The sequence below is a fragment of the Equus quagga genome, chromosome 1 (assembly GCF_021613505.1).
Source record: "Equus quagga isolate Etosha38 chromosome 1, UCLA_HA_Equagga_1.0, whole genome shotgun sequence".
NCBI lineage: Eukaryota > Metazoa > Chordata > Mammalia > Perissodactyla > Equidae > Equus > Equus quagga.
The window spans coordinates 7980945-8053033 of NC_060267.1; the positions used below are offsets into that span (position 1 = coordinate 7980945).

Consider the following 72089-nt stretch of genomic DNA (forward strand, 5'->3'; position numbering starts at 1 on the left):
ATTTGGGGAGAAAAAGAAGAAGAAGAAAAAAAAAGAAGATTGGCAATGTCTGTTAGCTCAGGTGCCAATCTCTCTAAAAAAAAAAAAGTCTTTAACTAGATATTAGATCACATATTAGATCACTATACCAAAGCAACTGTTATGGTCAATTAGGTAAATAATTATTGCTTTAAAAAGTCATTAAATAGTTTTAATGATAAACATTAATAGCTCCTTTGGAGATGTTAGGTGGATCAATAATTCATATTTTAAAAACACTCAAAGTACGCATTTTTACATTAGATTATTAGGGATTCTTTAGTCAATATCTTCTGAAAAAATAGATTTGTTATAGTTAGCAGTTTTATAAGTAATTCAATATATGTTTATGCCAATCAAATTGACTATAATAATTAAAATTAAACAACTCACTCCCTCCAAACCTCTCTGATTGATTATGAAAATAGCAAACGTGAAGAAACTGAAAAAGTAGAAAATTCTTATCATTGTATTTTATAAACAATTTTTACTATTTAAATATATTTAAGCAATCATAAGAATTCACAATATTGCTTGTTTTTAGTCAAATGTTTCCTGAAATAGAACTTTTTAACCATCTGAGGGGGAAAAGGTAATCACAGAAAAAGAGAACTTTATATTTTCTTTATAGGAACTTTCAAATAAGTTTTTAGTTATATGTTATTTTATTTAGAAATTCAATAATGTGATTTTTGTGAATAAGAGATGGAATCAAATTAGAGTCAAATAATTTGGGCAATTCTTATTTTACAGACTTGTAAAATCCCTTTGCCTCCTTACTTAGTTCCCATTGGCTTACACATTTTATTCTGAGTTGTTTCTACTGTGTTTCCAAGAATTATGGTCTTTTGGACTCAGTAAACATTTATTGATTGCTTACTATGTGAAGATATCGTGAGATCCTTTTTTTTCTTCAAAAATTATTTGCTTAATCAGTCTAATAACCCAGAATGTTTGATATTGTTATTTTAAAAAATTTCCTTCTGGAGAAATTTTCATCAGACGGCTTTCAATGGCTCATCATCACTTAGAAGGTGATACCATAACCTGGATTTAGTCCTCTGACCCCGGGTTGAGGGTTTCTCACTGGTCCAGAGCTGCCCATAATTACCCTTTCCATACCCCAGAAAGTTTGACAAGATAATGGGAATCACTACCAAGTGAATACAGGACTTGGGACCAGGCGTTACCCCCGGTTCCCTCTTCTTTGCCACCTGGGCTATGGCATTAATGCGAAAGGTAGACTTCACTGAAGATTGTCAGATGTCCGTATTGCGCCTCTTAACACAGACCATTGAAAAATGCCTATTTATTCTCTCTTCCAAACATCTCATCCTAGGTTTCCTTTTAACAGCTCTCTTCTCCCCTTAAATGTACTGTTTCTGCCTTAATGTGAGTCCTTGGCCTACATTTCCCCCCAGCTTTCTCCATCCCCCTCTCCTGCCTTCCCCCTCCCTCATCTTTCTCTGTCTCTCTTCTCCCTCTTTCCCTTCTGCTTATGCATGCATTCTTTTTCTTTCTCCTTTGCTTTTGCCTTTTCTTCTCACTTTCCTCTTCTGCTCTCCAATCTCTAACTCTCTGAGGATCTCTTAATTCTTTATTCATTCCTATATAGTGCAATCAACTCAGCTTTATCTTTTACTCTCAAATGTCAACACTCAGATTCACCAAGTTTATTAAAAAACATTGAAAAGGATGAGACACCTAAGAAAGCAGCTTAGTGGCACTCTTCTGTTACTGAAATAATCCTGAAGTGGCCAAGCACGGATCTAACAACAAACAGAGAAAGAGGGAGAGAGAGAGAAGGAAGGGGAGAGAGGGGAAGGGAAAAGAGAGAGTGGGAGGGAGGAAGGGACAGATTTCCCAAAGGAAGATGTTGCTGAATGAAATTCTTCCGACATATGCGATGTTGGTGAAAGTATGAAGAAATGTTGGTGGCGTGTAAACTGGGATAATATTTCTTAAGGTGACTGTTTTTATATGTATCTAAGGTTTTAAAAAGTATGTATCCTTTGGCCCACTAAAATTCTATTTTAGCTCTATCTTCTAAGAAAATTATCAGACAAATCACACAAGTAAGCACATCATCTAGGAAACCACTGAAGCATTGTTTGCAAGTGAAATTGGAAACAACTTAATTATTGATAGGTAATTGATTAAATAAATTATGGTATGACCTACATAATAGGCTACACTATTAATGTGAAAAAGTATATTTATTTTTTTTGGTATGAATGTATAGGAAATCTATTTCTATACTTTTTAAAAAAAATCCTGTTCCAAAAGAGTTGCTATGGTATGGTCCATTTCCTTTTTGGTAATGCACGCATGAGTACATGGATGCTTGTGTGTGTGTGTATGTGTGTAGGAAGCATAGAAAAAGCCTCAAAGAAGTGTTAACTGGAGTTACCTTGGTAATGGTGTTATGGTTGTATTCTACTTGCTCTTTTGTGTATCTCTCAATTGCATAAATATATCCAGAGAGTTTGTATTATTCTTTATAATCGGTGAAAAGCTATAAATGCTCAAATAACATAATTGCTTAATTAGTAGCAAAATAAAAATCTAAGAGACTCTTTTAAATGCAATCTTAAACAAAAGAAGCCTGACTGTACACAGAGATACAAATCTATGTCTTAGACAAGATGCCCAAAAACCAAAGCCTGGACAAAAGCTCACTTTCCATATAGTTTATTTGCAAAGTGATCTCAGCAAGTTAAGGGTGAAGGACAGTGGGACTGAATAGAAAAAGAGATAACACAAGGATGCTTTATCACGTTGCCCACCATGACTGGTGCTCAATCCCATAGCACATTCCGAAGAGCCATAGACAACATGTTGCAGAACTGTCTGCCAAGAGAATGAAAGGACGAAGCTTCACCCATCCGTTCCCAACTCTTATCGTCAAGGGGGGTCCTGCAGGCATTAACTCTTTTATGCTTATGGACTTTGCCCGTGTGAATGCTGACTGGGTCACCCTGGGTGTCCCGTGCTTGGACGTCAGAGCAGACCTGGAAGAACAGATATCAAGTATAAGCCTGTGGCGAGGCATTGAACGTTATACTGCACAAGCCAGAATGAAGCTTGCACAGAACTGATCACCCCATACTTGTTCAGTAAGAGTTGGGCCTGATGAGATATGAAGTGGTGCTTCTGTCCTTTATTAAATCCTAAACATCAAGGAGTCCTCGTTAACTTGGTGCCAACCATAAACTCTAGACGGACTTAATAGGAGGTTTACTGGAAGAACAGTTCCCACTGCTGCAGTTGGTCCAGAGACAGTGAATAATCTAACTCATCTCCCTTCTCCATTAGTCATTGTGGACATCCCTCACCACTGATTGGCAAATTGTCTGGTTTAACTGTTTGCCTAGTGAGATAACCCCAAGAGATCTGAGCAAGGAAATGTTCCGTGAGATACTACGCCAACAGATCAGGCATCTTGTAAATTGTGGTGCTGCTGGCAGAACTGTGTGCAGGAAAGGTAAATGCATATCCATGGTAGGTGTCAGTTTTGATAAAGATGTATCAATGTTTCTTCCAGGGTTGAAGGGGTCCATGTAATAAACTTGCTCCCAAGAAGTTGAGTAGTCTCCTTGAGGAATGACAGAATATTGAAGGCTCATTGCTAGCCTCTACTTGGGAGGTTTGGGATTTCATTAGTAGCAGTAGCTAGATCAGCCTGGAAGAAACAGAGCCAATGCTGCTGGTCTCATGCATAGCCTCCTTCTCTGCCACCAATGTCATTCTATTCGTGGGCCAATTGTGCCAGGACTGGAGTGACTGAGGAAGGAAGATGGTTGAGTCATTCTGCCCACTGGGTTTTGCACTGCCTCTTCTGTGTTGCTTGCTCTCTGCTGATATTGACAAGATACGCAATGATCCTAGCACTGTGGGCCTTCTTTCATAGGTCTAACTGCATACCTCTTCCCCAAATTTCCTTATCTTCTAATCTCATTCTGCTAGGCCTCTTAACCAGCCAATCCTTTTGCTACTACCCAGGGAATCTATCTTATTTCAGGCCACTTCGTCCAAACAAATTGAGTGACCCCAGATGTATGTCTCTCAGTTCTGCCCACTGGGAGGGATTTTCCTTCATCACTGACCTTTAGGTCCGCTTCTGATAGGGCTCTAGTATGGCAGCAGTGCATTTACGGCAATGGCCATACATTGTGCTGCTCCATCCGGAACCAGGCAGGCATTCTCTTAGTTCTGGTGCTGCAGGCAGAAGAACTGTGGAAAGGGAAGGTAAATGCTTATGCATGGTAGGTTTCAGTTTCAATACAGATTTTTTTTCTCTCTCCTCTATCAGTTGGATATAAGAAATCCCTCATAAAGCCAAATAATTAAGTTGAAAAAAACTGTCAGTGCATCAGGGATGGGTGACATGGAAACCTGGGCTACTTGGTCATGTGAGTTATCTACAATTTCTATACTTACCTGAACCCAATTCTAAGTGTTCAGTTTCCACTGTATGAGGAATTGCTGCTGAGCCCACCTGCCATTATGCTTGGTATCACATGGTATGGTGTAATACCCAGTTCCTAACGTTTTTTCTGATCACATGGTCACTTGTTGTCTCATTACCAAACACTTTGTCTAGAGTTTGCTAGAGATTAACAGCATAACAGGAGAGGTTTTTAAAAATGGTGAGCAGTTCTATGAAAGAGAAGCCTTCGCCTTTCTCCAAAATCCTAGGGGTAGGTCATGAAATTTTCCTATTCAGGCTTGTCATGGCTGCCCCTATCACTGTCAGACCTGCTGGCCACATTGCCCAAATGCCAGAGCAGCAGGCAGTGCAGTCTGAAACTGCTTTAGAACCTTCTCTTTCTCTAGGCCCCACTCAAAATTGGCGGGCTTCTGCGTCACCTGAAAAATGGAACAGAGCACTATTCCGGAGTGGCACGTGCTGCCTGCAAAATTCAAGGAGGCCTACTGAATGCCTTTTCCTTAGTGGCAGGGTTGTACAAGATGCAACACTTGGTATGCTTGCGTGCTCCTGATTATTGGAGCCCTTAATATTTCACAAGTATGGGAGCTCCCTGAGTATATTTGAGATTTATTTCCTACCTATTGGTATGCATGTGTCTTATTAGGGCATTTAGAGCAATTCCATATCTGCCCAAAAAGTCCTGTTCACATAATCTCACATAAGAGCAGCACGATATTCTGTGTAACATCAAGTTAACTGAGAATTAAATAATGACAGAGCAGGAGCAGGAATATGGCCATGGAACAAAGAAGGATATGTGTTTTCCTATGCAATAACAAAGAACTGCTTTTGATTCTCCTTGTTAATGAAGATTTAGAAGAATGCATTTACCAGCTCAATAGCTGCACACCTAGTACCATGTACCTGTTTATTCTGTCCAGTGAAAATACCTCATTTGACATGGCAGTTGTGATTGGGGCTACCATTTGGCAAAGTTTATGGAGTTCAACATCATCTGCCATTATCCATTTAGTTTTTGGTGCGCCCAACAAATCTATTGATTAAGGATATAATGGATATCAGCACCACCATCACCTTTTTAAATCTTTGATGGTGGCATTAATTCCCACACTTCCTTTTGGGATGTATTATTGCTTCTGATTTACTGTCTTGATGGATGAGGGAAGTTTCAGGGACTTCATACTCTTTTCAGGTCAGAGTTCCTGCATTCACAGTTACAATGAAGCAAGAAAACGGCGAGAGACACCCAAGTAGACCACTTTTGTGTATGGCTCATATTCCTTCCTGCCTCCATTGTGTAAAAACTGTCCTATGTCCTCCTCATGGTTAGGGTAAATTACTCCTAAAAAGAAGATGACTTCTCCTCTTGCATGTTGGTTCCTAGACACAAGGAGCACAAAGTATCCTGGTGGCCACCATAGCATATAGTTCAACAGGACCTTCATTGCGTCCCCTGGCAAGACTACACCTCCTGGGGCCAGGTGGCGCAGTGGTTGAGTTCGCACGTTCTGCTTCGGCGGCCCAGGATTCACCGGTTCGGATCCCGGGTGCGGACATGGCACTGCTTGTCAAGCCATGCTGTGGTAGGCGTCCCATATATAAAGTAGAGGAAAATGGGCAGGGATGTTAGCTCAGGGCCAGTCTTCCTCAGCAAAAAGAGGAGGATTGGCAGCAGATGTTAGCTCAGGGGTAATCTTCCTTAAAAAAAAAAAAAAAAAGAAAGACTACACCTCCTTTGGAAACCAGGATGTCTAACCCTGCAGAGCCCAGTGTAGTAGGAATGGTAAATGTTAAGTTCTTCAGTGGGTCACTGAGGATAATGACCCATTCCTGCTTCTATCCTTTTGCTCCTGGACCCATAGTTTCTTCCTAATGGGGAAAGAACATGTATGATGATCTCTAATTTAATGCGTATCTTCTATCCTGAGGATAGCATGCCATCCTTTCAGAATGTGCTCTTGAACTGGCACTTCAGCTGTCTATTTGGAAGGGCATTACAGTGCTCTATTAGGCTAGCTTCTAGATGATGCAACAATCACTTGATCCCATGGCAATGAGCTCACTCCTATACTTTCTTTGCTTTACTCCCATACTTTCTTTTCTGTGAAGTATGTCCCCTTGCTTGGGTGCTGTGTTGTGTAGAATTATACTTTTCTGGATCAGGTATTCTGTAAGCCCACAGACAGTGGTGTTGGCTAAGACCAATTTAATCTACCTACCATTTTACCAAATCTCAGTGATAGATTCTGTTCTTGACAGGGTGGACACTTAGAGGCAACAGCATTAGTTAGACAGACCTTGGTACATTGGTGTCCCTGCCATGGGACACATTCCTAGCCTCCACATCTGCCACCAAGGATACTCCGTTCATCTACCCATTATGCCAGTCTAGACTGCTTATGATGAAAGCAGACTAATCATTCTTTCCATTTGGTTGTTCAGTGCTTCTTCCAGGATAGCTTCTTTCTGGTTACGTAGAAATATCCACATGTTATGCCATCTTCTATTCGCCCAGCGTTAGTTCTCTATCCAGACTTTCTTATCTCTGATCTTCCAGTTTTTTCCTTCAAGCACCTGCTCAGATGATCAGACCACTGGCCAATTCCCAGGATGATGTATATTCTCACTTCATGTTTCCTCTCCTTCCACACAAAGTGTCCTTTCACATGTATGAATACAATGAAGAATTATAGGGCCTTAGGACAGAAAATGAAAAATACATGGTACAGAGCTGAGGAGAGAACTGTTAGATTTCTCCTGATCAAAGCTTGCCAAATTTCTTAGAACTCATAACTGCTCCAGTGGCTAGAATAAAAGGTGGGGCTGAGAGGATCTGATGTAATACGCAAAAAGTGTCCTGATATATCGCATGGAACAACTAATACCCAAAATTGAACTGAAGTCCTATAATGCAAATGCCTTTCTGAGAGATTATATCTTCTGCCATTGTCAGCTGAACTCATCTCAAAATTAACCACTCCCGTGGCTAGTTTACTTTGCTGAGAACAAGGCTTTATTAATGAAATCTAGGGAAGGTACATGGAGAGGGAAGGAGAGCAATAGTATGGGTGAGCACATGCCGTGAAGAAAAAAGTGATAGGATCATTTTGCTAGATGTATCTGTCACTAATTGTAGCCACCATTTTTTATGCTTTGTGTGTTGTTTGTGTGACTGAGGTTGGTTTGGGGATTTGATGATAAAATAGATATGAAAGTCTTTGGAAGAGTTTTATTTGCAATTAAAGTTTTTATCCAGGGAGATTTTTAAAAAAATGTAACAATGGGAGAGAGACGAGTGAGGCCTCCAGGATCTAGTTAATTCATAAACTAACCCTTGTATAGCCAAGAGTGGCTTACATTTCCACCTATTCAAATGGTCATATAATCAATGTGAGAATGTCAGGGTTTTCAGAACGTTTGAGCTGATTGGTCTTGACAATGACTTCCAGACTTCCTACATTGTAAATGGGATGGTGTAAGTGAAATGACAGTTTTCATGGGTTTGGAGAGAATTTTTCTATAATTTAGCTCTGCCCTGGGATGTCATAATTCCCATATCATTTAGGTAACACTGCTTCACAGAAATTCAGTTAATTAATCGTGATTGGTGGGATTTGAGCATTCACTAGAATTTGCATTCTCTTGGCATTTAGAAGGCAAGATCAGTAGTGGGAAATGGGTACCTTGGGCTTTGTAAAGGGAGAAGAAATATCTCAGAGGAACTCAATCCCAATCAATGTTCATCTACATTCGTTCTACATTTATGTCACTTTTTCAAACAAACTTCCTAGTAGAAGTGCAGTCAGAGATTTTTATAGTGTGTTTGACAGAAGATAGTTCTCAGTGAAGATGGTAGCAAATGTCTCTCTGAGACAAGCACACATGCATCAGTGGTCCCTTAAGATAGCTGCACAGATTCAGGGATTTCGATGCCATTTCCTCACTGTATAAACAGCTCACAGAAGTTTGGCACAAAGTGTGAAAGAAAACCTGACTGGCCTGGCCTCTATAAAGTGATCTTCATTAGTGGGTCTAGCTTTACACTGTGCACCCTCATTGGCACTGCACTGAGCCAGCTCACAGCCTTTCCTTCTAAAGGCTGCTGTTAGACAGAAGCATGTTGCTTCATGGGGGCTCCAAGAAGTGGAGATCTGTTCTTTCTCCTGCTTGTTTGGTCTTTTCAGATTTTTCCATTAGGTGGGAACCTGGATTCTGTGGTTCCTCAGTTGAACGAGAGAGTCTATTTGAATGCACTTTGCATTTTGTGAGGGAATACTCTATAAATATCCAAGGTTTTATTTTCTGTAGATTCAAGCATTCCCTGTTTTTTCCTCCTCTTTAGTATGCATACCACATAGAGCCAAACAACGTGAAAGAACAGTGAGCAGTTACATTAAATATAAACAAATAATCTATATGTTTTACAGTACATTTATATACATGTTTATGTTGGAATTTCTCTATAAATAAGATAGAGTACAGTACTTTGGGCCGTTATAGATTCCATTATCCTCTCAAATACCGAGCAAGGAAATAATTCTCTTTTATTAATTGGGCCAATTGAAAACAAATGGTGTCAACAGGTTCATTTGTTTAGATGCGTTTGATGAGTAACAAGAAGGTGTTAAATTGAGTTCAATGGAAAGATTACTAGGAAGATTGGCTCTTTATTGTGACCTGGGGATTGTGTGCTTTCAGTCGTCCTCTTCTGTCAGAGTTGGGGTAAAGACCTATATTTCTGTATTGCTAGCTATTCATACTTAAGTAGTGTCAGAGACTTCTAGAAAGCATTTCTCTCTTCAGGCATTCAATATCTAAATAAACAGTATTTGCAACTAAAACTTTATAAGAAAAAAATTTAGAAAAATGGCTGATTTTTTCTTTAAATATTATTTTATTCACTGATATTTTAAAAAGAACATTAAACTCATTTTCTGCTTTAAGGATATTTCTCCAAATATTTTGGATGGTAAAAAAGATGATTTTTAACAAGGGTTGTATTTTTTTAGGTTCACATGAGATATATTAAGAATGAAAATGAATTAGTTTTATACAACTTAGTTATATAATGGAAGTTGCTTTGGTAGATGAGAAAAAATGTCTGAATGTTATTAATTTTACTCCTTAATAATGCATTGATACTTAGTTAATAATGGAAGTACTAAGCATACACTAAGTTTTACCTTCAAAGTATACAGGAAATATTAACCATGAATAGATCATTCCTGCTGATGTTTTTGGAAGGCTACTGACGTTCTGGGTTTTTTAGTTTATTAGAAATTGAGAAGTAAGAGAAGTAAGTTACTAGATATAGATCATTTTATAAACTTCATATCAAAATTAGTCACGGGAATGACATCAGCATCACGGTAGAGTAAGCTCTTCCCTTAGACTGTCCCCCCAAGATACAATGCAAAGACATTCATAAACCAACAGAGCACACCCACACAACACGAAAGATGTCTGAGAAACTCATGCAGCTATATGTCTGAAGGTGGAGGTGCTGCACCCCCTGGGAGAAAGTGGAAGGAGGTAAGGGGATTTCCTCTCCCTCCCCAGCAATGATCAAGGGCAAGAGACTGCACATGGCTCTGAGAAAAGAGGAGGGAGTTGCGGCTCTCCATGGGAACCCCTTCATTCTCCAAGTTCCCTCACAGGACATGGGAAAGCCCCACACAGAGAAGGCTAAGCTATTGTGGAGTTATCTCCTTTAAGCCAGCACCCCAGGAGAGCAGATAGCAAGGGCAGAGCAAGAATACTCCCAGGATCACACTTGCAAAAGAAAACACTGCTTCCCCCACCCAGCGCTCCAGCTGGGACTGACGCAGTCAGTCAGGGAACCTGCACATATGATTAAAAAAAAGCAGCAGCTATGAGCTAGAGAGCTGGAAATTTCAGACAAGCCCTGTCAGCATAGACTCCAAAAATAAGCACAGACACCAGGGATCATGGTGGGCTGAAAATACACAGCTCCTGAGCAACTCCCCACACCAATAGTGGCAGGTGGAATCTGCAACCGGATATTATTGCTACGGGAAGTCACAAATTCATGACATCAAACAGGATGAAGAATTATATTAATACTCCAGGCGAGAAGCAAAATGACCAGCATCCAGAAATCAATCCTGAAGGCACAGAAATTTACAATCTAAATGACAGAGAATTATCATTAAAAAACTCAGTGAGTTACAAGAAAATTCAGATAAACAGTTCAATGAAATCAGGAACAAAATAATGAACAGAGAGAATTCTTCACAAAAGACATTGAGACTATAAAGAAAAACCAATCAGAAATGTTGAAGATGAAAAACACAATGGATGAGAAAAATCTTGACTCCCTGAATAATGGAGCTGATATTATGGAGGACAGAATTAGCAATCTGGAGGGCAGAAATATAGAAATGCTTCAGAAGGAGGAAGACAGAGAGCTCAGACAAAAAAGAAATGAAGAAATTCTCTGAAAAATATGTTACATATTAGGAAATGCAACATAAGGCTTATAGGTATTCCAGAGGGAGAAGAGAAGGAGAATAGAGTTGAAAGCTTATTCAAAGAAATAACAGCTGAGATCTTCCCAAACTTGACAAAAGAGCTGGAAATACAAGTAAAAGAAGCCAGTATAACTCTTAATTATATCAATGTAAAAAGACATTCTCCAAGGCATACAGTAGTAAAGCTGGCAAAAGTCAGTGACAAAGAAAAAGTATTAAGAGGGTGAAGACAGAAGAAAATAACTTATAAAAGAACTCTGATCAGGCTTTCAGCAGATTTCTCAGCAAAAACCTTACAGGCTAGGGGAGAGTGGAATGGTATATTCAAAATTCTGAAAGACAAAAACTTTCAGCCAAGAATACTCTATCCAGTGAAAATAGCCTTCAGATATGATGGAGAAATAAAAACATTCCCACATAAACAAAAGCTAAGGGAATTCCTCACCACAAGACTCCTTCAAGAATAAATGATCAAGAAGGCCCACAAGATTAAGTTTGCATGTTCTGCTTCTTGGCAGCCTGGGGTTCACCAGTTTGGATCCTGGGTGCAGACATGGCACCACTTGGCAAAAGCCATGCTTTGGTAGGCATCCCACATATAAAGCAGAGGAAGATGGGCATGAATGTGAGCTCAGGGCCAGTCTTCCTCAACATAAAGAGGAGGATTGGCAGTGGTTAGCTCAGGGCTAATCTTCCTCAAAAAAAAAAAAAAAATAAGGCCCACATACCTGAAAAAAAAAAGAAAATGTATAAAAAGCCTTGAGCAAGGAGACAGATAGGTAGACAAAATTGGAAAATTGTACCTCTCTATCAGAACAGGTTAGCAAACAATTATAACATTAAAGATAAAAGGAAGGAAAACATCAAAAATAACCATAATTTTGTCATTTTAACCACAAACTCACAATGCAAGATGGAGTAAGTTGTGACAACAGTAACTTAGAAAGGGGAAAGGAAAGGGATAGAATTGGCTTACACTAAGGAAATAAGAAGCTATCATAAAATGGACTATCTCATCTATGAGTTTTTTTAATACAAACCTCATGGTAATTGATAAACAAATAATCAGAACAGAGACACAATGATAAATAAAGAGAAAACTGAGAAAGCCATCATAGAGAACTACCAACCTGAATTGGTAGTCTGAAATACACAGGACAAGAAACAAGGGGAATACAGAACAACCAAAAAATGAGTAATAAATGGCAGCATTAAGCCCTTTTATTATCAATAATCACCCTAAATGTAAATGGACTAAATTTTCCAGTCAAACAACACAGAGTGGCTCAGTGGATTAAAAAACAAGACCCAATAATTTGCTGCCTCCAGGAAACACATCTCAGCTCTAAAGACAAACAGACTCAGAGTGAAGGGATGGAAGATGATACTCCCAGCTAATAGTGAACATAAGAAAGCAGGTGTTGCCATACTTTTATCAGACAAAGTAGACTTCAAGATAAAACAGGTAATAAGAGATAAAGAGGGGCGGTATATGATGATAAAAGGGACACTCCACCAAGAGGACATAACACTTTAAAATACATATGCACCCAACACAGGAGCAACAAAATACATAAAGCAACTATTAACAAAACTAAAGGAGATATTAACTACAACACAATAATAGTAGGGAACATTAACAGCCCACTTACGTCAATGGATAGATCATTCAGACAGAAAGTCAACAGTGAAATAGTAGAATTAAACAAAACCTAGACTAGATGGACACATAGATATATATATACAGAACACTCCATCCAAAAACAGAAGGATACACATTCTTCTCAAGTGCACATGGGACATTCTCAAGGACAGACCATATGATGGGAACCAAGGCAATCCTCAATAAATTTAAAAAGATTGGAATCATCTCAAGCACCTTTTCTGAACATAATGTTATGAAACTAGAAATTAACTACAATGTAAAAGCTAGGAAAGTGACAAATACGTGGAGACTAAACAACATGCTACTGAACAACCAATGGATCATTGAAGAAATTAAAGGAAAAATAAAAAAAATATCTGGAGACAAATGAGAATGAAAATACACCATACCAACTCAAAGGAGATTCAGCAAAAGTGGTCCTAAGAGGGAAATTCATAGCAATATAGGCTCAACTTAACCAACAAGAAAAATATTAAAAAAGCAATCTTAGACTACCACCTAACAGAATTAGAGAAAGAAGAACAAACAAAGGCCAAAGTTAGCAGAAGGAGAAAAATAATAAAAATTAGAGCAGAAATAAATGAAATTGAAAACAGTAGAAAGGATCAATGAAAGAGAGCTGTTTCTTTGAGAAGATAAACAAAATTGACAAGCCCTTAGCCAGATTCACTAAGTAAAAAAAAGAGAAGTCTCAAATAAATGAAACTAGGAATGAAAGAGAAGAAATTGCGACAGATACCAGAGAAATACAAAGAAGTATAAGAGAATACTATGGAAAACTATATGCTAAAAAAATTGGATAATCTAGAAGAAATGATACATTGTTAGACACATAAAAACTCCCAAAACTGAGCCAAGAAGAAATAGAGAATCTGAATGGACCAAGCACAAGTAAAGAGATTGAAATGGTGATCAAAACCTCCCAAGAAACATAAGTTCAGGACCAGATGGCTTCTCTGGAGAATTCTACCAAATATTCAAAGAAGATTTAAAAGCTATCCTTCTCAAACTATTCCAAAAAATTGAAGAAGATGGAACACTTCCTAACACATTCTATGAGGCCAAAATCGCCCTAATCCCAAAGCCAGACAGGGACAACACAAAGAAGGAAAGTTACAGGCCAATATTGCTGATAGACATAGATGCAAAAATCCTCAACAAAATATTGGCAAATCAAATATAGCAATACATTTAAAAGATCATACACCAAGATCATGTGGCATTTATACCAGAGACACAGGGATGGTTCAACGTCTGCAAATCTATCTATGTGATACACCACATTAACAAAATGAGGAGTAAAACCCACATGATCATCTCAGTAGATGCACAGAAAGCATTTGACAAGATCCAGCATCTATTTACAATAAAAACTCTCAATAAAATGAATATAGATGGAAAGTACCTCAACATAATAAAGGACATATATTACAAATCCACAGCCAACTTCGTACTCAATGGGGAAAAACTGAAAGCCACCCCACTGAGAACAGGAACGAGACAAGTGTGTCCACTCTTACTCAACGTGGTACAGGAGGTTTTGGCCAAAGCAATTAGGCACAAAAAAGGAATCCAAATAGGCAATGAAGAAGTGAAATTCTCGCTGTTTTCAGATGACACAATTCTACGTATAGAAAACTCTAAAGAATACATCAGAAAACTATTAGAAATAATCAACAACTACAGCAAAGTTGCAGGGTACAAAATAAACTTACAAAAATCAGTTGCATTTCTATACTCTAATAACATACTAGCAGAAAGAGAACTCAAGAATACAATCTCATTTGCAACAAAAAGAATAAAATGTCTAAGAATAAATTTAACCAAGGAGGTGAAAGACTTATGCCCTGAAAATTATGACATAATTGAAAGAAATCAATGATAATATAAGGAAATGGAAAGATATTCCATGCACATGGATTGGAAGAATAAACATAGTTAAAATGTCCACATTACCTAAAGCAATCTATAGATTCAATCTAATCCCAATCATAATGCCAATAATATCTTCACAGAAATAGAACAAAAATCTTAAAATTCATATGGAGAGACAAAAGACCTTGAATAGCTAAAGCAATCCTGAGAAACAAGAACAAAGCTGGAGGCATCACAATCCCTGACTTCAAAATATACTTCAAAGCTATAGTAATCAAAACAGCATGGTACTGCTACAAAAACAGACATGCAGATCAATGGAACAGAATTGAAAGCCCAGAAATAAAACCACACATCTATGGACCGCTAATCTTTGACAAAGGATCCAAGAACATACAACAGAGAAAGGAACTTCTCTTCAATAATTGATGGGAAAACTGGGCAGCCACATGCAAAAGAATGAAAGCAGACCATTGTCTTTCTCCATACACAAAAATTAACTCAAAATGGATCAAAGACTTGAAGGTAAGATCTGAAACCATAAAATTCCCAGAAGAAAATAAAGGCAGTACACTCTGACATCAGTCTTAGGAGGATCTTTTTGAATACCATGTCTACTTAGGGAAGGGAAACAAAAGAAAAAATAAACAAGTGGGACTTTATCTGACTAAAGAGCTTCTGAAAGACAAAGGTAACCAGGAACAAAATAAAATGACAACCCACCAAATGGGAAAAAATATTTGCAAATTGTATATCTGACGAGGGGCTAATCTCCAAAATATATAAAGAACTCACACAAGTCGACAACAAAAAAACAAACAACTCAATCAAAAAATGGGAAGAGGAAATGGACAGACATTTCTCCAAAGAACATATACAGATGACCAACAGGCTCATGAAAAGATGCTCAATGTCACTAATCATCAGGGAAATGCAAATCAAAACTACACTAAGATATCACCTTACACCCCTTAGAATGGCTATAATGACCCAGGCAAAAAACAACAAATGTTAGAGAGGATGTGGAGAAAAGGGAAGCCTCATACACTGCTGGTGGGAATGCAAACTGGTGCAGCCAGTGTGGAAATGGTATGGAGATTTCTCAAAACTTTAAAAATAGAAATACTGTATGACCTGGCTATCCCACTGCTGGATATTTATACAAAGAACTTGAAATCAACAATTCAAAGAGACTTTCACATTGCTATATTCATTGCAGCGTTATTAACAATAGTCAATAGTGGAAGCAACCCAAGTGCCCATCGACTGATAATTAGATAAAGAACATGTGGTCTACATATACAATGGAATATTACTCAGCCATAAAAAGGACAAAATCATTCCACTCACAACAACATGGATGGACCTTGAGGGTATTATCTTAAGTGAAATAAACCAGACAGAGACAAACACGGTATGAATTCATTCATACGTGGAAGATTAACACATGGACAAAGAGAACTGATTAGCGGTTATCAGAGCGGAAGGGGGTTGGAGGGTGAGCATAAGGGGTAAAGGGAAACATTTATATGATGACTGAAAAATAATAATATACAACTGAAATTTCTCAATGTTATATGCTATTATGACCTCAGTAAAATTAAAAAAAAAAGTTAGTAATGAAAGACCTTGCAACACAATACTCGGTTATTCAAAAACAGAACTCCAAACTATTGGTAGTTTGACATGAACTGTATTAGAAACTGGGGGGCTGTGTGCCAGTTACCAATTTATTGCTTCTCAGCTCTAAATTTACTTTTCATTGCTCTTCTTGTGATACTGGTATTCCTCCCTAGCTGGCCCACTGTTAAACTTTACCAGTTGAGAGTGTGGGAGGTACAGTGCAGGAGGAGGGCAATTCTCTTACTCTTTCTGCTGTGCTCCTCTTCCTGCCGGCTCCTGTGGTGCCAGACTGGCAGGCAAAGCACCCCATGGAAGCAGCATCTCTTGGCAGCTTTCCTGCAGTTTCCTCAGGTACCACACATGGTCTCCTAGCCAGCATCCCACGAAGGCATCTTCTTGAGTTTCTCACGGTCCCCTACTTTCACCCCCACCCCACGGTGACTTCCAGGAGTTTCACTGGTATTCCACACAGCTTTCTGATGAGTTCGGCAGCATCTTCTCACCCCCTGCCACCCTTGCAGCAGGTTCTAGGGAATTCTGTGGGAGTCCAACCAGCTTCCCAGTGAGTTAACAGCTCCCAGCCACAGGAACTTCCCAGTGAATTTCATTGACATCATTGGGAAGTTCTCCACCTACCAGCCTCAGATCACTGGCTATGGACTAGCCCTGGCTCTGGGGAATGCAGGGAATTTCTCCACCCTCCAGTGTGCTTCAACCACATTCTTGGCAACAACTCATCTCCAGCCTTGGGAAGGGGCCTCCTCTCCAAGTCTGTTTTATTCTTGAGACCATTTCTCAGCTCTAGTGTATTCTTTAGAGTTTTCTTTTTATCCCCTGGAGTAGCTAATTCCGTATAAGCAATTTATAGTTCTTCATATTAAACTTTCCCTGTTCAAATTACTGTGTCATTTCTGTCTCCTGATTGAACTTTGATTGGTATGGGTGTTGAAGAGAATTTAGCAGTAATTTTAGAAGTTCATTGAAAGCTTCACTAAGAATGTAATTTAATCATTTTGTTTAAAGACTCCTTCAATTTTGTAGTGTTAAGGCACTATTTGGAAACATGACTACATTTTAAAATGCTTTTGAAAACTAGGGGGAGCTAGATGTATTTACACTAGTAAATTTGGTTATTTCACTATGCTTGAAATCTTATCTTCAGATCTTATTTTCTTATTTTTATACAGTCCATTACTTTATCTTCCTGTTTTCCCACTCCTAATATTTGATGTAAATCTTGTTTATATTTTATGTTTACTTTATATACTCAGGTGTTACTTGCCTTTAAACATAACAAATACTCTCCAATAAATACATTTTTTTCCTACTAGGAAGACATGTTCCCATTTCCAAAAGTATGTTCTTGCTACTGTGAAAAAACTATGCCCTAATATATGTGCTTTGAAAACATGAGAGTTTTTTTCTAAGTAAGTATATTAAAAGTTATTCCTAACTTGAAGTCAATTGCCTATTTAATATTAACATTATTTAGACGGACTAAAAAGTGTGAGTAGTTTTTTGGGTTCATTTTAAATACTCTTTTTCGCAATGTCTGATGATCTATACTGATTCTAAATAATAAAAACCAAAGAGTAAAGTCAGGCTAAACAGTCTGCTTAGTGAAATGAAAAATTAATTTCAACATATGTGCACTATGTAAACAAAATAATTAAGTGATGATTTTTTGTTTTGTTTTGTTTTGTTTTTCTCCTTTCGCTGCTATAGTTTGTTTTTAAATCTGTCTAAATCAGACGAGTGGAATACAGGGATCACATAGTGGGTCATGTCAGTACCCAAATGAAGTTGCTGATGTGACATTGCCCACATCGTGGCACACAGGGTCTCTCTAGCTTCAGTTTCTCACCTTCGTTTTCAGATCCATATGCTTGATCTTTTTGACTGCCCACTTTCTATGTTACCTTACACTTTAAGCCTGGTTTTGACTTGTTAGCCCAGCCTCAGAATGAAATTTGTTTCCAACTGTTTGGTTGCTTCTTGACCAGGAGATCATCTCAAAAACATTCTTGCATGCTCTGCAACCTGTGGTCTAACCCTAATGCCACCCCTATAGCTGGCACTCGATCTTAGAGTTCCAGCTGAAAAGGAAAGGGTGGTTGGCTAGAGTGCTATTTCTTACAATACTTAAAAAGTCACACAACCATGCAAAGCAAACAAATATCACGGCACTTGGATAAATTATTAACTTATCCACTGTGTGTGCCCCTCTGAACAAGTCCAAAAGTGTGTTTCAAATACTTAGAGTGCATATACACCCACACACACACACTGACACACTCACTCATTCACTCTCTTATAGACATACACTCACAGATACACACTCATACACTGGCAGATACACACACACTGACACACTCACAGCCATGTGCTGATAATATAAACGTCTAGGATCATAAGTCTTCCCTGCGCCTTTCCGGGGAGAGTTGATTTTTGAAGCCAGGGAGGTGGCCATAGTTTTTGGCCTGTGAGGACATTGAAGAGAAGCCTCAGCAAAAATCAAAGAATAGGGGCGAAATAATCCTCTATATCAGTGGTTCTCACCCCTAGCTGCACATTACCATCACCTGGGAAACTTTTAAACACAAATGTCTGCACCGAACTCCAGACCAATTAAATTAGATCCTCTGGTGGCAGTATTTTACTTAAAAGCTCTCCAGTTTCTACTGATTTGCAGCCAGGGTTGAAGACTACTGTTGTACTCTCCTGTAATTTTAATTCCATTGCCTCCAATTTTAAGTCCAGCTGGGGCTGCAGCAGCAGCAACCATCCCCCTTGCTGACCGTTGCAAGGCTAATCTTGCCATTGCCTTCTTGCTTGCTAACAATTGGTCAGCAAATATCATTGAGAACCTACATGTTATCGCCTATATGTTTTGGGCTCTGAGGATACAGAGGTGAATGAAGCAGACGAAGACCCTACCTGGTTGAGCAGCGGGAAAAGGCAGACAGACACATGTAGTGTGCAGGTGGAAATCAGTGCCATGAAGAAAAATCAAGCAAGATAAGGAGATGGAGTGATGGGAGCGGGAAGTAAGTGCGCTGTTAGATAGAGCGTCGTGGGAATGTGTCTTTCATAAGATGATGTTCAACAGAGATCTCAAAAAAGTGGCTGTGTGAATCTTGTTGATATTTTGGGAAAGAACTTTGCAGGCAAAGAGAAACAGCAAACTAAAAGACCCTGAGGACACAGAGTATTTTTTTTTAAAAGATTATATTTTTTTTCCTTTTTCTCCCCAAAGCCCCCCAGTACATAGTTGTATATTCTTCATTGTCGGTCCTTCTAGTTGTGGCATGTGGGACGCTGCCTCAGCGTGGTTTGATGAGCAGTGCCATGTCTGCGCCCAGGATTCAAACCAACGAAACACTGGGCCGCCTGCAGCAGAGCGCGCGAACTTAACCACTCGGCCACAGGGCCAGCCCCAGACACAGAGTATTTTTGAGTGTTTCTCAGTGAAAAATGTTTAAATGCTATGTCTAATGAGAATGTAGAATCTTTGTAGAAAATTTTGCCAATTGTGTTTTCTTTTCTTAATCAACTTTGTGGAAGTATAATTTACATTAATAAAATGAACACATATTTTTTCATTTAGTGCGTATTTTGATAAATTTTGACAAATGTATACACCCATTTAATCATTACCAAAATAAGGATATAGAAAGTTCTCATGTCCCTTTTCACTCAAGTTCCCCACCCCTACCCTAGGCCACCGCTGATCTTAATTCTATTACTATAGATTCATTTTGTCTGTCTTAGAGCTTCATTGAAATGGAATCATACCGTATATACACATTTATGTCTCCAGTTTCTTTCAGTAAGCCTATTTATTTTGAAACTTATCCTTGTTAATGCATGTCTAAATACTTGTTTCTTTTTATTGCTGGGTAAGATTCCATTGCATAAGTACATCACAGTTTGTTTACCCATTCACATCTTGACGGACATTTGAGTTCTTTTTGTCTTTGGCTATTATGAATAAAGCTGCTATGGGCATTTGCTTGTAAGTTGTTTTGTGGATGTAAGTTTTCATTTCTTTTAGGTAAATATGTAGGAGTAGAAGAGCTTGGTCATATGGTAAATGTATATTTAACTTGACAAATGACTGTCAAACTTCTGTTCAGGATGGTTGTATTAAATTATACTCCCACCAGCAATGTATGAGTGTTCCAGTTGCTCTACATCTGTACCAACAATTGGTATTGTCAGTGTTTTTAATTTTAACCATTGTGACAGATATGAAGTTTTATGTTATTGTGGAGTTTTCTAGACTTCTAGAAACCTTAGTGGGCATCAAGCCCATTTTGGCAGCAGGAGCAGGTGCTTCACCAATACCATAGTACTATGATGGCCTCATTTGCATGGATTGCTTTAAGAAGGCTATTATTTCTGATTGCAATTGTTCCAAGAATAGAGTCAAGTCAGGGTGAGGGTTGGTCACAGTCACAGCATTTCTGAGTGTTCAAGAAGAGATGAGGTCACATGTAGGCTCTGCTGTTTACTGGTTGTTAAATCTCAGGCAAGTCACTTAACATTTCTTAGCTTTATTTTCATAACCTGTAAGATAGACTTAATAAATAGCAACTTGAAATTTGTTTGTTCTGATTACTTGTAATATATATGGCTCACACTTACTGAACAGTTTCTGTGCACCAGGCATTGTACAAAGCGTTTAAAATACATGATCTTGGACCATTTTCAAACCAGCTGTTTGGAGTCTGGTGTATGATCATCTTTGCTTTTGGATGGTGAAACTCATGCTCCAAAGGGTGACCTGATTAAAGCCATTTAGGGTGCAAGTGGTGGAATAGGTCAGAGTTGAAACCAAGCAGTCGAATTCCATAACTTGGGTACTTAATCAGTATATTGACTATCTCAACATCTGGCACAATCATTTTACTTAGGGAAGCAACTGCCTTTGTTTAGAAAAGTAAAGTTGAGAGAGGCTGAAAAATAAAATCTGCAAAGAAAAGGTGTGAATCATGTAAAAAATTAGGAGAAAATTGTTGTCATTTTTATTGTTCCACAGAAGTAGATGGGAAGTGAAGAGTCAGAAGAAGGGAGAAGGGATGATTGGAAGCATGAAGTGATTAAATGAGAACCTTTCTGGGACTATGTGGGTGATGGGCCAGTGAGACTCCACGGGCTCGATGGCTGAAAGTTATGTTGAAAGCGATGAAGCCTACCTTCTCATCTGAAGTGGTGTTGCCATTAAATACACACATACACAGAGCCTCACTTACTTTGTGAGGCTAAGGGCTAGATAAGATTCAGAGGAAAGTGATTTTATTGGTAATAGCTTACAGGACTTTTGCTGCTAGCCAAGAGGGTGAACAGTGACCACAATTACCCTTCCACTTGAAATAGCTAAAAAATTGGAAAAAAATATTGACAGTCTCTCCGATTTGAGGAGATTTCATTGAGAGTCCAGGAAGGCCAGGGTGGTCAGAATTCACCTAGCAGAGCTGGCGATTCAGAGAGAATAGTCTCAGATCCACAGATAGTCCCCTAGAGTCTTCAGCTGAGCACTGATTAGCACTTGCCTGTGAGGAAGCTACTCAAGGCCAGGGAAAGAACCACCTACAAGGAGCAGAGGGAGCAGCCCCACCAGCTCCCAGAGCCTGGAAGAGAGTGTGTTTCCACTTGCCAAGGTGTGAAATCTGGAATCCAAGGTGCGTTGTGTAGAGTACTCTGAACGGTATCCCCTCAGCAGTGAAGTAAAACTAGCCCTAGGTGAAAGGTCCTGTGGTTCGCAACTATCTTCTCCCATTCAGCAGATTGCCTTTTGAACTTGTTGATGATTTCCTTCCCCCTCGTACACTGTTGGTGGGAATGTAAATTGGTGCAGCCACTATGGAAAACAGTATGGTGGTTCATCAAAAAGTTAAAAAGAGGACTACCATATGACCCAGCAATTCCACTTCTGGGTATATATCCAAAGAAAACAAAAACACTAATTGGAAGAGATATGTGCACCTGTATATTCATTTCAGCATTATTTACAATAGCCAAGGTATGGAAGCAATCTAAGTGTTTGTTAATAGATGAATGGATAAAGAAGATGTGGTACATATATACAGTGGAATACTACTCAGCCAGAAAAGAGAATGAAATCTTGCCATCTGTGACAACATGGATGGACCTAGAGGGCAGTAGGCTAAGTGAAATGAGTCAGAGAAAGACAAACACCATATGATTTCACTTATATGTATAATCTAAATAAAACAAACACACGAACAAAACAGAATAGAAACAGACTCGTAGATACAGGAAACAAACTGGTGGTTACCAGAGGGGGAAGAGGTTGGGAGGCAGGGAAAATAGGTACAGGGGATTAAGAGGTACATCTTTGGTTTATAAAATTAATAAGTCAAGGGAATGTAATGTACAGCACAGGGAATACAGTCAATAATATTGTAATAACTTTGTATGATGGCAGATGGTAGCTAGACTTATCATGGTGATCACTTCCTAATGTATATGAATACTGAATCACTATGATGTACACCTGAAACTAATAGGATAGTGTATGTCAATGATACTTCAAGTGAGAAAAAGACTCTGAGGGCTGGCCCCATGGCCTGGTGGTTAAGTTTGGTGTGCTCCACTTTGGTGGCCTGGGTTTGGTTCTCAGGTGTGGACCTACACCACTTGTTGGCAGCTGTGCTGTGGTGGCGACCCAAATACAAAATAGAGGAAGACTGGGACAGGTGTTAGCTCAAGGTGAATCTTCCTCAAGCAAAAAGAGGAAGACTGACAACGAATGTTAGCTCAGGGTGATCTTCCTCAGCAAAAAACAAACAAACAAAAAACCAGCTTAAAGAATATTTATAGAAATACAACATTTACCCAATAAGTTAAAATTCAGTCAATATTACCAGGCATGAAAAGAAGCAGGAAAATATGACCTGTAATGAGGAAAAAAAGTCAATCAATGAAAACAGGCCCAGAAACGACACAGATTATAGCATCAGTAGACATGGGCATTAACACAGTTTTATTACATGTTCCATATGTTCAAAAAGATGGAGGAAAGATTTATTATATTAAGTAGAAACATGAAAGATATTTAAAAAGATCAATACTGAGTGTCTAGAGATGAAAACTGCAATGTCTGAAATGAAAAATATGCTGGAAGAGATGAGTAGCAGATTAGATGCTGCAAAAGAAGAGATGGGTACACTTGGACACTTAGCAATGGAAACTATCCAAAATGAAATTAAAATTTTTAAAAAAGAGGAAAATCCTATGTTCCAGACACTATTTTAAGCATTTTACATATATTACCTCATTTAATCATAAAAAAATCCTAGGAAGGCATTTTTATCATCATCATTTTACACATGAACACACTGCGGAGAGAAATTAGTTAATTCGTGGTACAAATTCGTGGAACAACTAAATGCCTGAGCCGGTGTCAAAACACATACAGTTGGTGGCAGAGGTCTGTAGCCCCATATCCTGCTGGAGGCAGAATCAATCAGGGAAGAGTTAGTTTTAAAATAAAATTGGAGTTCTGGAAGCTTCCCTTAAATTCCACAGCTACTGGGCAATAGATAAACTCCGTGCAGGATGGTATTGTGGGTTCGGTGTGGATTTTCCCAATTCATAGCAGCTTTCTGAACCATGTTCTGCTTGAATTCTTCACTGCTATATTTCCATTCACGGATTCTTTTGACTGTGCAAGTACAGAGTTTTCCTAACGACTTTTTACATCAATAGCTTTATTTTCATATCTTTGATTTTCAGAGTCTTTACCATTTCTATTTGCTACTTGTTTATATTGTTCTGATTCTATTATTTTTATGAGTATCTTATTTTTATGATTATCAGTGCTTCTTGATCCTTTTTACTCTTTAAAATTAAATTCCTACAAAAGAATAATTATAATATATGTAAGAAATAATAACAACAGTGACGAAAACAGCAACGATAACACCTAAATGCCTCTCACTATCATTCCACTGGATACCCTTCACTTTTGGAAGGCCAGGACATGTACTGGGCATATGAATTGTTGCCGCTGTGGCTGTGTACACGCTTGTGCATGTCCCGGTGTGAACATGCACAAGTGCCCAAAAGTGGGATTGCTTGGCATGGTACATGGACCTTCAACTTTAGTAGACAATGCCAAAATGTTTTGCAAAGTTGTCGTATTAAGCTGCACTCCCCTAGTGCTGGGTAACAAGTCCTGTTGATCCGCATCCTCCACAAAACTTAGTGTTTTTATACTTTTCAATTTTTTCCATTTTGTGAGTGTGAAATATTATCTTCTCATGTTCTTTATTTGCAGGTTGTCTCTTCTTACCGTTATAGCCTCAGATCCCAGAAAAGTCCCACCAAGATTCAGCTGGCAATCATTGGGCACTTATTTGTTGAATGAATGAATGAAGTTTGGAATTCAGTACTGGTTGGTTAAGAGAATGGTGACGCTGTTAATAGAAATAAAGAGAAAAGGGGAGAAATATGATGACCTTGCTTCTGTGAAGGACAGGTAAGATTTCAAAAGCAAAATAGACTGAAAACTTGATTATTAATAGAAAGACAGCAGTGGCCACATCAATTTTAAAAAGTCATATATTACTACTGTCACTTCTTTGTGAGCCAGTAAGTCTGCCAAAATCCAGTCGAGTAAGGAGAAAATTATTTGCTACAGCTTATATTTTTAAAACGAATTGTTTTCTTTGTAGAAGACAAAGGAAGAAAATCATCTTGTCTTACTTTAACATTTGAAAATTTGGGAAGAAATCACATATAAGGTGTGTGTGTGTGTGTGTGTGTGTGTGAACATCACTGATATCAAATCAATTTTTTTGGCGATTAAGACTGCATGCTGAGATAAATGAGTCATTTGTAAGACAGCTGTCCTGATGATGAATCACCCATTATTTCAAAGAGAAGATGTAAGCATTGCTAATGCATACTTCAATGTAAGAACGGTTGGCTATTAAAAAAGGAAATGTCTTTAGAAGTAGAAAAAAAATAAAACAAAAAACCTGAAGCCGTAGGAAGCTGACCTAGTCATTATGGCTTACAAAGCTACACACGGTTTTCTGATTACCAGTAGGTTACTAAATGCCTGTAGAACTGGATGTTTCAATTCACTGAATATACTTAAACCGACTATGTGATGAGCTCCATGTTCAATAAATAATTGCTCAGGCTTTTACTTTAATTTGGTTCTGCCTGCCTGAGCACTCTAGCATTTCAGCATGTGATTCAGATTGTCATTTTCACACAGATATACCTGTTTTCTTATTATGGAAATACTTGTTTAAGAGTGATTTGATAATGCACTTTTCAATGTTGGAAGAAGGATTCCTCAAACATATTGTGCTTATTTTTGTATAATCTTGAACCAAAATTATAATCCTTTTAATAGTTAGGTAAGAACTAGAGTCCTGTACAGAGAGAAGTTTGCGTTTGGCACAAAAATGATGGGCATCTATTCCACTGAAAGATGTAGTTCAATTTGAGAAATAAACGACAACTTTGTACAGTTCTTAAAAACTTGTATCTATACGCATTTGTATCCACAGAGTTGGCTTCTTGGGTTCAGTAGCGTTGGCAAGGTGAATCTGACTTTCAGAGGAGAAGCCACAGAATTGGCAAAAAATGGAAAAAGGAAGGAAGAAAGGGAGAATTAGTAGCACTCATGCTTTCATTCACTTAGATATTTCCTTATTTACTCCATAATATCTCTCTTATGAATTTTCTAAATTTCCATTGTATTCGAAGTTCTGTTAGGTAGTGTTATGTGTTGAATTGTGTTCCTCTCCAAATTCATGTGTGAAGTCTTAACCCCCAGTAACTTAGAATGTGACTGTATTTGGAAATAGAGTCATTGCAGATATAATTAATTAAATTAAAATGAGGTCATACAGGAGTAGAGTGGGCCCCTGGTCCAACATGAGACTATTGTCTTTATAAAATGGGGGAAACTTGGACACAGACATGCACGCTAGGAGAATGCCCTGCACAGACTGGAGTTATGCTGCCGCAAGCCAAGGAACTACCAGAAGCCAGGAGAGAGCACATCCTTCCCTGGCACCTTCGGAGGGAGCCTGACCCAGCTGACACCTTCATTGCAGACTTCTAGCCTCCAGAACCGTGAGGCAGTAAGTTTCTGCCGTTCTAAGCCACCAGGTTTGCTGTATTTGGTTACGGCGGCCCTAGCAAACTCATACAGGTGGAGGCTGCATTATAAAGAAGTAGTCATCTCTTTTAAGGAGTTAAAAAACATATAATTAACTGAAGAACTATATAACACAGATAAACTGCTTAATAGAGTGGCAGAAGAGGTGCTATAGGATTTCAGAGGAAGGAAAGCACACATGGAAGTTACTTCGCCTCCCGAGAAGCCAAGCTAGGGCGGCAGGATGATATGGGCAATGGCCGTTTTGTTGTTAGGAATAATTTTGCTTCTTCTGAGAAATTGACTTGATTTTACTTTCGAGATTTTTTTCCATTTTCACTCTATTAGAACTAAATTTGTGGCCCACCTGTAACGTGTTTATTGACCTTTATGGCATATGTTTTTGTATTTCCTAACACTTTTAATGTCCTTACCATTTTTCCTTTCTTCTTTCTTTTTCTCCAGCTTTATGTTCATTTTACCTTGATGATTTTTACGTGTCCTTAAAAGCCACTCTTAAATCCACCCCCAAACAGGATGTCAAATTTGGAAACATAAATGAAAGCTAGGAATGCATGAAATGAAATCGGGGCAGGATAAGGATAGATACAAGATGTTTCAGAACAGGGTGGGGAAGAGGAGAACGTGACACCAGGCTTCCAGGGGAAGTATGAAGTGTGCAGGTCAAGAACGGTGAAAGTGTAGCACTGGGATTACATTTCTCTCTTCCATGTCCATAGCAGGTAACTAATCACTTTTTTGCCTCTTAGTCCATCGGAAACTTTATAACTCTTTTCAACATAGAAGTAAGGTCAACTAGAGCCAATAGATCCCAGACGGTACATGAGATGAAACTTTATTTTCATCTGCAGTGAGACGAAAGGGAAGGGAAGGATGTGGAGGATCTATAGGGTTAGGTTAAGGAGAAACAAGTTACCTAATACATTCTAGCAGAGTTAATTAATGGGAAAAAACAATTAAATTGTAGAATTAAAAATATGCATAGGTGCCATGAATATTTTATTTTAACCTGAAACAAATAAAGTACATTTATCAATTTTTTGATGCCTGGCCAAGAGTTTTCTTTTTCACTGATTGATTTCAAAATTTCAATTTTGGCATAAATCATACCCATAAGGAAACATCTAATATTTCTAGTGTGAGCATATTTAAAATAGAACAAGAACAGGAATGGAATAGAATATATATATACACCATACTGAGTGAATAATTCTGAATAGTCATGACATTTTTTCCCTCAGTCTTTTAAAGTTGACAGCCAATAGCAGTGTTTTTAAATATAAATCCCATTTATCAAGTCTTTCCATATTATTCAAATTAGTTTTCACAGAAACAACAGTTTTTCCCTTTCACACTCATATCATATTGATTTACATAATAATAAATTGCTTTATGTAATGACACTGACAAGTCCAACTGGTGGAAACAGATTGGGAACCAATGCATTGATTTACTGGTAGAATAAGTAAATAAGAATGCTGGCAAGTCATCTAACAGCTGTGAAATGTTAGTATTCTCTGGACGTCAGAGTTTACAGAGGGAACAAACAGCACTGGTTAATCTGGAAAGTTGAATTAGTAGAAATTTATTAAAAGAGTTTCTATTAGTATTTTAAAAGGGCAGAGGTGTAAGAGAAGAGGAAATTGGTGAGCAGAAGTGTTGAACAAAATCTATAGTCGATTGACAAGTCTGAATTAAGTGCATACTATATTCTATGCCTTGGAGTTACATCAGGGAAGGAAATAAAAAGTCCCTATTCTCAAGGAGCTTATATTCTTAATAAACAAATAACTATATAATTAATCAACTTGTGATGAAGGCCAAGAAGAAAAATAAACCAGAAAAGGAACAGAGATAATAAGCATTATTTTAGATGTTTGTAACAAGAGCCTCTCTGATAAGATGAGATTTGAGTAAAGACATTAATAAAGTAACAGAGTAATCTATGAGGATATCTGGAGGATACTATTTCCAGGCAGAGAAGGGAAATACTCAGCACAACCATGGACAATTAAGGAGACCACTTGGGCAGAGGAAAGTGAGCAAGGTGGGGAGGGAGAGGAAACTGGAGCAGTGATTGCAGAGCCTGGGAATGAGGACGGAGGATGCAGGTCAGGAGAGGCCATGTAGGAAAATGGGAACTAGTTGGAGGGATTTTAGCAGACAAAAAAGTGTTCTGCTTATATTTTGAAAAGATCATGCTGTCAGCTGTGTGGAAAATAAACCAGGGAAGAGAGTTAGTAACAGTGGAATTTGTGTTTATAAGCTAGACTCTAAGTCCAGATCATGCCCATTTGGTCCCCACCCAGCTCATAGCATCTTTAAGCTTCTCTGCCCCTCTCCTGGAATGCTCCAAACCTGCTTCACTTCTGGTGGGTCCTATGTCACTACTTGGCCTTCTCTATCTCTCCATTGTTGATAACATCAATCTGGAATTCATTCCTGACTTATCCCTCTCATTGCCCTCATCCAATCAGCCACTAAGTCCTATCTCTTCTGTTTGTTTCCACTGCTACCAACTGGTCTAAACCTACCTCATCTCATGTTCCGACAGTCACTCTTGCCTCACTCTAATACGTTTTCAACTCAGCTGCCAAGATGAACCTTCAAAAGTGTAAATTAGAGAGTTTTCTAAAATGCATTTCATTCTCTTGCTTAAAACCTTTCCCATTTCTTTCCATACAGAGACCAACATCTTTAAGTGATCCACAGGGCCCTTTGTGATCTTGCTCCTGCCTACTCACCTACCTCTGAAGCCTCATAGCTGACCACTCTTCTCTTCTTGTTCCTTATGCAGCTACAATTTGGTATTCTCTTCTTTGTTAAACCTTCCAAGATCTTTCCTGAATTAAACCAATCTTCTTTAGCACAAAATCATCCCCTCCTCCTAGTCTCCCCTTCTTTTTTAACTCTTGCTTATTCTCTAAATCTCAGTTTTGTTATTGCAAGACTCCACTGACTTCTTATGTGGACCTGGATGGCACCTGTGTTTCCATCATAGTGTACGGGTTGACCCTTAGGGACTGTAAGCTCTATGAAGACAGGGGCCATATTTCTCTTGTGTTCCCAGAATCTGTCAATGTCCAGAATGTGACAGAGTTTAGTAAACATGTAAATGAATGAATAAATGAATGTATTTCCCTCTCATCCAAGATCAGCAGTGTTTATTGATAATCTATTCTCTCCTCTATGATTATGTCCATGATACTGTTTGGCAGCAACAATTTCTTTCTTCCATGAAGAGAACAGACTTTATCCGGCATTATTCTTTCTGAAGATCTGCAGTACAAAATGAAAGCCTGAATTAAAGATTAGAGTAGACTAGAGGAAGTAATACAAGTGTGGTAATAATTATCATGCAATGGGTTTTCCTACTCCTCAGAAGAACACTGGAGGAGGAAGGGAAGAAGATATTCTCAATTCTTTGCTAAAATGGCACCTTCCAGGGAGTCTTTCCCTGCTATGTTATTTAAAATTGCTGCCTTCCACAAATCATCATATTCTAGTCAAATCTAGACTTTTCTCTAATAGTTCTTTCCTTCATCTAGGTGGACTTCCTAGGGTACTCTGGGCTCTGCCTGACACCCTTCCTGTATGTTCTATGTATGTCTAAACTCTGTTCTTCTCCTGCTATCTTTGATCATCTCTCTCTTCAGACCCAAGAACCATGCCTGGAACTTAAATCTCTATGTCAGATTCTTTTCCACATGTGATCTTTAACTGTTGATGATAGGTCGGGGAAGTTTAGTAGCTCTGCCCCACATTCTTGTGTTTTTCCTCGCTTCTAGCTAACTCCCTTCTTCTTGTCCTAATGCTCACTAGTCTCTCACTGCATGTCAGCACATTGACGCTGGGTAGTCTATGCACCAGATGCCCGGTCAGGGCTAGATCCTGACAGATATGCGTCCATGTATTCTATGGTGTCTTTTCTAGCCATTCTTCTTGCACCTGTATGTTTAGACTTGAATCTAGTGGTACATACTACTCATTGGATTTATTGTGTGATCCAAGATGTAGGGTTGGGATGATTAGTTGGAGTTGATTGTGGGATGTTTACTGTGATATATTACAAAGGCATTGTGGAGATGCCTGTCTGTGGAAGGTGAGCATCTTGCAGTTAGTCAGAAGCAAATGAGGTCTCTGAAATAGGAGGAGAGGCAAGAGTTACAAGGGTAGTCCTACTGGGAGGATTCAACTCTTTAGCCTTGAGTGGCTTTTGATGGCCCAGATCTGCAGTGTTATATAATTTCTTAAAGGCATTTTCAGTTAATCAGTCATTCCAGCTTAGACTGATCTCTTCTTCTTCTAAATAATCTATTGTTGGTTATTTTAATATTTAACTGTTATTAAAGTTTTTACACACGCTAAACTGTGACAATAGTGACTAGAGTGCGCACTTGGGGGGTAGTTGGGGTTAGCATCTAAAAATGATGTCAAAGATTCAAACTGAACGCTACTACAGTTCATATAATTTTATTCTCACATCTGTATATATTTGTATGTGCTTGCTAAGGAAGGCTATTCAGGAAATGCCACAATGTCACTTAGAAAGCAATTCAGGGCTGGTTAGGGGATAAAATGACTTAATCATTTTAAAGAGGCAGAACTTGATGAGTTCAGTGGTTTCCAGAAGCACAGTCATTTCATGATTTTTTTTTTCTAACTTTGCAAGTAGAAAATGATAGAAGTAGCAAAGTTTCATTTTATTGTGGTGTGTCTCATCATTTCAGCCAAAAAATCTAGGCCAAATCTAAATTTAGGATAATATGTAAGCAATTCTAACTTGTCCCACAGTAAATCTCTGACCTCTATGGCAGCCACACTAAGAAATACAGAGCACAGGCTGTTCCAGTTCAAATGAAAGAAGTCGCCTCTTATTGGAAGGTTGCAAACAGGCTTCTGTGGGATGTACAGGTTTTTAAATGAGAGTTTACCACTCATCCTTCTTGATTTTTTCCTCATTGATTTTTTTAATACCATAAATGCCTTCAAACTTCTGCTAGAAAATGAGTTTCTCTAAAGGATTGCAAAGCTCCTTTGAGTAGCCTATATAAGATATTCGACCAAGAAGGTATTAGTGGCTACAGAAGCGTGTTTTTAATTGTATATATGTGCATTTACTTTTTACCATTCTTCCTTATTGTAATATTTCTCTGCTTCCAAGTGCACGTCTTAAGATTTAAAATAATACCAGAAGAGATTTCATTATAAAAGAGCTATTGCCTTACAGGACACTTGAATTCTTAACCTAGAAAATGAGCACTAATTCATACAAACCTGATAACTCCCATTTCAGCAAATGCCTTGACTTCTCTTAAACGTGTTTATATTCCCCCACCTCCTTGGGCAATAGCTTTAATCATTGGCTTGCTACTCTGTTCTCTGTGTATACTCCTGCCCTTAGAGACCTCTTTTACTTACAAAGCTTTGATCTCACTTCTATCCTTATAACTCCAAAATCTTCATCAATATCAACTTTCTTCAGTACTCCAGACTCATAGCTATATTTACCTAGTAGACATTTCTTATTATAAACTTGTCCCTCTCCTCAATTTCAAATGTCAAGAACCAAAGTCAATATTGTATCTACCAATCTTCACTCCCTTTTAAATTTCCTAATTACTGTTGATAACAGTATTGACGTGTTCTGTGGATCAAGATGATAATGGGAGAGAAAGTATACTGGAGCCAGACCAATGTAAGAATCTGGAGTGCAATGAAGGGTGGAAGTTCTAAAAGATGTCCAACTTAGATATTGATCTGTGTCAGGAACATATTCATTCTCTTCATTTGACCTAGGAGTTGGTAATACACTTCCCCAATGACATCACTTCTATTTCTCTCTCCTTTTATCTGAACCCACATGTTACTTGTGGTTTCAACTGTCACTTTCTATATTTTCTAGAAGATAACATTTTCAGTAAGGAAGGTGAAGAACTTAACCAGATAATGTTTTTAGCTGAATAAAACTTCTGATAAGTATCTGAAGAATTAAAGTCCTCCCTCACTCCTGCATAATGCCTCAGAACCCAAGGGCACTGATCCCCAGGTTTGTTTTTCATTTAGGTTGGAATATGCTAGCATTTTCTCATAAAACTAGACTTTTTAATAGAGAATGTTCTTCTCAAGACATATTCCAATTCTTTCCCTTCAAGATCAATGATGGAAAATTCACCATATTTTATGATTTCAAATTAAAATTGTGATAATTAATTTTCTGTGACTTATACGTACCTGCTAGGCACCAGCAAGATGTACCGGAAATGGACAGCATAGCTGTCATACTCAGCAGAGCTAGCTTTAAATCCACTGAGATCCGAGGTCCGCCACTTATGTGCTGAATTACCTCACTAGTCATTTAACTCTTTTTCTTTATATTTGTAATGAGGATAATAATGCCTATCTTACATATTCATTTTAAGGCTTGAACGTAATTTGTGTCAAGTGGCCTGAATACAAAGGATATTCAAATGAAAGTAGCTATGATGTTCTGACATCACTGGTAATATTTCTGTCTATTTTCCCAATTTATTTTTGGTGAATAATTCTTAGTATTCCTCCTACTATGAGTTTTCATTCTATAGCATACAAAATGTTATCCGTTTTTCATTCATTTATTCATTCAACCAACATTTACTGGGTACAGGTGTGTGACAGGAACTATGTTAGGCAATGGACGAAAAAGACTCAAATTCTTTTCTTAAAACAGCACCAGGTCTAAGTGGGGAAGCAGATAAGTAAAATAAACATTCAGAATAAATATGAGAAGTACTTTAATAGAGGTATCCACAGGGTTACTACACCATTTACAATAATAGATTTCCCAGCACTACTTGAGTGTCAGGTCTCCTATCAAAGTCCTTATTCCCAGGCCTCAAGAGATGCTTTCCATCCTGGGTCATGATCTTTTTCTTGTAGGTTCTTAAGTAGTGCCTGAGGAATGTCAACTTTGTATTTTTTATTAGTGAGTACCATGACTCGCACAAAGTCTGGGGATGCAGGACATCTACCATCCAGCACACTTTGGAGGCTATGTTCAAACTGAAAGAATCACTTGCTGTATTTTTAAAAGCATCTTTATTGAAGTATAATTGACACACAATAAACTGCGCATATTTAATGCATACAATTTGATAATTTTGAAATATGTATGTATCTGTGAGACCCTTACTACAATCACGATAATGAACATATTCAGCATCCTTTAAGTTTCCTTCTGCCCCCTTATAATGCCTCCCACCTGCCCCTCCCTGTCCCTCTCTCATCCTCAGACAATCACTGATCTGCTTTCTGTCACTTATGCACTGATTTGTGTTTTCCAGAACATCATATAAATGGAATTAAAGGTATGTACTCTTTTTGCCTGGCTTTTCACTCAGCATGATTATTTTGAGATTCATTGTGCATTTGCATGTATTAATAGTTCACTCATTTTAATTAATGATATTCCATTTTGTGGATGTACCACAATCTGTTTATCCATTCTGGGCTGTTTCCAATTTTTGAAGATTATAAGTGAAGCTGTTATAAATATTCACATAAATACCTTCGTATGGACATATGCTTTTATTTCTTTTGGATAAATACTAGCACATAGGTCATATGGTAGACATATGTTTAATTTTGCAAGATGCTGGCAAACTATTTTCCAAAGTGGTTGTACCACTTTATGTTTCCTCCAGTAGCGCATGAGTGTTCCAGTTGCTCCATGTCCTCAACAACACTTGATATGGTCAGTGTTTGTATTTTAGCTGTTCTAATAGATATCTGTTAGTATCTCATATAGTTTTAATTTGCGTTTCTCTGATGAGTAACGATGTTAAGCATCTTTTCAAGTGATTACTTGCCATGTGTTTCTTTGATGAAGTGTCGTTTAAAATCATTTGCCCATTTTTTATGTTATGTATTATGGATACAAATCCTTTATTAGACATATAATTTTTAATTATTTTGTCCCAATCTGTGGCTTGTATGTGTGCTTTTTGAAAATCAAAATTTCTTATTTTTATTTATTTATTTGTTTATTTTTTTGGTGAGGAAGATTGGCCCTGAGCTAACATCTGTGCCAACTTTCCTCTATTTTGTGTGTGGGACACTGCCACAGCATGGCTTGACGAGTGGTGTGTAGGTCTGTGCTATCTGAACCCACAAACCCTGGGCCATCAAAGCAGAGCACGTGAACTTAACCACTATGTCACCAGGGTGGCTCCCAAAATTTCTTAATTTTGATTAAGTTCAACTCATAATTTTTCGTTGTGTTTTCGCTTTTACTTTCAGTCTTTTATATAAAACACTATTTCCTAACCCAAAGTCACAAAGATTTTCTCCCATATTTTCTTTTAGGCATTTTATAGTTTCAGATTTTTTTAAATTTAAATTTAGGTCTATGGTCCGTTTTGATTTAATGTTTGTATGCGATGTGTGATATAACAGCCAGAATTCCTAATACTATGTTCTAGCCATTATAGTTAATGTCATAATATGATGAACAAATTTGGAGAGTATGGGGAAAGGGAAAGGTAAGAAAAATATATGACAGAATCCTGACAGAAAAAATTGTAATATGCTTTACTGATGCCTTATGTGTTGAATCCCATGAATCAGTGCTTAAATTCAGGTTGTGTAAAATATAGCTGAATAGCATAAACAAATATTGACAAAATAAGTTAGTAATTTTAGTGATCTTAAGAGCAACAATAATAAGCCATTGATGGATGGATGTTATTTTGCCACAGTATTAGTATACGACACAGAGTAATTAACAGTCTGTTCTCATCTTCTTTTCCAACTTTGTTTTCTGACTTTGATCTTCATGAACTCTAAATTGTGTTCATCACTCATGGATTCACAATTTTTCTTTAGCATGTTGTACTTTTTCTCCAAACTCCATACACGGAAAGATGTGAACCAATGTCGTTCTCCTCTAACTCAGAAATTTCTAAGCATCCTAGTTCTAACACTCCATTGTGAAGACGTTGTCTTCACAGGAGTCACTCCTGTCTAAACAGAGTGAGACGATAGTTCATCTCTAGCACTTTGAGACGCCTCTCTTCCAGCACCACACATCCCTAGGTGTCCAGCTTCCCCACACCATGCTAGATTGGGAACACTCTTCAAGTTGAGAGGCCATATATTGAGCTCCACTCTTTAAAATGGGATAGGACAGACCAGAGCTTATAAAGGAAGAACAAGGAGAGTGAGAAGATTGAAAACCTCAGTTTACAAACAATTGAACAGGCTGATGGAACTCTGTAGACAATCTGGGGGCGGGCTGGGTTAGCTGAGGGACTCTGTATGTAGAAATGGGCCACTGAATGGCATAGATTCGGACACTAGTATTCGGGACACTAGATAGATATGAGCTATTTCAGGTCGCTATAATGAGAATTTTGCTCTATACTGTTAAATTTGACTGAAGTAATGATCTATTTTAAGAGTTTATTCCGCTCAGCAGAGTTTGTTCAATATACGCTCCATAACGACTTGGCAGGAATGCTGCAGATGAAATTAAAACATTTGGTGAGTCTAGATGAAAGTCCATCTATAGAAATCTGTGATTATTTAAATTTGGAACCCTGGCCTCTTCTTTCGGACCTTGTCAAAGACTTGCCGATGTTTCACAAGTGTCCCTCCCCTCCCTTTTCCTCTCTTCCCTCTCCTCTCTCCTCTACCTTACTTTATTTTCTTCCCCTTGCTTTCCACTGTATTCCATTTCACTGCCATTACTAGGTCCTAAAGGAAGGACTTCCAGCAATCAATGCAATTTAGCGTCTTAACAAACATTTCTGTATCCAATTCTGTCTTTTATAATTTATTACGTACAACAGAGGCTGTTTTAAAGACTTATTCTTCAATATTATTCTCTGCTCAAAAGCCTTCGATGATTATCCTTTACCTGTGTAGGACCTCGGTCAATGACTGAAAGTTATTGGGCAGGTACTAATTGCTTCTGCCATCTGTTGTCTCATTCATCACAGTTACTCTTCACAACAATCCTATGAGGTGTTAGTAATATCCTTATTTTATACCCAGGGAAATTTTCCCAAGGCCATTTAACTAGTAAGTGATAAAAATGGGAATCTTGGTCTGATTCCAAAATGAAATTGTTAAGCATTCTTTACATTCTCTCCAAACATTTTATTCTGGCTCTCAAAAACTGTATTTTGTCCAAACCATTTATCCATCCCTTTTTTCCACTGATTATTGCCCTATATTAGCTTATTTCAGATGACTCAGTCTGTTCACTATCTCCTGAATATTTCTCATATATTCTTCACATAACAGGATAAATTTCTTAGCTTTTCTGATCTTTAATTTCCTTTTCTGTAAAATAATAAAAATAATAAGAAGAAGAATACTTACTTCTTAAGGCTTTTGTGAGGGTTAGATGAGAAAAACTTGTATAAAGTCTTTGTATAGGCCAGGCCCATAGTAAGTTTTTAGTAAACATTACCTGCTACCATCTTTACAACTATTATTGTTACACATTCCAGTAACAATTCACAAATGGGCAATGCATGTAAATATAATTTAGAAATATATAATAAGAAAAAAGCACCATGCAAATTCACATTTCAACCTGGCGGGTGTTCATAAAAACATTGCAATCCCACTGTGAAGGGATCCCTGAATGCAGACCCACTTATTGTTAGTCTCTCTTGCATGGGTGCCTTCCACAAAAAATCCTTTGAGTGGCATTTATTTAAATTCACCTACATTAAAAGATTGTCCTATTACTTTTATCACTTAATGTAGTGTTAGCTTAACTTGTGGTAGATTCACAATATTGTGTACTGAATTTTTAACTAAAAACTCAATTTCGAGATAATCTGGCATTTCTTCCATTTAGTTTTAGAACTAAAGCAAAATTGATGCACCTTATGAAAATAAATGACAAAAATCTAGATAACTTAGAAAAATATTAGTAAATACGTATTCAGAATTAAAAAATATAAGGGAGTTATCTTCTTTATTTTAAATATTGTTTTATATAAAGAAAGTTAGGCTTTGGGGTATAATGAAAGAGAAAAACAGTAACTTTAAGCAGAAGCTTTATGTTCTTGGATCTTTTATATTTTCTCTATTATGAGACTTAAAACATGAAGCGTTAACTTATAAATAACAGGAAACATAAAGATATATCAAGTAGTTACAAAATGCAATGGAGCAAGATGTTAAGATAAAATTGGCTAGAGATTGAAGTGGGAAGGACCAAAAGCAGAAAGATTCAGGCCTTAGCAAGTGCAATCAGAAGACTGTCAAATTTCACTGATATCTCAATGCAGCTCGGAGATTGATGGATGCTGCTAACGATATATCAATGGAAACGTCTATGGCAATGCTGGATATGTTTTTATCAGTGTGAGAGAGAATGTCTGTAAAGATTGATATAAATATTTTGCTGTCTTCTCTCATTGTTCATCAGTGCTTTCGATCATCAATTACAGGGCTATGCCTTATTCCCTTTGTGACTATTATTTGGAAATGTATATGAGATGATTTATCTGCTCTTCTTCTATTTGCCATGCCTTAGTGTTTCAGATTGTATTTCTGAATAGGTGGTATGTGAGTGTGTGTGCACATGAATGGATGTGTTTATGCACATGTATGTGGTACATATATGTACATGTATGTGCATTCTTTTCTTGTTCTTATTGACGTCACTGCCCTCAATTTTTGGTTTCTATCCAGGTGACTGAATAGTCTCGAGTCGGATATATGCAAAATCTATTATTATCATTCATGTGCTACATGTTGGAAAAGACCATCTATAATACCTATGTGTCATATAATACCAAGAAAATAACATGCTCACCTGAATACTTAACTAGGAAACAAAATAAGAAAAGACTTTCAAGTCTTGTTTTTTAAAATAAAGTCAGGTTCATAAAAAAATTTTTCTGAATTGGAAGAAATCTTTATTTAAAGCAACACCTGATGTTGTCAAAATCCTGCAGCAATCTGCGGATATATGCATGGGATTTCATGAATTTATAAATTTACTTTTGGTGGACAGACTCAATTCTGAGAAACATTTATCATGTTAACCTATTTCCATTTGGGCCGACAGTAAATTCTTCCTATGAGAACTGTTTGAATGGATGAAATGAGCTCTTTTTTCGCTCTTTATATTTAAGTGATGTGCCCATGACACAACTTATTTTAGATTAAAAATGTTCTTGAATTTGGTGAAAGAAAATATAGGAAGTAGATTGCTATTAAATCTGATTTTCTAATGAAACACAGGACACATTTCTTCTTAGAATGGGCTGTGTAGCTTTGTTGCAGATATAATTTTCCTATACATAGTTATTATTAGGTGAAAAATATTTCATTTAAAATAAATGCTGGTTGAAAGAATGAATAAATATTTTAGCATATTTAATAAACTGGCTTACACATTGTGGCAAAAATTAAAAATAATGAAGGATAAATTACGTTTAAAAATACTTGAAATTTGCTAGATTAATCTACGAAGTTTTAACTCTCTTGTGGTGCAACAGAGAGTTTAACTCTCGAATAAGGTGCAATAGATAATTCTGAAGATATTTTTTGAGTGAAATGAAAATTATTATAAATGACACATTAGTTTATTCCACCAAACAACTGGCTTAATTCTGCTTTTACTAAACTAAATTAAAGACATCAAATGTGAAAATAGTGTGGGCAGAATATAGTAAAATTCCCCCATATAAATAAAATAATGCATGGAAGGCTCCATTTCAAAGTAAAATTCTGCATAAAACATTTTTGAAGTGAGGCTGAAATAGAAATTAATTTGCAAAATTTGAGGAATATTAACTGATTTTTAACCACAGCCATCTGGTCTAGGCTGTGTCTACACTGTGTTTACTAAGCCGAGACCTGCCCACTAGCTGAGAGGCACATGTGGAACTCCATTAGGGAGACTCAGTCAAAAACTTTAGTCCTCATACTTACAAAGGCAGTAATTTCATGTCAACACTCATCCTGCTCAGAGTGAGCAGAAGAAATAAGATACAACAACCAAACCATTAATATGTGTGTATATCTCCTTTTCTCTCTAACCAAAACTTTAAGAAATGTTTTTGGTAGTTCAGTTTTGCTGGTGACGTATTTATTCAGCTTTTGCTTTTCTGAAAAAAAGTCATTTTACCTTAATTTGTGAAGAATATTTTTCCTGGATAAAAATTCTAGGTTTGTGGTTTTCTTCTTTTTTCAGCACTTTAATGATATTATTCCAGTGTTTTTTGGCTAGCCAGTTTCTCATGAGAAGTTTGCGATCATGACCATCCTGCTCCACTGTACACTGTGGGCCTTTTTCTCTGGCTTCTTTCCAAAAATTTTTTTTTAGCAAATTGATTATGCTTTGCTTTAGTAGAATTGTGTTTTTTTGGATCTATGCATTTATACTTTTTATTGAATTAGGAAAGTTTTCAGCCAGTATTTCTTGACATATTTTTTTTTTACTCCCTCGCTGTCTCCCAAATATGGGACTACACAAATTAGAATGCTTGATATTGTCACTTATGTCACTGAAGCTTTTTAATTTTTTGCCTTTTTCCTCTCTGTGCCTCGTTTGGATAGTTTCTATTGCTATGTCTTCACATTCACTGATCTTTTTCTTGTGCTGCGTCTAGCTGACTGCTAATTCCTTATGGTGAAGTGTTCATTCCAGACATGAACTTTCTCATCTCTAGAAGTTTCATTTAGTTGATTTTTTGATGGTTTTTTTGTTTCTTGTTTGGACATCGGGAAAATGTTGGCATAGGAATTTCTACCACTCGCTCACCACCTCCGGCTCCAGAAACAAGTGTCTGCTCATAAAATTACCTTCCCAAGAGCCGAGGATTCCAGGTGAGGCATTACGGAACCTGAGTGAAGCACAGAAATAAGAAAGGACACATTGAGGAGGGCAGGAAAGACGAATTCGCACTAACCCCACGGCCCCTGGTCCAAGTCCACGGAGCCCACTGGGGCGGGAGAGAACGTGAGACTAAGGGACTCCCGCACACCAGGCTGGCTCCCACAGCTCCTGCGGGCTCCAGGAACCCAGCCCGTCTACACCCTGGTCCGTGCCTACTGTGGTGACTCAGGCAGCTCGCAGGGTCCCGGGCAGGCCTCGTGGGGGCTCTTGGAAAACCACGTCCACTTCTCACCTTGGCACCTGTTGGCTGCAGAAGCCTGAGAAGCTCCCATGACACCAGGGCCCCAGTCGGTTCTCCTGAATCAAGAAACTGGCTCACCCCAGCGTCTCCCTGCTCCAGGGCCTCCCCACCCCATCCTCTCCACCCCTCCCCGAACCTGCCGCTCCAGCGGCCCCAGGCAGTTCTCGGGAAAGTTAATGCCCCATGGTATAAGCCTCCTAATAGAGAAGACACAGAAGATCTGAGAATATAAAGCTTCTACTAAAAGTTACTGTTTTTCTCTTTCATTTTAACCCAAAGCCTAGCTTTCTTTACATAAAACAATATTTAAAATAAAGAAGATAACTTCTTTATATTCTTTAATTCAGAATACGTGTTTGCTAAGATTTTTCTAGATACTTGTCATTCATATTCATAATATTAAAATTCATCAATTTTGTTTTAATATGGTTTACAACTAAATGGAAGAAATGCCAAATTATCTTGAAATTGAGTTTTTAGTTAAAATTCAATACACAGTATTGTGACTCAATTACAAGTTAAGCTACTACTACATTAAGCAATAAACATAACAGGACAATCTTTAAATGTAGGTGAATTTAAATAAATGCCACTCAAAGGATTTTTTGTTGAAGGCACCCATGCAAGATAGACTAACTATAAGTGCGTCTGCACTCAGGGATCTCTTCACAGTGGGATTACAGTGTCCTTATGAACACCCATGAGGTTCAAATGTGAATTTGTGTGGTGCTTTTTTTATTATATATTTCTAAAACATATTTACATACATTGCCCATTTGTGAATTGTTTCTGGGATGTGTAACAACGATAATTGTAAGGATGCTTTTTATTGATGATGAGTACAAATCTGTCTTATTGAAGTATGCAGGAAAATGCGAGTAATGATTTATTTTCTGAGTATGTTAAATTTACCGTTCAGAATTTCGTAGCATCAATATAGAACAGCACATCTTCTAACTGATTCTTCTCTGACTGCTTTCCTAAAATGTAATCTTTTTCAAGGTTGAGAGAACTCTTGACCTCTGTGCATTGCCGTTGTACACCACTCCGTACTTTGACTTCCATACGTGGGGAGGATGGGTGAAGGACCTGTGGGTTCAATGTTAATAGCAGTTCATTTGGTGAAAGAATAACTGTTCTTCATCTGGAACAGCAGAAAGCCAACCCAGAAGAGCACAGCATCACCATAGAGATTAGAGTCAAGAGGGCATAATTAGATGAGTCCATTGGCGTTGTAGAGCAACGGTGTGAAAAGTCTTGGAGGATGGAGCCTGGCCACCCCTAGAGGACTGCCTGACCCGTGGTCTGGTCCTGTGGATGTGATGGAGTGACTGCCAGAGGTGACGGTAGAATGAACAGAGTAAGAGATCCCTGCTTGTACCTCACTACCCTCAGGTGCTGAAGGCCAGACGTGGTGGCACATGGCTGCAAGAGCTGATCCACCAGCCCACACAAGCGGCTCAGCCCAAGGTTTAGTGGTGGAATTTAATCAGTCTGGAGACTATTGAACTCACCCTGTGTCCAACATGAGTGAGTCACAGCAAATCAGTTTGTACGTACCATTTTTGATGCCCCAATCTTACACAATCTTGTGGAAGAAATACTATGCCAGTCTTCAGGAGCACAAGCTTGCCAGACGTCCTTCATGAAATCATGCAGCCTTAGACAATTCCATAAGCGCTGAGTGCCAGGACTCCTCAGGGGCATTTAGTAGATCCTGTGGACGGGAAGGTTCTGAGATCCCTGAAGGGAGAGATGGGAACTGCGGCCCACACAAATTCTGATCAGGGCTAGGGGGCACCCCACTCATATGTCACTGCTAACCTCAGCTGTTCCCTAGCAAGGGAGGGGGACTTCCTTGAAAAAGCAAAGCATGGGGACCCTCTGAGACAGGGGGCCAGGGCAGGGCCCCTACCCATATCTAAGGACAGTACTTCTTTTATTCTAGTGCAGAGTTTCTGGCCTCAGCACTGTTGACTCTTTGGCTGGATAATTCTTTGCTGTGGGGGACTGCCCCACGCATTGCAGGATGTTTATGAGCATCTCTGACTTCTACTCAATAGATGCCAGCAGTACTCATCCCTCCCAAATGTGACAACCAAAAATGTCTCCGGACATTCCTAGAGGTCTTCTGGGAAAGAGAAATCATCCCTGAGTGAGAACCACTGTTAAGCATTCATTTAGTTCTACTCGTGAAGTACGACCCTTCTAGTGTTGCTACTGAATCCTCCGAGTGTTACAAGAGTTCTCCCTTTTAATTGTCGAGAACTTTACTGTTTCCCAGCACTGTATCAGCTCTGGAAATTGATTTCTTGAAGTTCCATGGAAATTCCTTTTCAGTTAACCTTGTGGACTTCCCACCTATGCGTCTGCTGTGGCTTGATACTCAGCAGCAGGCTCAAGGAAGGCTCTGTGCAGATTTCTTGAGCTCTTTCCTTGTGTAGCTTCCTTCTCTCTGCTAATTTGTCCTGCACATTTCACCACCACCCCTTGCTGAACGTTAATTTCTATCTCCTCTTTCTGCCAGGATTTCATGAATATCTTAGGGTATCCCTTCTTGCAAGGAAACTCCCGACAGGAAATCAGGGCAAACAGAGCACACCTCATTCTCTCCTGGGTCAGAATACCGCCTTGCCTGCTGACCAGTATCTGGAAATACTTGTTGCATGTGCTTTGTCCAGGGATCTAGTTGTTTATGTCAGGAGGGTAAATTCAGTTACAGTTACTTCTTGGTAGCTAGAAGAAAAGCAGCCCCTCCTCTTCTTCTTAAGATAAACCTTCTTCTTAAGATAAACTTCTCGACCAGGTTTTAAAGTTTTTCCATGTTTATTTCCTCACTTCCCGCTCTGACCTCAACCCACTCTAATCTGCTTTCCACTTTCGTCACTCTGCTGAATGGTTTTGTCTAGGATTATTAAGTGACTTCTGTATCCCCAAAGCCACTTGGCATTTTTTCACTTCTCAATTTTTCTGACCTCCCAGCAGGATTAGGCATTTTTGATTACCATCTCCCTCCTTGAAAATAAACAAAAACAAAAATAAAATTGAACAAAAACAAACGTTCGTTCCCTTTGTTTTCATGACACCCAGTGTCCTGGATTTCCCGCTGCTTTGCTGAGCACATCTTTGCAGGTCTGTTCCTCCCCATCCAGCTGTTAGAAACCTCACCTTGGACCTAGCGCCCTGCACCGGGCTCCAGACCAGCATCTTCATTTGCTCATTTGACATTTCCACCAAGAAATCTCAAAGGAGTACCAAATGTGACATCTCAAAGACAAAGCATTTCAGTTCACTTGCTCCAAAACGTGGTGTTCTTCCTGAGTTCCCTATCTCAAAAGATGATGCCGTCATTTATCTAGCTGTGCCAAAAAAAGATCTCCTTGACAACTTCCTCACCTTCACTCCCATGCCATCCATCACTAAGTCCCGTCAGTCAATTGAACCTCCTAAATGTCCTGTAAATTCATCAACTTCTCCCCCTTCCAACCCTTGATTAAATCCTATCTTCTAGTCGATTGTGATACCTTACTAAGTGATCTTTCCTCATTTGCACTGGCTTCTATATAACCTTTTCTCCACCCTGCAGCCAGAGTAATCTCAAAATGCAATCTAGTTATGACAATTCTTGCTTAAGTGGGTTGCTTGATATCCAATTGCTTTTACAATAAAGACCAAAATCTTTAGTATGGCAGACAGAAACCTGCAGTATCTCCCTGCCTATCTATTCCTGCACCGTAACCGTACCAGACTGTCGTCAGTTCCTTGAATTGAGTACTTGAAATATGCCTCTCTCTTATGTTCACGCAGGTGTGAAAACAGTGACTCCTCTCTTTAGAACACAGAACTACTTATGACCAACCTCCCGCTCCCGCCTCCCAACAAACATATGCAAAAGGCATTTTTTGTTCTCTCATCTGCAGTTCTCAAGTCAAGTGCTATTTCCTAAAAAATGTTTTCCTTGACCAGGTCAACTTCTTTTGTTTTAAGCTCTCATGGAAACTTCACATATTGTATCTCTGTGATCATTTAGCTTTGTTTGTCTCTGTAACTACACAGTTACCTCTATGACAACGACATCTATATCGTATTTTAGATATGTTTTCTGGCATAATACTTTGAATATGGTATATACTCAGTTTGTCGAATGGGTGAATTCATGAATGAATGAACAATAGAATCATCTTACCTGACAATAGTGGAAGTCAAAACCGTGTAAAAGCACAGGGTTAGCAGATGTTTATTTAAAAGAAGTCTGTCATGTAATTATGTCATATTTTAAAAATTGTCTTTAATGCTTTCTATAGAAGAATTGATCTGAATTTCTCCTGCACATTATTTGCTTGCTTCTCATCTACAGAATCAGATCTGATGTCTTGTTTCTATTGATGAACAGGAAAGAAACATGTTTTAACATTCTGTTACTGAATACCCTCAACACAAAGGCCTCCAGCTTCAATTCCTCAGCTTCATCTAACTTACCTCTAAGGACCCACTCTGATTTTTCCTTTGACTTCTCCCATTTCATTACCATGCTCAATCAGTTTTCTGCCTGCTTTTGTTGTCCCTGTACTCATCTGCTTTTCTCAGTCTATGACTTTGTCCGCCTTCTTTTGTTTCTGTACCTAGCCATGGTAAGGCACTTTTGTGATGAATTTCTTATACATCTTTGAGTTACTTTATGACAGAATAGCCACCATTTCTGCTTTGCGAAAATCCAGCCATGGTACTCATTCTGTTGTTGCCTTCTCTGTCCCTCACATCTTCTTGGCAGGAAAATATAACTAAAAGTCATAAAATCATGACCATTATTTTTATCATATTATGTCCTCACTAGTATTTAAATAATCATCTTATTTATCTCATGTTGCTTATGACCAACATAAGGAATTAATTGTATTCCCTGTGACAGCTCTTCCAGCCTTAGTCTATGTTACTCAAGCCCACACTTACTCCAATCTCAAGCTCTTACTTTAGGAAGAAGGCTCACCTCTTATTCAGCTATACCCTGACCCCACAAAAAGAGATTCAATTAGTCTTACTTTTACCCTTGTTTTCCTAAAATACCTCTAATTTTCTATCATCATCTCAATCTTTTCTTTTTTTTTTTTTTGAGGAAGATTAGCCCTGAGCTAACATCTGCCAATCCTCCTCTTTTTGCTGAGGAAGACTGGCCCTGAGCTAACATCCATGCCCATCTTCCTCTACGTTACACATGGGATGCCTATTACAGCATGGCTTGCCAAACGGTACCATGTCTGCACCCAGGATCTGAACTGGCGAACTCCGGTCCGCCGAGAAGAGGAACATGTGAACTTAACTACTCTGCCACTGGGCCGGCCCCTCAATCTTTTATTTTTGAGAACAAACAGAGTTTATACTTTCCAAGGCTCATCCTTCTCCACTTGGAATACTTTCTGTGTCTTTCACAAATCTTTATTGTTCATGGTTTCCTGTCATTCATGTCATATGTATGTACTGTGTGTGTGTATGTATGTCTATATGTGTGTGTATACATATGTATATATACGTATATATATGATATTATTTCTTCACCACCCATTAAACCCCTAAGCCTATGTTATCTAACTTCCAAATCCTACTAAAATTGCTCTTGAAAGTTCCCAGTAACCACTCAATTGCTATAATCTTTTCTGAGACTCCACTCTCCTGAAATTCTTAGTGGTCTTTGAGAGTGAGGGCCAACCTCTTCTTTGTAAAAATATCTGCCTTTGTTTCTGCGACTCTATACTTACTTACTGTCACCCTTCATTCTTCTCCCCATGATTTATTCCTCTTTATTGATCTCATTCTCTAGGGATATGCCTGACTTCTCCTTTCTCCTCTGTAGGCAAGCAGTACATCCTGTTAATCTGACTTACATAATGTTACTTACATATGCCACCCCCATTCCCATATACATTGTTTTGGTTTTCATTACCTCTCATGTAGACAGATTATTTGTGTACAAGTGGCTTTGTAATTTATTTTCTTACTTTCACTTTTTCATTATTTTAATCAGTCCCAGATCACAAATCAAATAAATCTTTCTAAAATATAGCTTCAATATGCCATTTCTACTGCTCAAAAAAAAATGTCATTCATTAACAATTTCTTCTTGTCACTGAAGAAGACACAGACTCTTCATCCTGGTGGATAAAGCTTCAAGCAAGCGTCCCTTCCTTATTTACCCTCATCCCATTATGCATGCCCTTTTCTTCCAATTACACCACTCTCTGGTCTGTGGACACGCTCTGCCTCATATGCCATCCTCATCAATCTCAGACTTTAAAGTCCATCTTAAGAAGTGTCAGTAAACCCATTTGATCACAGAACTACATAACCTGCATGAAAAAAATTAATAAAGTCCCCTTTTACGATTCTGGGCCCTTTGTAGCAGGACCTGTAATACTGTATTGAGTTACTGTGTAATTATCCATCTTCCTAACTAAACTGCAAAGTTTTAAAGGCTGAGACTAATATTTACTCATCTATGTATTTCAAATACTATCCAGTTCAATAACTGCCACAAAGAAGGCATTAAATATTTTTTAAACCCTTTACTGTTCTTAGTGCTTTAAATATACTCACTCATTTAATCTTCACAATAACCTGATGAAAGAAGCATTATTACCTCTGTCACAAATTAGGAACCTGAGGTACAGAGACACTAAAGGACTTATTCATGGGCACAGAGTTAATAAGTAATGAATTCAGGATTCAAAGCCAATTTAATATTAATGCCTTTACTTTAAATCTATATGACTTCTCTCCTTCTTAACCATATTTAGAATGAATAGCGTTTCTTACTTGTAAAATAGATCTACCTACAGAACTATTTTCTTGCCATTGGAATATTGATATTAGATTGATTAATTCTTGAAAATATTTGACCAGAACATTTGGGTCAATGGCTCCAGCGGAGCAACAACTTCTCTTAATTGGTATCCTTGATTGCTTAATTAAATCATAAAATTAAGGCTACATGAATTAACACATGCTTTAAGAGCACCAGTTTTATAACAAACACAGTACTGTTATATTTTGGTGATTTGATATTGATCATTCAATGTCTTCATTATAAAGTGTACTTTTCCTGTCGATATTTAGATTATTCACATAAAGATTAATTTACAAACATTTATTTTGTTTGCTTTAAATACTTTTGCATACTTATGTTTAAAACATAGTAGATTATTGTGTATTCTGTTGTTGATTACCTATTCTCCATTAGTTTGATATTGTTTTCCCTTGACCCATTTGCAAACTAACAAGACAATAAAGTCAGTATTGATTTAAGACCAGTAATGGCATTAATTTCACATCAATAATATATTCAGATATAAAAAGAGAAATAAATAATCTATCTACTATGTGAATTCAACCCTTTAAGGACATACATAACCACAATAATGTTATATGGCATATTTCAGATCCTACATGACTTCATGAAGATGGACTAATGACCAAATACAATAATTTTTTGTGGGAGTTGAGTATCATCTTGGGGCACCTAGTTCTCCTTTGGTAGATAGTTCTAGAATCCCCGTTGTACATAGTTTATAGCCTTGTCCTCACACTTCTGTTGATAGAGTGCCCGACACTTAAAATACTGGTTCTTCACACCTGTGATGTTCTCTTTTGTCTTGCTAAGCCAAGCTAGATGATGTGAGAAATGATTCCAAGTTTTAACTCAGATAATTGGTATAAATTACAGGCAAGTCTCACTTTGCACAGATCCATGATAAGTGAGATCAATGTGAAGATATGGTTGCTACACACGTGAGCTTAGTGGATTGAATGGTGACTCCAAAAAAGTATGTCCGTGTCCTAATCTAAGTCTGTGATTGTTACCTTGTTTGGAAAAAGGGCTTTTGCCATTGTAAATTAAAGATCTTCAGATAAGGAAATCATCCTGAATTATCTAAGTGGGCCCTAAATCCAACGACAAAGGTCCTTGTAAGAGAAAGGCAGACGTAAATTTAAGACAGGCAGAATAGAAGACACAGAGAAGAGGAGTGGGTGATGTGATCGTGGAGGCAGAGATTGGGGTGATGTGCCTGTAAGTCAAGGAATGCAAACAGCCAGCAGAAGCTAGAAGAGGGCAAAGAACAGATTGTCCCCTAGAGCCAGAGAGAGTGAGGCCCTGCTGACAGCTTGATTTCCAGAACTATGAGAAAATAAATTTCTATTATTAACCACCAAGTTTGTAATAAATTTCTCATGGCAGCCACAGGAAACTAATGCAACGAGTGTCAGTCAGAAGGTACCGTGCAAATCAAGGGCTGCCTCTGTTTATTATCAAGGAATTTTGTCTTCTGTTCTTTTAATCTACACCTCTATGTTATGTCCATATACTCCTTCATAGAATATTGAATTTGTAATATTTCTCTAAATCATCTCAGTCTACGTGAAAGAAATTCCACAATTCACTAACTAGGTATTTTGATATTGGGAGAATTTTTTTAACTTTCTTTCGAGGCAAGCATTTTGCATTTTGCTTGCTTGTCTGTTTGTTTAGATGGAAGACAGGAGAACTAGTCACAACCTCTGAGCACTAAGTCATCCCTCACTGCCAGCTTATCGCCTCTAGGCTAAATGTTCCCAATTACTTTAAGCCTTTCTAATTGGCAGTATTTTCCAAATATTTACTCATTATTCTGCTCTTCTTTTACCAATTGATTGGGTCTTTTGAGAAAGCACTCTCAAATCCATATTCATGGAAAGACAAGCGTTTCAGAACCCGTCCTAATTGCTATCTTTGGTATGCCCTCAACTAATCTTAGTTTTTGTGTACTGTATAAATATACCATATATCATCCAAAATATGTCGTTTACTGGTTATGTGGATTGACCACATATGTTTCTCATTTAGTTTTTCCACTGCTCACTAAAATATCACTATGGAAAAAATGAAAATCCAGGAAGATAAAAATAGGAGAGACGTATGTAGATAAGAGACTTCGTAAACTTTTGTACAAATAAATGTAGCTACAGAGAGGAGGAAAGTGTAGGATACTCTCGCACTGATGCGAAAAAGAAGAAACTTATTAGACTCTGATTCGCAGAGATTTTCCTATCTCAAAGGCACTGCTTAAAAGAGAGGGCAGGGACAAGTTAAATGACATGAAGATTGCTTAGAAATCAACATGTGGAAGAATCGATGTTTTCTCTCCTTTCTCCCTACTCACAGAGTGACAGGACCAAATGTCTACATCCCCACTCGGAGAAAAATAATGGAGGCTCTCCAATCAGAGATGCTAAGTAGAGACTACAGGTAGAATTTGATATATGAAGGTGAAAACAGATAATGAAGTGAAGTTTCCCTATCAAGGGGATAACATCTAAGATCCACACCTTCAACCTTCAAACAAAATGCCAGCAGCCTGGTATAGACTCTTTCCAGAGTTTCTGGAAAAACTGACATCTGAAAAGTTTCCCAGTGAAGCATCAAGCTCTTTTCCCAAACACACTTGATATAGACTTTTCTTCCTTCCCCCAAATTTCTAATTAATTCTTTTTACTGTCTCATTATTAAATATAATGGATGAACCAGTGATGACCAAACATTCGAGTAAATCCTTTAACACGAACAAAGGAGATCACAAAATAAAGAAACAGAAAAGTAAGAGCCTGGAAGAAAGGTTGTTATCTTATAGAACAAAAGAAAACTTCTATTTTCTCTACCCCACAAAAATTTAAGAGAATGAATTCTCATATCCCTTAGAGGTATATGAAATAATCTCACACATAGAAAATAAAACAATCTTATTTAAAATAACAAGAAAGAGCTCTTGGATGTTTAAACTGATGGCTGAAAAGAAAAAAGAAATCCCAAAGAAAGATTAGATGAAAATCAAAGAAATCTCTTAGAAAATAAAATAGAAAGATGGCAACTATGAGAGGAAAAAAGATAAAAAACTCAGAAGATGAAATTCTCTGAAACTTAGCACCAGACAGAAATAACAGAGAAAGTGGAACAAAGGTTATTAGCAAACATGATAGAAAATTTCCCAGAACTGCAGCATGTCAGTCATCTGAATGAATGGACCCATTGAGAGCTCAGTGAAATGAATGAAATACACTCACCATTAAGCACATCCTGTAAAATTTCAAGGCAAATAAAAATTCTAGGAGGAAAAGCTGCATAAAAAAGTACAAGCATATATCATTATTCATGATAGTTTCAAGGGTGATTAATAATTTCAATAAAATGAAATATAACAATATTGGAAGGATAGGGAAGGATATGGGTTGAATGTGAGCCAAATAATTATTTACAATAATGTAAAGTTAATAGATAATGTCTAAAATTTGTAAATCCAGAAATACCATGAGGATATTTGGTAAAAATTTGGGGGAAAGTACCAGGAAAATAAGAAAAAAAGAGTAGAAATGAATTTCCTCTGAGTAGCTGGTCAGAGAATTGCTATCTTTGTGTTATAGTATTTCTGTGCTATTTGAATTATCTAATACGTACATTATTTTAGCTTAAAGTTTACTTTAAATAATATGGAGAGAGGGAGAATAAGGCACAAAAGTAAGAGAAAATGGGTTATATGAAGAAAATATAAGCGTTCGAGATTGTAACTACTTTCTGAATGACCATAGATGTTTAGATTTCTTATTCCAATATTGCTTCCTCCAATTTCTCATTTGCTCAGGCACAAAACTTGGTTGATGAGTTAGACAGTGATGTGTTCAGTAGCAAACACTAGAAAATCAGTCAAGTATCTTAAATTGACTAGTGACATTTTTCTAATATAAAAAGAATTCTGAAAGGAGGTAAGACAGGTATGGTACACAAACTCAGTGATTCTCTTAGGGAGCCAAGCTTTTTCTGTGTCTCCATTCCACCCTCTTCAGCATATTAGCTGGTTGCCTGGTGATTGAAAGATGGATCTTTATCCCTAGGTACCGCATCCATGTTTCAGATAGGAAGAGGAAAGGAAGGGGAGAGGACATAGGTAGACTTCTACATATTTTATCAGCCAGAACTGTGTCACATCGCCACTCCTAGTTTCAGGAGAAGTTAGAAAATTGAATTTTTCGCTCTTATAGCCTCTAACAAAAAGTCAGACATAAGGGTTGGAAATGGAGATTGGATCAGCTAACTGCTTGTCTGTTACAGATTTCATAATTGAAATATTTTAAGGTGGAGAATGAAAATGATAATGAATAATTTTTTAAAAAGCATTATATTATTGAGGTTAACCAACTGTTATGATGGTTTCCCATTGGAACTTGAAAAGAGACCTGTTGAAAAGGGGAAAGAAGATGTAAACTAAATTTTAATTAGCAACATATCAGACACTTTGCTAACAATTTACCTGTTGCCTCATGTAAGTTTTCACAATGACCTCTTCTAGGGGGTCGTATCCAAAAAGTAGTGGAAAATGTCACAAGGAACATCAAAACCTCCAAATCCTAAAAGTCTTTTACCACTGATGGATGAACACTGATAGTCAAAGAAAATGTGAATATATTTCCAGTAAATTTAAAAGCCTGAGTATAAACTGAAAAAGTTGAAGGTGACGTTTTCATCTGTTTCCAGCTGAAGCTCATAATTTTCAGTAGAAGATGCTTCGTTAGGTAAAGAACTGGTTACAAATATATGAATGATGCAAATAATTAACAGTGGACGCTGTGATTAAGCACTTTTCATTTATTCTTCTCTACTAAACTATTTTGTAGTATACTATTATATTAATATTATATGATAAACTCCAAGTTCTTAAAGGATAAAGGATTTGCTAAATTGTAAGATTTACCTTAGGTTTCTAATGTCAAAGCCAACGTTTTTAACCATTTTGCTATTTTTATGTCAAAAACTTTCCCTTGACTAGACCACAATGGAAAGTAAGTTTGGGAATATATTGCCGGCATATGAAGGAATGTCCAATAATAATATGGTTTAGAATAAGAATAGAAAGAAAAATTAGCCTCTGTGTGCTTGTTTTCCATGAAATGGTGCACCTTTTCTTGTCATCTCAGAAGAATAAGGTCTGAAACCTCTAGAAAACTGGTCAAATTAAAGATAAGCATCTCTGTCCCACTTTTGGCACCGAAACACAATGTGCCCGATATGGCTACAGCCAAGGAACGCTCCTCCTGCTGATAGAAACTGCCAGCAGAGGTGTTCACTTAGGGTAGGGGAAGGGAGCAAGTCCCATGGATAGAAAGCAAGGGCTAGATTGAGATTGCATTGTTTGTGAAAGATGAAGGAAAAAAACAACTTTGTAACTATCACTGGGGCTTCAGCTTATGATGGGAAGAAAGCAGACCTAGCCTCCAGGACTGGGCGGGTTGGGTAGAGAAAATCTCAAAATTGCTGGACAACAAAGAATGAACCCTGGAGAGAAAAACAAACCAATAAACTCCCACCTCAAATCAACCTAGAAAGTCATTATTTTGATATCCATGATGAAAATTAACACTAAGAACGGTAATCACCAGTATCAAAAGTCAAGATAAATTCCAGATAAATGAAAAAGAAAATGGGGCAGTCTCAAAGTGGCTGAAAAGTAAATCTGCCAAGGATCACCCAAGAGAAAATGTTAGGAGATGAAACAAAAATGGTCAGAAATAGAATAATAAAAGAAAATTAAGAAGTATCAATTACCATTACTGGAAGTGAAATAAAAATTCTTTAAATGAGGGATGAAATTTGAGTACATAGAAGGAGCAATTTAAATCTAGCATCACTATAGTGAAAAAAATCAAAATACCTCATTTTTGTATGTTTTCATTCTTTAGCACTATAAATACCATGGAGGAAAGACATTGTGTTAATAAACCAAAATAAGCAAGAATAATCAAGGCCTTCATTCACGCAGAATAAAGATAACTAAAATGTTAACCCACCAGTTTTTGCCTCTTTTCAATTCTTTATTAAAAGAGAAGAGTAATGATGTGACATAGTGGTATTTGTGACTTTCTATGGTTAAATGACACATAGTCAAGATTTCTCTGTAACCCTTTTTTCCATATATTTGAAAACACTACTTTTTATCAGATGTTATAGGAAAAAAAAATTTGCTACATTAAATAAAATAACCTATGCCCCACGTCTGGTGTTCTTGTTCTCTCTATTCCACAATATTTTCTGGCTTTATGAAGATAGGATCTTAGTCAGAAATCCAAACAGTGATAACGGAGAGAGGAAGGACTTTTGATATTGGTTAGATTGTAATTATTTTTCCACCTTTTCTTTCTTGCACCGTGAGCATCTAAACAGCAAACCCTAGTGAATGTGTCAACATATTTCTTGGAACACTTGAAACTGTTGTTATTATCTATCCCTGAATTAAACATTTTTCTGTTTGCAATATAAAACATTTTAATTACAATACAAATTATATGGTACAACCATGTAGGAGTAAACAAAGAACTAATTTGTGTTCTTTCTGTACTTCTCATTTGTTGACTAATTAGTTTCTCTATGAGACACCAAGTGACTCTTATAAATACAAATCTCCTGAGGATATAAAGGTTAATTTTGAAGTGATTACAAATATTCCAGTAACATTATAATTAATGGTTACATTTGTGATGCTGAAGTCTTCTAAAGCACCAATGAGTAACCTCTGAAAATCAGTTCAGGTAGTTGGCATCATTTAGGATGCCTTTGCATTGTTCCTTTTAGTCAATTGAGTTTCAGCTTGAAGGAGGATCAAATATTAAAACCATCCTTATTCTAAACCATGATCCTATGTGTGTGCATCTCTGTGTGTATGTATGTGTGTGTGTGTGTATGTGTGTGTGTGAGACACACACACATCCGTTGCGTCCACATGCTATTAATTCATACTTTCAGCCTGAACCTGAGCTATGACTGGACATGTTTTGGAATGATTCATTAAGTCATAGCAAAGAAGTCCATTTATATTAGGGAGACAGATGACTTTTACGAGAGAATTTAACCTAAGGAATGAGAGGGTCACACAGCCTCTTTCACAAAACATTAATGGAAGAATGATTCGGAGAACAAATAGGTATCTACCATTCAGCTATGATTCTGATCTCAGCTTACATGCATTTATAAATAGGTCTTAGGAATTAAAAGTCTATGATGTTAAAACTGGAGTTTGCTTGTTTCCCCACTAAAATTTCTGAAAGGCTTTATGATTCTAAAGTACCAATGGTTGGATTTCATTTTATCTTTTCTATTCTTACTGGTAATTGTTAAAGATGTCACATGGAATATTTTTCTAATAATAGGTAAAGTATTGAAGTTTGGTACTGATTTAGGTCTTAACTATTTTCACACTCATCTAGCTTTACATATCAATGCCCTCTGTTGCGTGGAAAGAAAGGGGTAATTCAGCAATGGTCATCAGAAATTTGATGTAGTCTGCAGCCTGTCTTGTCACTACTGTAGCCCACACTGATGTATCATTAATAGAGGCAATGATTATATAATATTACTGGGCTTTCCAGTTGTGATTCTAGGATTACTTCTCTTTTCTTCTAAGTTTTATCAATGGGTAAATTATAAATAAGAGAGAGCAAAGATTGGTTATCAACACATGATTTAATTAAATCTCACCTGGGATGTCTAAAGGGCATCTCAAACCTACTAAGTCCAAACTAGCTTCTGATAATCCCCACCAAACCTGCTTCTGCTGTAGTCTTCCCCATCTTAGTGGTTGGCAACTCCGCCCTTCTAGGTGTTCAGGTCAAATTGGGTTTGACCTGAGACAAATTGGGTTCTCTCTTTGTTTCACCTCCATTTCTAATATGTCAGATAATGCTCTTGGCTCTAACTTAAAAATACATCCAAGAATCCAACCATTACTGCACCCCTTGGTCAAACTTCCATCACTCTTACCTAGATGATGGCAGTAACCTCCTAACACTGCTCCCTGTTTGTGCGTTTGTCCTTCTCCAATCTACATCCAATCCAGCAGCCAGAGTCACATTTTAAGTTTGATTATATTTCTTCTTTGCTTGAAATCCTCTGTCTTTCAAATTCATTTAAGAGTAGAAGCCAAAGCCCTTTGCTTTGACCTACATGCATGACAGGATCTTACTCCTCATCATTTCCTTGAACTCTTCTCCTTTTCTCCCTCCCTTGTCGGCTCCAAACACGCTAGTCACCTTGCTGATTTAAAAACTACCCAGGTATGCTCCTGTCTGAAGTTAGTTTTTTTAAGTGACCACCCTATTTAAAATTGCATCCTTGCTTCCTTTCAACCCAATAATTCACATTCACCTTCTCAGCTTTAATTATTTTCCCTTGGCACTTATCCCCAATAGGCTATGTGTTTTATTTATCTTGTTTTCTTCTGTCTGCTCCCATAAAACATAAGACCTATGAGGGTAGGGACTTTTGTTTGTGTTCTTTTTCTGTCAACTGTGCCTGGCACAGAGTGAATGTTCAATATACTTTTGAACTAAAAACAGTGTCTACTTTACACAGGTAAGAATGGTATTAAAGCAATTCCCTTAAATAAGTAAAGAATAGTTACGTTGGCTAAATCAAAGCCATCAAATCCATGATACAGGTGAAAGCAGCAAGGATACTGTTAGTTATGCCTGAAAAATCAATGAAATCTATATATTGTGATTTTGGATAATAGTATATTTTTTAATGTTTATTCTTCAATTTCCCATACCTTGTTACTTTACTGGTATTATATGTGGAGTCTTGAAAATATTAAAACTTATTAAAATAAATGTAATACTATTTAAATGAGACTAGCCACACATTTATTTTTATTCACAGGATACCAATTTTTGATCTCTCTAAATCTTTGATTTAATTATTTTCATTTGTATAAATAAAGGCCAAAGGGCTATTTCTTTTTGCTTACTTTCCTACAAAAAGTGTCTCCTTGTTTGAAAAAACTAGATTTATGAGAATCCCAGAGGACAACAGATACCTTTTAGTGCTGGAAAATCCAGGGATCTTTTTCAAAGTGACAAATCCAGGAATTATGTATAGGTTTTCCAAGCATCGAGGGCATGCCCTTCCTAGTGTCTTACACACCTGTTGGTTTCCCTTTAATTAGCTGTCTTTTGTGCAATAGGAAATAAATATTGGGCTATGCCACATTTGGAAATATGATTAAATGTCACTTTGACACTACCTATAATATGAGAGTAACTTGCTTTCTCTTGATTTTATCTTTCTTCTATGCAGAATGGAGCCTTGCTTTCTTTTTCTCATTCCCTTTTGCTATTAGACTGGACACAGTTGTAGTGAGGCTTAAGTAACATATCTATAGCACTTTGAAAATCATGAAATCATACATGAATGCAATGGATCATCTCTGGATTAATTGGGGCTTTAGTGTTTCTTCCAATCAAAGCAACTACGGGGAATGCAATTCTTACATTAGGAAGAAGATTCTGACATATTTTAGACAATCCAAACTCTTGTTCCAAAGAACACCCTCCCTTCCCCCCGCCCCTCAAAAGGCAATTGCAGCTTGTCACAATCCCCTGGAGTTCTGCTGGTCTGTGTAAGGGGAAGGATTATCTAGTGATTGGTTGGCTTTAGAATCCCATCACTAGCAAGCAGACAGTCAGCAGACACGTCTGTATTTTGGAGCTCTTTTATCAACAGACGTCATGTATGCTTTTTGTTGATAACTTCAATTTTTAATTCTGTTTCTAAAATGCTCTGTTAAAATTGTTTGATGTCATAAATTTGCTAGCAAGGCAATTCTCATTTCAGATACTTTAAGTGAATGTGTTTTCTGAGGAATACTCCCAGTTGTAAGGGAGGAGAATGGGGAAAGGAAATAGAAAGGTTTTAATTTTATGAGAATAGATTTGACTTACACTTTCTCTTGATACTTACAGGCCAGTCGGAAGTAGTGATTATCTCCATTAAGTTACATAACATCTCAGAAGTGAAGTTAATCCTAAATGCAAGAGGGCATGAGACAGTCTAACACAAAATCCTGGAGAGGCTGAAAGTGAACATATTACTTTCTCTCAAAGTGGCTGCCAGGGGGACATTTACTTGTAGGACACAGTAAAAACCATGTAGTACAACGATTCTTTGTGATAGAGGAACAGTTTTCTTGTAGATCTCTGGCTTCAAGTTATTTTCTTTTATTTAAAACACAGAAAATCTTACAAATTTACACGGATTGCAGTGTCTCAGAGAAGTAGACTTTAGCAGAGCGTGTCCATCACAGAGGAGAGCAAACCTCCAGCATTTCATTATTGCCCAGGGTTGAGTGTTTGCTTTTGTGTGTTTGTTCATTTTGGTGACTAATCAGAGCAGACATCACTATAGCCATAGAGATCATACGAATGTAGTCTATATTAATGCCTAAAAATTGAGCCATTCTAGGCAACTAGCTTATGTGTAAAATGGAAGTCAATTTTATATTAATAAATACATTTTGATAACTACAACCACCACAGTTAAAACTTCCAAAACTCAGATGACTTCTTCATCAACCTCTAATAAAATCTCTCTAGAAAATTCTTAGATTCCCTATACAGTGTGTCACGAGTACTTGAAATTAGGTTCCCTCAGGTTCTTCATGCCTGGCCGCCCCTGGAGAGCTTCATGATGGCTCTGTGGCTGGTTCCCAGAGGGACTGCTGTCCTGCCGTGTGCCACATCATTGATGTGGCTCTGCCTCAGCGTAGTCCTCCTCTTGTGGCCACCCTGAGCCCTCGGTATGCCACAGCTTCCCGGAGACCTCTGTTCAATTTGATAGAAGATGGTTCTCTCCCCAGCCTGTTTCTCTTTGTCTCTTAGACCCCAAAGCAATATTGGGTGTGCAACCATCTCCCTTAGCTTCTTCTCTAACTGGACTTATGGTCAGCAGAATTCTAAGATGACTCCGAAGATTCCTGCCTGCTGGTGAACACACCCTATGTGACCCCCTTCCCTTGAGTGTGAGTGGGACCTGTGAAAAGGATGCGAGAGTCACTCCCATGACCAGATTATGTTATATGGCAAAGGTGAGGGGAGGGGATTTTTGCAGAGGTAATTCAAGTCCACAATCAGTGACTTTTGAGTTAATCGAAACAGTGAATACCCTGAGTATGCTTGACTTAATCAGAGAAGCTGTTTAAGAGAGATTCTAGAAATCAGAGATTCTCCTTCTGGCCTACAAGCCTCCATGAGTTCCAAGGCTGCAAGGAACTGAATTTTAGCAACAATAATGTGATTTTAGAAGACGACCTCAAGCCACATGAGACCCCAGAGCTGGCCAATACCTTGATTTCCACCTTGTGAGACCCTGAGCAGATGACTCTTTTAAGCTGTGCTTGGACATGTGGCCTACAGAAACTATGAGATAATTAATGAATGTTGTTTAATCTCCTAATTTTGTGGTAATCTGTTATGCAGCAATAGAAAACAAATATACCCCTCTTTATTCATAGGACCTGAAAACCAGGCAAAGGGGCCAGGCCTTCTTCTTGATTTCCCAATTCGCTCAAGACTCCTTGTCAAGTACCTTCACAAAAAAGATTTTCCTTTTTTTTTAGGCCAAATTAAAACATTAATCCTCAGCAACCGTTATCAAGTAGTCCAGTTTGTGTCAAGGGACCTTGACAACCTCCCCTTTGCCCATGTACTTCTCATCCCTACCTGCACGTGGGTGCATGTGCACACACACACACACAATCCCAAGGTGGACTCAACCTGCCTAACTTTGCACATTTAGAAAAGGAAACCGAGACTACTTCAGTACAAGTAAGTGACAAGACTTATGTGCGCTGATGTCAACTGGTATGAAATACAGTGGTTGTCACAGATCCGATGAGGACTCTATTTAAAATTAAGAGAGAGAGAGATCCCTAGTTGTTCTGAACAGGGTGGTCAGGGGCACTAAATGAGCGTCACTTGTGCTGCCACTTGCCATTCTTATACTCGTGCCAGACATTGGTAATTACTCCATCATTTTTCCCCAGTGAGCCTCAACACAGACTCAGAATCTTTCTCAAAATTTTGGTCCAAGTATCTTCTGCTAATTTATTAGAAAAGTAATAAGGGATACAACTTATATCATATTAAAGTTAAAGATTTCACATGTGTACTAGTAAAGAAAGAGTAGTCATTCATGCCATGCCTGTGTTTCCCCCTCCCCAGACGTTTATTGAACAGCTAGTACCTAGTATGGGATGATGACATACTAAGCACCGAGAGGGCCGTGATGAAATGATATCCTGGATAATTCTGTCCTGGGGGATGCATGTTACTTTATTTGGCCCATATATGAACTTATTTAATACTCATATATGTTTATTTTACATAGTGTGAATAATCCCTAACTAATATTTTTTCTCCTTAGAATGTGAATCAATAGGAGTCCTTGGGAAATTTTGCCCCAATTCCATAGACTATATGTTATCCGTGGTAAACTATTTGAAAGGGAAACTTATGCTGTTTGAAATCAGATGGGGCCTTAGTTTCAGTGCTCTGAGTGGTTACATCAGGGATCAAACTTTGAGGGCATCTGTTTTTAAGACAGGTCTCTGGTCTGGTCCCTGAAATAAATAGGAGCTATTGAAATATCACTAAGTAACATTTGACTTTAAGTTGATAAATTGAATCTCAGAGAAGTTAGGTAGCCATGCTGATTTCCAACAGCCTGGTCAGACATAGAGCTGGGATATCTCTACATTCTGGGCTCAGGGAAGAGAAAAAATTCAATAAGGCATCTCATTGGTAAATTGAAATTCAGCAACGTTTCAAAAAAGCCCTCAGACGTGGAGTCAAAGCTCATGGGCACGCTGGCAAGACTATGGTGCAAAAAGTGGGAGTTGAAGGGGCCCAGCTGCAGGAAAGCCTTGACTTGGGAGAGAGCAGGAAGTGATGCAAGTGGATGGAAAGAAATGCAGGGACACAGAGCAGTAGAGATTATGGTTCAAACTTTCTCATCCTCCGCACGACTGACACTTTGGGCCCGTAATTCTTAGCGGTGGGGAGCTGCTCGTACATTGAGGAGGTGTAGCAACATCCCTGTCCTCTACGCACCAGATACCAATATCATCCCCTACCCCAAACTGTGACAACTATAAATATCTCTAGATGCTGCCAAATGTTCCGTGGGGGGAAAGTCACCTCCGTTGAGAATACACCTTAGTTAGCTAAGGTGGAAGTCAGCGTTGTGGGAGACAACACTTGTAAATAAGACGTTTCGTGTTAATTCTTTTGGGAAATATTCATTCATTCCTTCATCTAACAAATATTTGTTGAATGCCTACTATGTGCTAGGAACACTGTTTAGTGATTGGAACTCATCAATCAACAAAAGAGATCAAAATTCCTGTTCTCAATAGACATAATGCTTCAGTAAATCTTACAGTACATTAGAAGGTGAGAGGAAGAACGCTAAGGAGAAGCAGAGCAGGGGAAGCGGATTAGGAGTGTGCGAGTGGGGGCAGTTGCAGTTTTCTATAGAGAGCTCATCAGAGTAAAGGACTTAGATTTTTAAAAACTTGAAGGAAAGAACTATACTATTTTTCTGTATATCTTTCATAGAGCTAATAGTGTGGATGGCACATAGTAGGGATGCAATATATTTACTTTTTCATTAAACAATTATTTATTAGCTAGCAGTTGATTTTTCAGGAACTAAGCTAAATGCTGAGGATGTGATGATGAGTAAAATAGACATGGTTTCTTCCCTCGCAGCGTCTCCATTTATGAGAGAGACACCTCAATAAAACAGTCACAAAATAGATATAAAACTGTAACTTGAATATTTGTATAAAGAAAAGGCACATGGGGTAATGAGACACATATCAATGGAGACCTGACCTAGTGAGTGAGGGAGGGTGTGTGTAATGAAGGCTTCTGTGAAGCAGTGATATTTTAGTTGAGTTAAATTTGCAATGGGGAAAGAGGCTCAGACAAAGCGATAAGCAGAAAGAAAAGCATATACAAAGAATCAGTGGGGACTGGAGCTCAGAGTATAAGGGAGGATCATGGAATAATATGAGGAATGAGAGGTAAACTTCAGCTACACTGTGTGGAGCATGTTGTAAATTTACCTCCTTTTATTAAGAGCAATAAAATGCCAATGGCATGGTTAAGTGGGGATGGGGAGGTGACACGATTACATTTGCATTTAGAAAAAAGAAAATCTAGCTGTAGGGAAATAACTACCTTGAGGGGGACGAGATGGGATGGGGTATGAATAAAAAAAGCATTTAGGCAACATGAAACATGAGGACTGTCTGCATTAGCGAGTTGGCAATCGTACTCGGGAGAAAATAATAAGAATCATTATAAAATGCATTTCCCCTAATAATTTTGCAAATTCAAGCCAATCCCATACCAATTTCCAGTGGAGATTAAATGGGTCTTACAAATTTGATGCAAATTTCCTCTAGACACAAGGATGTTGAAAAGGAAAAGCAGTGAGAATAGCTTTGCCCTGCCACAAAACCAGCTGATATTTAGTTTCTCTGTTAAATCTCTCTTTAATTCTATCTTACTCTGTCTTTCCACACATAGCTTGAGAAATACTTGACAAGTGGTATGAGAATAGAAAAATAAAGTAGATCAGTGGTATGGAAGAGAGAGTCATAAACGACTTAGGTATAAATGGGGAGTTGGAGTATGAGAATGTTGGCATTTAAGGACCCTTAGGGAAATAATGGGCTTTCTATAGATAAATGATGTTGGGATAATTGGCTATCTATTTGGAAAAAAAATGCAATTCTGCCTTAAACCAAATAGAATAAATTACAAGTTGATTAGAAATCTAAACTTAATACCATAAAAGGAGAAAATTGTCTCTGGGAGTACCCCACAAAGAACTGATAAATGTGTTTTCCTCCAGGCAAGGGAACTGCGGGGCTGTGGGTTGGGGTGTCAGAGAATTTAATTGTCACTTTATAGCTTTTGCATAGTTTAAATTATTTACCATTATTTGTATTGTTAGAACAATAAAATAAACACACGCTCTCAGCAATGCTACTTTGGGGAATTAACCCTATAGAAATAAGACAAACATAGATGGTATGAGCCTATACATGTACTAGAAGAAATTTTGTAACTGTGGAAACGGATAGGACTTTCTAAGCATGCTGTTAATCTCAGAAGTGATAAAATAATAGGCGGATTCGATTTAATAAAAAAATTACATTTTTTTTTTTTCGGTTGAAAAACGTATCAGCAAAGTTAAAAGTAAAGCAACTGGTTGGGGTAAGACCTTTGCAACTTAAGCAGAGCTCCTTTGTCTTCTTATCCGTGAGAGGACGTTGAACAATCTAGCGAATTGTTCAACACCCATGCTTTGGAAAAGCCAGTTAACCAGGACGTCTCCTCACACTCAGCATCAGGAGTTTGTGGCATTCTTTACATGGTGTTGATAACAGAGGAACGTGGTCCTCACTGCCCCAGGGCTCCGTGTGTCTTCATTCAAATTTCAGACTCCTATTGGCTCCCACTGTGATTGGTTCAGCTTAAAGTCCCGTCTCCCTCTATCCTCGCTGCCCACGAGAACTGTTTGTGATGATCCGATGTGGTAATTACTAGCCACATGTGACTACTGAGCCAAGGAAATGTGGCAAATATAACTGAGGAGCAGAATTTTATATTTTATGTAACTTTATTAATTTAAGTTTACATAGCCACATGCGACTAGCGGTTGCCATAATGAACAATGCAACTCTAGATTAATCAGCAGTAGCCAGGAAGGCAGTGGTGTAGAGTTTTGTAGGATAGATAAGGCCACTCAGAAAATTCTCAAAAAGGGAAATTACTATGAGGTTAATCTATTACATATAGATTTATTTGTACTGACGTGGAGAATTAAAATTAATAATAATTACTGCTCATTGAGTGATGCCCTTTGCCAAATACTCAAATAAATGTTTTATGTGGATTAATTTAATTAATCCTTAAAACACCTAGGAGGTAGGAAGCATTATAATAATCTTTCTTATAAAAGTGAGTGTTTGTGAACCTTAGTGACTTACTCAAGGTAACATAGTTATTAGAATTCATGGTATAGTTGTCAATTTGGGAAAAACAAATTCCAACATCTGTTTATAGTATATAATGCCTTGAATTCTTTATTTGCTTTACTTAAGACACTTTAAAGGAAACTAATTTTTAATCACTGTTATTTTTTGGTTAGAATAAATTCTTTTTTTTTTTTTTTTTTTTGAGGAAGATTAGCCCTGAGCTAACATCTGCTGCCAATCCTCCTCTTTTTGCTAAGGAAGACTGGCCCTGAGCTAACATCCGTACCCATCTTTCTCTACTTTATATGTGGGTCGCCTACCACAGCATGGCTTGACAAGCAGTGCCAAGTCCGCACCTGGGATCCAAACTGGAGAACCCCTGGCCACTGAAGTGGAAGGTGCACACTTAACCGCTGCGCCACCAGGCCGGCCCCTAGAACAAATGTTTTAATTATAAAATTCATACCCGATTTAATTTTAATCCATGCTAATGATAGAGATATAGTTATCTAACTACCCTCCATAGGTTGGAAATAAGTGGAGTCAGGGCAGGCAGAAGGAGAACTGGTTACCTGAAGACGTGTTTGGATGAACTAAAGGGGTGTATACATTCATTAATGAGATGGCTGAAGACAGTGAGATAGTGAGATGCCGGAGCCACTGAGGCTGATGACTACATCCAAAGGGGCCATATAAGCAAGTGTCTGTTTGGTTCCTGGGAGATATGATCAAGGAACAGTAGGAAGCAAGAAAGATGTCACCTAGGGAAGCAAGAGAGTAGAAGCGTTTTGTATTGTCAGCACTGTGTTGCCTAAGGATGGACTGGATCCATATTAAATCTTGGCATAGGGAAGATGGTATGGAAACCCTGGAAAGGTCGCTTGAATGAACATGAACAGAAAGGAATTAGATGATCATCTTATAATAAGAAGCACCCAGATCGCTGTTTTAATCATCACAAGTTGGGCGTGACTTCTCGCCGGTAGGTTTCAAGAGTGTTTAAGGAACAGCAGCTCAATCTGTGTAGGACTCTTAATTTAGGAAGAGGGGTTTTATCCAAGCTCATGCAGTCGAAAGGGTTCAGTTCAGGGTGAATTTGGCCATGGGGGAAACGTTCATATGGTCGGGGAGAGAGTCAAGTCCCGCGGCTCATTTGGCTCAGGTGCTTCTTGCACTTTATGTCTTAAACACTCAAATCTCTGAACACCTGCTGTGGATTTAATGGGACCCATATGACTATAGAACGTCCTTAAAGTCAGATTTAAAAACATTAATATGCGCAATGAAGAATTTTTTTATTCAGATCTTATTAGATATTTTTTTCCTTCTAAGGCACGTAATTATCCTTTTGAAGATCCGTGCTTTGAATTTTTGGAAATGTAATTGTATGAATTTTGGTTTTTATATAATATATTTTAACCATCGATAGATCTATTATAGTAAACACTGTCATTAAGAATATGAGTAGAATTTGTAAACTGTGATTAGTAAGTGGATATTTTGATATGTTGCAGTGACTTCAGGCACTAAACTCGAATTTATCTATGTAAAAACTATACAATTTCCTTTTATTTTTAAACATTCTATAGAAATGTTGGGACCCAGATGTTTTTCTTAGGTATTTATGAAATTATTTTGATAGTAGTGGATAAGTGTAGGGTGGAAGGCCATATGAAACATGTTTTTGCAAATTAAAGAAATGAATAAGTAAAGTTCACTGTTTGGCTTTGTATGTCATTCACCACAACCAAGAGTTAGATATTGCATAGGCCTCCTCTAGTCCATCAACTATGAAGAGACGTTTTGGTGGATGACTATTTATTTTCAATTAATAAAAGATAAAGGAATTCTTGTTTATATTTGGGGAAGATTCCAACACATACAGATATTTCTCCTGACAATCACTTTTATACGGACAAATAAAAAATAAGCAACAATCTAATTTTATCCGGAAGTTTTAACTTTTGACTCCTACCAGTTATTAATTAGCTAAATTGGCTAATTATATTTTTCCATTTTTGTTTTATTTTCCCTGCCCACACTCTGGGAAAGTTCACAGTAACTAAAAAAAAAACGGCTATGCGACAGAGATAAAAAAAGACAGATTACTGGATACGCGATTAAAACTGATGATAGTGGATCCTAGTTTCACATGATGTGCTGAAATAGAACAACTAATGGGTTTTGTGAAATCAGACTTTTATTTTTTTTAATTTTTTCCTCTTAAAACATTTTTTTAATTTGTTTTTTTAATTGAGATTCATAATAAATTACATCATTATGCAATTTCAGTTGTACATTATTTCTTGTCTGTCACCACATAGGTGCTCCCCTTCAACCCCTGTGCCCACCCCCCAACCCCCTTCTCCTGGTAACCACTGAACTGTTTTCCTTGTCCATGTGTTTGTTTATATTCTGTATATAAGTGAAATCATATAGTGTTTGTCTTTCTCAGTCTGGCTCAGTTTCGCTTAGCATAATACCCTCCAGGTCCATCCATGTTGTTGCAAATGGGATGATTTTGTCTTTTTTGTGGCTGAATAGTAGTCCATTGTATACATATACCACATCTTTATCCAATCATCGGCCAATTGGGCACTTGGATTGTTTCCATGTCTTGGCTATTGTGAATAGTGCTGCAATGAACATAGGGGTGCATATGTTACTTTGGATTGTTGATTTCAAGTTGTTTAGGTAGATGTCCAGTAGTGGAATAGCTAGGGCTTCTGGTATTTCTATTGTTAGTTTTTTGAGGACTCTCCATACTGTTTTCCGCAGTGGCTGCACCATTTTGCATTCCCACCAGCAGTGTATGAGCATTTCCTTTTCTCCACATCCTCTCCAACATTTGTTGTTTTCAGTCTTGGTAATTACAGCCATTCTGACTGGTGTAAGGTGATATCTCATTGCAGTTTTGATTTGCAGTTCTCTAATGATTAGTGATGTTGAGCATCTTTTCATGTGCCTAGTGGCCATCAGTATATCTTACTTTGAAAAATGTCTGTTCATGTCCTCTGTCCATTTTTTGATTGGGTTGTTTGCTTATGCTTTTGTTGAGTTGTGCGAGTTCTTTATATACTTTGGAGATGAACTCCTTGTCTGATAAATGATTTTCAAATATTTTCTCCCAGTTGGTGGGTTGTCTTTCCATTTTGTTGATGGTTTCCTTTGCTTTGTAAAAGCTTTTTAGTCTGGAAATCAGACTTTTAATATAAGAATTATGTGTAGGGGATGTAATTTGGATGATACTGTATCTGACACTATTAATAAAGATCATTATTAAAATGAGAATGAAATCATGTAACCACTAAATGGCATGTCTATAAAGGTATTATAATTTTATTTTTAATTTACTTCAGTTGAACGGAACCAAAATTATTATGATGCTGATATATATATTTTGGAGTTATTAAAAACATTTCAAATTATTACTTAAACAAAAATAATGTTTGAATTCCAGTAATTAAATTCTATGAAAACATTTTGTGCATTTGTTAATCTTTTCTCTATTAATAACACTCCTTTATAAAGGTAATCCTTTCTTACTTGGCCCTCTCATTTTGTGTGTATGTGTGTATGAGGAAGATTGACCCTGAGCTAACATCTGTGCCAATCTTCCTCTATTTTGTATATGGGATGCAGCAACAGCATGGCTTCATGAGCAGTGCATAGGTCCATGCCTGACATCTGAACCTGCAAATCTCAGGCCACTAAAGTGGAGCATATGAACTTAACAACTATGCCACTGGGCCAGCCCCTGGACATCCCATTTTTCCTCTCAAAGATCAGTGAGAATTTTTGTCCCTATATTTCTTAACCCAGGGTCTTCTCTAATCTCTGGTTGAGATTCTCTTGGCTGCTCCTAAGGCCACCAGGAATGCCTTTCCTCATTCAGTCACAGGGGTCATTGCTTGCCTCAATCCAGTTTTTACTATAGAGGATTCATATGATTTTCTTCTTGTTTCAAGGGTAGAAATTTATAACAGTATTGTAAAGATTGCCATTTGCAAACACTGGTTTATCATGAATTTACTTTCGTTGAATAACACAAAACTGTAAAGAGATATATCTTAGAAATAATTAAAATACATTCTTGTTTGTGTCCAAAGGTTCTGATACTGAAGGGACAAATCTACCCAAAGCAGACAACACTTTTTAAGAATTGAGTCATAAACCTTCCGTATCTTCTAAAGTAATCACATACTTAGAGCAGAGTGCAACAGTTGCTATTTAAATTCACTATGAGTCATCAGTAAAAGTTAATTATACTTGATATATTCTATTTACTAAAGAAGAATTGTGCACTGTTTCTAAGATTTTTATCAGATAATGTGGAAATGAATTTTTGGGAAAGAGAACCTTCGGCAGCTGGAAAATTCTCTCCTCTGAAACAGCTCATTTGGTCACGCCAGACAAAGTTGAAGTTTTGATCTTATTCTTCCATGCATTCTGATGTGAACTACAGAACTCATGCAATACAAGGCATATCATTTAATAAGGTCCTTCAGCCAATCAAAGATAGACCTATCGCTACATCAAAGATGCTGTTGGAATTGAAATGTAATGCTCTATTTAGTACTTCCTGGCTGTCAACTTTAGCCATGATGCACTCACTGGTGGTCAAGAATATAAAGTGTATTTTGGTTAACAGCTTTAGTCATTTGTTTAGAAAATATGTGCCTGGTGAAACCACTCCAGCTTTAAATATCAGATTTTAGAAAAAGAAACTAAGATTCAAGACTAAATCTTTACTGAGGCATATCATTAAATATCAAGGAATTTACAATGATTTCCTTTTCTTCTGCTTTTCGTCTCCATTCAGATAGCAGCAATTCAGTGTAATTTAAGAATGAAAACAGAGTTAAAATAGTCTTTCCCTTATGTGCCTGGCTTCTGCTGCAGTATCAGCAGGGGTGCAGTTAGGACATTGAGGGTTCCTTTCTGCCCGGGTCTGTGCCCTCCTAAAATAAACTGTATGTAGGAGAGTTCTTGTTTTTGTTATTGTGAATGATAGTTTTAGAAAAATGGCAAAATGAAACAAGTCATCTAATGTCAGAGTAGGTTGTTTTGGATAATAGTTTCAATGTAATTAAAATAAAAGGATAAATATATTATTAAAAACATTTACTCTTAAGGTACAGAATTTTCTTATCAGTGATGACAGGCAAATTAACTCTCAATTATATGTAATGACAGGGAATAGCTTCGTTAGGCGAGGGCACCAAATCAAGGGCCCGGGTTTTATAGTATTTTTAACAGCTATCACTTCTTTGAAAACACCATTAGAAAAATGCAAAACTGTTATATCCATTAAGAAAACTAAAAATCAAGGCTCCCCCAATAGTGGAATATTATCCTCAGTTTAAACAGGGAGGGCTTGGTTATTTCCAGCCAGAAATGCAGACGTTTTGATCCACTCCGTGTTCTCCCAGAGCTTTTTAATAAAAGCTGTGATAAACATGGACTAGTTTGATTTGGATGCCAACTAATTTCCCTTTCCTAAACCATCCTCTGGAAGAAGTTTGAAATAAACAAAGGAGAGACCAAGAAATAAGAACAAGAACAGTGAGAAAACGGAGAATCAAAGAGCCTAGATCGTTTACAAAATATGCAACCTGGCAAAGCCTAGTAATAGAGTAGTGATGACTTTATGCTTCAAGCAGGGTAACAGAGAAAAACCTTTTTAGTTAAGAGCAAAACATTTACAATGAAAACGGTCTAGAAAACATTGAAAAAATATGAGCGCTTGGTCATTGTGGGAGGAAGTTTATTTAAGAAAAGGTTTATAGCAGAGGATATAAAATTATAGATGAAAATTTATATTTTATAGTACATATAGTGTAAGTTTAAGATCATAAATATTATATATAGAATGCATATTTGTATATTTTAAATGAGAAGATTGAAAAGTAGAAGAAAAGAAAAAAATGGACTTGGCTTTAGCTTCACGGGACTGCAAATACTGGAGATAAGTTTGAGGAAACGCTAGGTTAAATTATTGGTTCAAAAGAAACAGTGACACCAGAATGGTTGTTCTTTAAAATGAATATGATACGATAGGTCGCTTCCTTAAGACATCTTTAATATGCATCTCAATGACTAAATAAGGCATAAAAGACTCTGATTTGGTCTACGCTGTAAATTTCAAAAGTTCAAATATCTCATTTTTTTCAACATTTTGTTGCAGCAGATAAAAAAAATCGTATTTACACATTAAAATCACCTGTAGAAATTCAACAAAATGTCCAGTGCTCCATCTTTGCCTCATCAGTGAAATCAGAAGCCCTGTGAATGGGACCAAGGCATGGGTATGCTCCACCTTTGTGTTAAAGACAACACACAGACACTGAAAACCTCACCCAAATAGTGTAAATCACTGCATAGATTATTATACTCTTATAACCACCACCCAGGCCAAAAAACAGAACTTCGTCAGTCTCACCTAGGAAACTCTTCCATTTGCCCCGTCCTGATCACAGCCCTTTTGATTCCCCGCAAAGTAGCCACTATTTGATGTGCATATTCATCATTTCTTTTCATTTCTTTATAGGTTTATGGTCGAAGATTGCATTCTGGGCACTATAATTTAGTCATTTTAAAAGCTCATTTTAAAAGCATTATCATTTCTACTATGCCTTCATCCTTTCTTTTCTCCACAATTTATCTTTAAAGAACCTGAGCTACTAGACACTGAAAAATGGAGATATTCTAATTCAATCATTTCTCTTTATCTATTATTTGGCTCTCTAGCAATGGATGAGATTTCCCTTGGAAAGGTACAAGAAGTGCTTGATTCTTTCCCTTTATTTAAAGAATTATTCCCCTGTTATCCTGAATCCTCCTTAAATTAATTTTATGTACTCATAGATTCAAGCAAATTTGGTGAGTTTAAATCAATTGCATTTCCTATAAGAAGGAAGTTCAAATTTTCCCATCTTTGGGAAGGAGGTGATTCTTCAGATTGACTCTAGTCCTATGGACCTAATCTCAGCTTTGATAACTTTGTTGCAATTTGACATTGTTGACCTGAAAATAAGGAGCCAAAAGGAGAGGCAGAGAGGCATTTATTTTGGGATCAAAGAATTTCAGTTCCGGGTACAAGGATTCGGGCAGCAGCCCAAACAGTGTCCCCCTAGGGAGTAAGAGGCAGAAGCTTTTAAAGGCAAAAGAGGGAGGTTTGCATTACCAAGAATGTTAATTGGGGTTGGGGCAGAAAACTAATCTTGGCTGAGCTGAATTGATTGCTGAGGCTAGCTAGAGGGAAGGAAAAGTCCGTCCCTGGGAGGAGCTGCAGGTTTCTTGCAGTTAACTCAGTTCAAAAGTTCACGTTCTGCCGGAGGAGGACGAGGACGCTCGTAGGATCCCGTTCCTTAATGGCTTCCTGGCTCTATAAAGCCCTTAGACGTAAATGACCCCATTTTGTTTCACATTTCACAAATAAGTTGTTCCAGGTTCACTTTGTACATTTCCTGATCTAGACCTGAAGGAGATATTTTTCCAAGAAGGCCTTGTTTGGTTTATTGTGTAATAGTATTTTACGACCACAGTCTGTCCCCTGGGAGCGCTCAGTGCTACCTGGCTGCTCATTGCTCCTAGGCCTCTTTCGTGGACAGAGCTAGAAGACAGATATAGACATAGGCATAGCATATATATACATTACGTGATAAAATACTTCATCAGCTCCTGCTGATTCTTCCAATTCAAATTCTGTAATAGGTCACTTTTTACTTAACCTCCTTTATGTGATATACATATGTCCTTTCTTCCAAACCAAGAATCATCATTCTCAAGGACATAAGAGATGCAAATTTAGAATAATTGCTTATTTACTTTATCATACCTTGTAATCACAATAGTCTCAGAATAGCAGTATTAATAGTAGCACCACTAAAATAATCCATTCTTTGTGCATATTAACCGCTACACACTATGCATGCCTTCTCCTTTTTAATCTCTTTTTTTGTTTGTTTTTTTGAGGAAGATTAGCCCTGAGCTAACTACTGCCAATCCTCCTCTTTTTTTCCCCCTGAGGAAGACTGGCCCTGAGCTAACATCCATGCCCATCTTCCTCTACTTTATATGTGGGACGCCTGCCACAGCATGGCGTTTGCCAAACAATGCCATGTCCGCAACTGGGATCTGAACCGCGAACGATGGGCTGCTGAGAAGCAGAATGTGTGAACTTAACCACTGTGCCACCACGCCAGCCCCTTAATCTCTTTTTAATTGTAGTTCTACAAGTAACTATATGTTTAATGCTCATCACAAGCCTTTGCGCCAATGTCTGTCTAGTTATCTGGCTGCCTAAAGCTTATTCTCTAGTAGATTCCCCGGGAAGTTCTCATGAGAACAAAATTCTCTGAGTTCTTACATGTTGATACCAGTTTATCTATACCTTTTATGCTTGAAAGTCAGTTTCCTTGAATACAAAATTCTTGGCTCACATTTAATTGCTTTGAGTATTTTGAATATCTTACTCCATTTTCTTCTGGCAAAAAACACTGTGATTGAAAAGTCTAATCATGATCTAACTTGCTGAAGTTAAGGACTTTAAATACAGAGATGTCAGCAAACAGCAAGAGCTTTATTCTTGAACAGCGCTATTAATAGAGGGATAGGACCTACTATTTTAAACACCTGCAGTGAACTATGTGCCTAATGTGTGATATCTTAATATATTTCCACACTTCCAAGGTGTCTGTTAATTAAGTCAATTTGATAAAAGAGGACTTTGAGGCTCATGTAAACGTTTTACC

At 37.7% G+C, this 72089-nt stretch overlaps 1 long non-coding RNA gene across 1 annotated transcript; it reads right to left on the minus strand.

Moving 5' to 3' along the window:
* Nucleotides 1-2949: 2949 nt before the first annotated feature.
* On the minus strand, nucleotides 2950-16585 carry LOC124238340 (uncharacterized). Its single transcript, XR_006888292.1, has 3 exons — nucleotides 16371-16585; nucleotides 4125-4251; nucleotides 2950-3029 (listed from the first exon to the last, which is right to left on the minus strand). It is a non-coding gene; the product is annotated as an uncharacterized LOC124238340 (long non-coding RNA).
* Nucleotides 16586-72089: the final 55504 nt, after the last annotated feature.